Source organism: Dreissena polymorpha, chromosome 4 (genome assembly GCF_020536995.1).
Source record: "Dreissena polymorpha isolate Duluth1 chromosome 4, UMN_Dpol_1.0, whole genome shotgun sequence".
Taxonomy (NCBI): Eukaryota; Metazoa; Mollusca; class Bivalvia; order Myida; family Dreissenidae; genus Dreissena; species Dreissena polymorpha.
In genome coordinates, this window is record NC_068358.1 from 73,296,503 (window position 1) to 73,368,591 (window position 72,089).

Consider the following 72,089-nt stretch of genomic DNA (forward strand, 5'->3'; position numbering starts at 1 on the left):
ATTTATTATATATTCGATATTTTACATGACTAACCCAGTCCTGTAAGCCGAAATGATCCGTAAAACAAAATTGTGTCTTTGTGTCGTATGCACGAATCTGCACTACAACTAAATTTAGGTTCACATCGTACATGCACGACCAGTTGTGAAACGAAAGTGCGGTTGATATTCAAATGCATTATTTTTCTCTTTCCAGGATATTGTTTTAGTATTGATGCTGCATTAACAAATATAAGTGTATATGAAGTGAAACCACCAAAAATAAACAACGGTTGCGATAGACACCTATTAACTGTTAGATGCCCATAATATCACTTTAACTTGCAAGTCACTCTGTGATGACTGATAACGTGCTCCGAAAGGCAAACAGAGACGACTATTATACATTGATGGGATGTTTTTTCCCATACGCTCTTCTTTCTGCCATATACTGAGTGTTTTGTAAATGGACAATAACGAACGAAATGTAGTATGTGTGCATTGTTTATTATATTATTATTATTTCAATTGCCAAGAGTGCCTACAAATTATGCACACTCTCCGAACTTTTTATGTATACTAAAATTCTTGTTTTTTGTATGAGTAACATAGAGAATACTAGGTTAGCGTTGAATACAGAGAAGTTTATATTTCGAGGCTTAGAACGCCGGGAGCGAGAGCCGAGCAACATAAACTTCTCTGTATCCAACGCTAATCCTAGTATTCTATTTATCCCATTTGATTTTTTGTCAACATGACATTTAATATAAATAGATCAAATAACCGTAACAATAATTTTAATTCATTCTTAAAAGCGCTTAAAATCTAACGAATGTAACCATGCGTTGTGATATAGATCTAGAGTGTAGCCACTTTTCCTGTTGGTTCGGCCACCTACGCTTTCAAACTCGCGCATGCGTTCAATGAACGTCTGCATTATAAAGAAAAATGTGTGAATTAAAACGGAAAATATCCATGTTTCTTAAAACAATAAAAAAAGTCGTCAACAAACATGCGTAACATCAATAAACTTACATGTTGAAGTTGACAGCTGGAAGTAAATATCTGCTACACGTTTTCCTATTATTTCGTGAATTCGATTGGTCGAACGCACGCGCTGTACTGTGAGGCTCTGTTTGGGGAAATTGCTGAGACAAACGCAGAGTCTTTCATTTCTCTATCTTGCGATTACTTTATCCTCTATACATGATGAACTTATTTAACAAATAACGTATTAAGTATGAACATTGAACGCATTCAAATGGTACATCCAAGCGAATGTAATGAATCATTAATGATCAGCGATTGCACGATTTAACAATTATTAACGAATGCATAACTTATAAACGGTGCAAAACAAATTTTAATTTTAACAACAGTGTGGGCAAAGGAAACTGTCTCCTTTCGCAGCACCGATTGTGTATGGCAGAAGGAAAGGTGGACCCAATGCCCACACTTGTCGCACTGCCCCAAATTAACGATTTTTATGTGCGGCCTCGTGTCCAGATTTGTTGGATTAAATTGTTCACATACGCAACAGTTTTCGAAATCGTCCGTGTCCGATTCGGTATCAGAGTCTTCTCTAACAACGTTGGCGTGCAATTTTTGTATGTCACTTGTTGACGGCCTCGGGCTTTTACATATCATCTGGCTTTGCGATGTGACGGCATTTGCATTTTTCTTGGCGTCGTACATCTCCACCTGTTCGATGTATGCATCACTTGTTATCAATTTCCCGCCAGGTTTTGGTTTCGACGACATCTTCTTTTGGCATATGCACGTGGTAGGCATTGCTTCCTCTGGTTTTGCCCGGAGATACTCTTCAACTGCCTGCTTGCCAGCCCGTACTGCTTGTAACTTCTGAAGAGGTGTCGAGTCTCGGAATGACTCGCATGGCACGAGCTTTTCTGAAGGCACCGCATTCTTGTTAAGTGGGTACACACCGGCCTTCCTGAAGGCTGACACGATGTTCCAAGGGCTAAGTGCCTTCAGGTAAGCGCTGCAAGCCATTCCAGCAACTTCATACTTCGTTACCACTTTCCCGGGGTTGGCCTTCATGTCCGAAAAACATTCGCTGTAGTAGAATCGTTTGAATGGACCAAACAGAACTACGTCAAGCAGTTGAAGGACATGAGAAGTATGCACTGGCAAGCAGAACAGATGAATGTCTCTCTCGCGGGCCCATTTCATCATCTCCATTGACGTGAGCGTTTTGAGTCCGCCAAGTAATAAGATTACGGGTTGACTGCCATCGCCCCTATTGATATTTGTCAGGAAATGATTTTCAAGGTAATCCTTGAATGTCGAGGTCGTTGACCACCCTGTTTCAGACATTGTGACTTTCGCACCCGGCGTCAGGTCTTTCGCCAGATTTGCATTGGTTCTCTTCCCTGCAGTTATGAAAGATATCAACATTTGAAGATCACCCCAGGAAACCCGATACTTTGCGGGTCGTGTAATACCATAGGGACAGTGCTGTGCATTTTGGCATGAACTTACATAGGGTAAGTAAATTGGAAAAATTAAATTTTTCTTTGTCCAAAATTACATTTTTCTTTGTCCAATTTGAAACAACTGTGTATTAACATTGATAACAAAGGTTTGGCCTACATATAGAAAAAATCCTGACAAACTTTCTTTAAAAAAAGAGCGAAATGTGACTCCCTGAAGTGGAAGATCGGGCAAAACGGGCCATGTTCAGGCATTTAGGGGAGAAAAAACTGCTTTAATTTGCAAGCCACTACCATTTTTAAAGGATTTATACAAACTTTCACATGTATGCCATAACCTCTCAGCAGGGTTTCTCCAGAAAACTATTTATTGTGGAGAAATTTATGTTTTTAATGACCATGTTGGGAAATCATTGATACCATCTGGGGAAGACCAGGAAACAATATGTGAGCAGTGACTTTATAATTCTTTTTCGTGACAAAAAACCTAATTTTCAGCATTTAAATGCAATTTCTTTGCTTTGTAGAGGCCTATAGTAAGTGTATGTGGGCACATATGCATACAAATGTACTTTTAATGCTTTTTAATACATCCAATGATATTATTTGGCTTTCATCCAATATCAATTCAGAAACGTGAATCCTTTGTCTTATATATACTGTGGTTATTCAATGTCTACTTTAGATATATAAAAAAGCTATCACAATGCTAGTGTTGCCCCCCCCCACACACACACATTATTATACCGCCACAAAGTATGTTTGGGGGGCTATATAGCTATATAGGAATCAGTTTGTCCCGACCGTCCCTGTCCCAGTATGTGACGTCCGTCCCGATTTTTGTCCGTTTGTCCACCCGATTGATTTTCATGACATAAATTTTGAACAAATGAACATACAACATTCAAACTTTATATGTTGATGCAACCTTATTAGCTTCATATATACACCCCGCCGTCTTTTAGGTCACTAAGTCATAGGTCAAGGTCACTTAATAAATCTCTTATAGAAAACTTTATCATAGACTGTATAATGGAAGTGCTTCCACCTACAGCCTTCAAAATTCATATATTGATGCACCTCAATGAGTTTTACAGGTCAAATCCAGTGTCAGATCACAATGTCAAATGGCAATGTCACTTCAACCTCTAATAGAAAACTTTAATGTTGTCTTCAGAACAAAAATGCTTTCATCTGCAATCTTCAGACTTCCTATGTGGATACACCTGACCTAAATGAGTTTTACATTATCACACTACATTATTTGGCCATTAGGTCAAAGGTCACTGTGTTCTCTGATAAAGAAACATTTCATTGGCCCTTCCTGGGTCCTCAAAACCTCATATGAAGATGCATCAATGAATTTTGCGCAACACATACCGTTATGATCACAGGTGGAATGGGATATAAATTATTAATTTCATTTCAAATGAGTTATTCTCATTATGACACTTGCCGAATTAGCACCAAAAGTCTCAGAACACGCCACATAAATATTTTACATAAAACCCCCATATACCCTTAGTAAGACATCATTTGTATGAACCTAACTAATTAATGTATGCGACAAAGCAGTCAAGTCTTTTTTTATATTTTCCAAAATAGTGTTGGTAAAAAGAAATAAAACTCGAGAATGTTGAAAAGGCACTATTGATCACATATAAGGCATTAAAAGTACAATTGAATGCATATGTGCCCACATACACTTACTGTAGGCCTCTACAAAGCAAAGATATTGCAACAAAATGGCTGAAAAAGAATTATAAAGTCACTGCCCATATATGGTTTCCTGGTCTTCCCCAGATGGTATCAATGTTTTCCCAACATGGTCATTAAAAACGCAAATTTCTCCACAATAAATAGTTTTCTGGAGAAACCCTGCTGAGAGGATATGGCAGACATGTGAAAGCTTGTATAAATCCTTTAATTATTGTAGTGGCTTGCATATTGAAGCAGTTTTTTCTCACCTAGATGCCTGAACATGGCCCGTTTTGCCCGATCTTCTACTTCAGGGAGCTCATTTCGCTAATTTTTTAAGAACATTTGTCAGGATTTTTTCTACATGTCGGCCAATACCTTTGTTATCAATGTTAATACACAGTTGTTTCAAATTGGACTTTGAAAAAATTAATTTTTCCAATTTACTAACCCTATGTAAGTTCATGCCAAAATGCACAGCACTGTCCCCTATGTTATAACACGACCCGCAAGGTATCGGGTTTCCTGGGGTGAAGATATTTATCATAATTTATGTTTTAATTTAATTGATTAAATCTGATCATATTTACTGCTAGTAACACTTAATTAATGAAAGCATATTCTCATGTATTAAATGTCTTTACTAATTTACTAATTTGGCTAACTGAATGTATACTGTTATATTATGTGTTTAAAACGTTTAATGAAGTTAGAATTGAATGTTGGTGATATTGTTCGTAAAATATTTTCATATTCGTTTGTAAATCGTATTATTATCAACCTTTGAATATTAAATATGGCGGAAGGTGATTTCCAGACGCACTGGCGCATGCGATCAGCGTTGTTGTCGCTGAGCGTGGCGATGTTACTGCCTGTGCCTGTTCATGCACAGAAGCGATTATATTCGGGGGACGATGCTCTGGAGAGATTCCGGTTTCATCGAGGTTAAAAATGCAGTCCGGCCTCTCTTGTAACCCGTATTCCGCCACAGCCGCCTCTAGATTGTTGAAGAACTGCTCAACAACCTCTGGGGTTGAGTATTTTGCCCTGTTGGACTCCAGCGCTGATGGTTTGAGGGTAGAGATCATTGATTTCCACCGTTTAAGGAATCCATACAGCCAACAGTTGCTGAGCGGTTTTTCCAAATAACGCTTTTTTAGGTGGTGCGCCAATTCACCACCCAACTTTTGCATGGCTGCATTGCTTAACCCGTAGCCAAGCCTTGCGTAGTTTTCCGCATGCTCAACAAGCCCTAACTCTTCGTCATGTGTAAAAATGGTATCCTTTGAGAATTTTTTGGGATCTACACGTCCACTAATCCTATCTCTTAATGTTTGATAGGGGATGGAATATTGGAGCGCCACTCGAGAAACAGTTTTTTCATCTTTACATCATCTACTGCTTTAAGCAGAATATCGGGGTGGTAGGATCTATACCTGCCATGGTATCTCTGAGGATTAGCCTACAACGTTAAAAATAATCCGCATGGCGTTAATAAGATTTTAATTGATTTTCGTGTGAATACCATAAACCCCTTTATGGGCCTCTATAATATGACAACGCCGATATGAGTCGATAATGTTCAGTAAACTGACCTTGGCAAATGCGAGTACAGGAACCCGGATTATTCGAAAACGTACATATTGGAAATATTTTACTTAAAAGGTGATTTTTTTATTGATTTGATGTTTGTGTACATTTGTGTTAAATTATAATGGTGAAACCACAACTACTTACCTTCTTTGTCCCATTTTTTGGATTTAAATGACAGTGGAAAATATTCGAGTTGTAACTGTATCGAATTCGGACGCGTGCAGTGCACGGACGGCTTAAACATTACGTCATAACAAAATCACGAAATAATACACATTCACGAACCTATAGGAATATAGGATTGTTATGGTACGCAAAATAGTTTGGTACACAAAAACTGTAAAACGAGAAAAAATATCACCATATGCCTCGATTCAATTTTACGCAGTATGCAAATTGTAACACATTACGACCGCCAAAAGAAGATTTTACTTTAATATAATTTATTTTATTTTCAACGAATATGATCCAAATCCAATATGGCGGCGATTGCTCCTGGCAAAATGATGTCGATGTAAACATACATGTACATGTAGATTTACGCACAGAGTCGTTCTAAACATAAATTATCAAAAAAACTATACTCGCCCTATTTTTTCATGGACGCTACAGGGTTTGATGGCGTCTAGATTTAGCCTTCACATCCTGTAGTTTGTGACCCAACACAAGTAATCTGTCATAATTCTATTAAGCTTTGAAACACTTGTTGCAAACGGGTTATTCTTACTGAATAGACTTTCTTTGATAAAATAACAAAGACAAAGTTAATTCATGAAAGAAAATACCCTTACGTTACCTTAAATCCAAAAGCAAAACAATTCGAATAGACTACTGAACCAAAATACAAACCCATCAATATGTTCTACAAACACAATTTCACATCCAAATAGGCACGCATATTAAATTATTATGAACATCAATAACAGGACTAAGCTAGATATACATGTAGATCTAAATCTTACGTCTCGCCGGTTCCATCCGAGGTAAGTACTCCATAGAATGTGCACTTTTTTATAATTACATCCAGGATAAATTTAAATTTACACGAAATAAATGCGCGTCTTCAATGTTTTATTCCCAGACATCGCATACTAGTTAATAGTTTCGTGTACACCAAAAGATGACATCACATATTTTTGGAAAATGACGCAATACGTTTGTCATTTAATGACGCCTTCAATCAGCTGATTCATTATACGGATGGCGAAAAATTATGTCCCTTGACTAGATCTAAAGATTGAAGGTCGTATAATTTTAAAGTTAAGGTTTTCTCGACTCTAGAGATTGTTTATGATGATTTTTTATCATTCATTTGTAGAATAACAAGTAGTCCAAGCACGCGACAGGTATATTCAACAACTTGAAGGTGGGATACAGACTAGTTTATTACATGAGGTGTTATACCGTCAATGTCGGTATAAATATTATGGGATAAAATCACTTGACAGCAAAAGTATACATGTGTTTTGTGTATCGACATCGACCATGACGAGAATGCTAAACTAAATTGAGTATTTATTGACTTATACCGATATCAAATTTTAATTCTGATCAACGTCATATTACATTTATTGGGATGGTGTCGTTATAGAAGGCACAATGCACTACCAAACACGTACATTGTTTGTCACCTCATTAGCACTGTTTTGCACAACATAGTTTATTATTTTTCATTAAAATAAACTCTGTATTGGGTTGCGATGCATTACTGATTTACTAGTAAAAATCCATTAAATTCTTTAAATAAATAAACTGTTACATATATAATAAATAAAAACAGAAACAAAATCACAATGATTATACACAGCTACCGTTACCACATTATACGCTACGTGAATTGACGAAAAAAAAAACAGTGGATTGTGCGTAATGTATTTGGCTAAAATTGTGATTATTGCTTCATGAGCGCATACAAAACTATATATAAACACAGACATATTTTAAAACCTTTTAACTACAATATGTTCACGGCTATTAAACTTGGTACCAAAACGAGTAATTCTATCCTTCGATCTCAAACTGAGTAGTGTTATTACTCGGCTTGCTCCAGTCATAGTACGTGTACACGGGTGCAAAGTTCGTGTTTCCATAGGTGTGCTCAGTGTCCCCTGCCTCCGCGGTGCTGTGAGCTCCGAGAGCACTCTGGGCGAACGTCGTTTGCGCTAAAACAGGGTAAGATAAAAAAAATACTCGTTTGAATTTTTAGCAAATGAAAGACAAGAGCGCTCTGGACTAAATTTGTTCGCTCAAACAAGGCAAGAATTAAGATATTTTTCTATTGACGGACCAATGAACGGCTTAAATACTCGGGGCTAATCTCGTTATTGCTTAAAATTGGAAAACATATCACAGTTTTTTTCATATAATTATGGATGAGTGATTGATAAGAGCGCTCATGTCGTTTGATCCAGTAATACAAAATGCTGTGTATACTTAAGGACCAATAAAAGACATTACACTGGCTAAATAGTTCATGTAAAAGAGTAAGTAAAGATTTTCTATTGTTATCAAATACATGGTGCAGGATCACATAACTTTGTGGGAACCAGTTAGTGTGTTTTTTTTCGAATAACTTTTGAAAACAATTGTTCTTAAGATTTTCAACTAGTGCATAAAAAGACAGATTTGTATGCTGGTTATGGCAATGTGAAAGACATCATAATTACTTTATTTAATAATCATGTGTTCTTGTTCAAAGATTCTATGTGTACTGCAATCATTTATACGGTTACGCTTCAAGAAATGAGAAATTTTGTCACCTATTTCAGACGTATTCAAGGATTTAGTCTTATACCTTGAGATACTAGTATCGACACAAACTGAAAGAAAACTTCTTTTATGCACTAAAGATTGTTGCAAATGAATTTCAATAACTTGAGATATTTGCAAAAATAAAGCTCTTAACGATGTGTTTACATTCTGTCCAGCTCGTGTGTTAACCCCTGAAAACCCCGTTGATTCTGCACTCAGAATTAGCAGTCATTAAATAGAAATACACTTTTTCCAAAATAACTGTTCAAAACGGAAACATATATATTGCTTTTTATGACAGTGGGAGTTTCATACACATGTATAAATCGCATCAGACTTGGTAAAGTTTTGTATAACTCCTTTATCCTAATAACAATTACTCACGAAGTGCTGGAGGATACGCAATATCATCGTAGAGTCCCGCGGGAGCTCCCAGGTAGGGAGGTGGCGGTGGCGGCAGGTTCGCGATTGGGGCAATAGGAGCCTGGCGATCCGGAAGTGCGAGTCCATGCTGCTGGGCAACGGATCGGAGTGGAATGGAGCCAATCACAACTTCTACTGGCACGTGAAGATCGAAGCCGAGACCGGATGGGTCTACTGTTATCTGCGGACATACAGTTTCTGCATATTGCATTAGCATGACGCTTAAACTAAAAATAGTATATGCTTGATAACAAATTATTGCTAAATATTTATTGTCTTTAGGTACAGTAGTAGAATGTTCTTTTTTTTATATCAAGGCATTCCACGCTTAAACAATATACACAGACGATAGAGTCCTCCTCATTGACAAAGCGACATGAGGTATATTTATAATGTATGCCTCAGAAAACACAACTACAAATAACCGTTATGTATGTAAAGTGCAAAAAGCTGTTAGCTTAGATGTGCTCCGCTTAAAAGCACTACCATATACATGTATGTCAGACAATTATTCAAAACTATCACGAAACTCTTTGAAGAGGTCATACCACGAAACTGTAGCCAGTGCCATCATCTTCAAGTGGCAAAATTCAGTATTGGTCATATATAAGATAGTGGTAGACATCAGTCTCATCAAAGGAACCATGCATGCCATAGAAGCGAATATCAGTAAAAACGGACCATACCATGACACCGTCGCTGTTATTAATGCGAGAAATATTTGGCATAATCGGATATCAGTTTCTTAAAACGAAACATACAATGGGTTTGATATGGACGTCAGTGTCTTAAAAGGACGTTTTGGTGAATTGACAAACTTGAAAAAAAAATGTTTCAGATTTGCAATTTTTCGTAGTAGCTATGATATATGTGATGAAACAGTAATACAAAACAATGACATTACAATGCTCTAAAATATCCATTTAATGCATCTTTTGACGATTTAAGCAGTTGAATATTATAAAGCGTTTCATTCGCAAAACGATTGAATAATTTTGAGAGTTCTGTTGTTAACGGTATAATTTTGTGTAACTTACATAAAATATAAAAAAAAAACATTGATCAATATATGAGAATGGATGGCCGAGTGGTTTAAGTGTTACACGTTTACTCAAATGGTCAGGTTTTCGAGCCCAGTTGAGGATAACTTAATTTTCTTTCTTAAATGTTATTCTTTTTTACTGGAGCTTTTTAGTTCCAATGTTTTCGTTTAATAATTTAAAGCATTCATTTATGACGACAAATACCATGACATAGTAGTAAATATCAGTGTCTTAAATGGGTGCATATATACAATATTTGAATGCATTCTTCTAAAATATGGGGTATTACCTTAGCATAGACGCGGATAAAGTCTCTTAAAACTGACCATATTATGACATAGTAGCGGATATTAGTCGCTTTAAACGAGCCATGCCATGACACAGAAACATTTATCAGTGTCTTAAAATGAGCTATACCTGAGACACTTACAGATATCCGTTTCTTAAAATGAGTCATACCTCAGATAGTTACAGATATCCTTCTCTTAAAATGAGTCATACCTCAGCGGATAATTACAGTTATCCGTCTCTTGAAATGAGTCATACCTCAGATAGTTACAGATATCCGTCTCTTAAAATGAGTCATACCTCAGCGGATAATTACAGTTATCCGTCTCTTTAAATGAGTCATACCTCAGATAGTTACAGATATCCGTCTCTTAAGGTAGCGCACCCATAATAGGCACCTTTCCAAATATAATCTCATGTCTTATTTCCTTAATCAGCATCATTTAACTGAACTACATGCAAATTGTTAGGTAGGCTTTTCATGCTTATAAAAAAATATACTAATTTTTTCAAATCCACCCCCACGCTCGGCTTTTGTCCAGTTTATTTGCACTCCTGGGGTATATGAAAGTTCTATATTTCATCCAGATTTCCAAACATGGGCACGCAGTTGGTGTGTACAAATGCAGTTAAGGTGTTTACAGTTAAAACAAGATGAAATAAGTATTCTTTTAAAGACATTTTGTTTTATAACTTGTTAGCTATGGTAGTGCGCCATGAAACGTAAGTTATTTCAGCCTAGTAGATATTGGGTTGGTTAAAACAAAGTGTCATAAAATTCAAAATAGTATCGTTTATGTAATATTTTGAACTTAGTTTTTATAGATACACTATATACAGCAAAAATACCAAACACAAAATAGACAGGTTTACCGTTTACTTTTTGAAATAAAAATAAAAATGCAACATGCATGATTCGTATTTTCAGCAGTAAATCACCCAAATTAGCCATAACGTTGTTTTACTTTAAAAAATTGAAGAATGTGCATAAACATTGCAACATATTTAACAATAAACAAAGCTTATATGCTATATTAAATCAAATTACGTTAGAAAAGGATTCAAACGCGTCGCAAAAAGTATGCGTTGTCGGCATGATTCAAACCTTCGCGGGAAGATCCAACAAGTTTCTAGTATATCGCCTTAACCACTCCGCCACGACAACTTTACATTAATACCTGCTTAAATTAGATATCCATAAGTAAATAGGTAAAAAGGCTCTTCAATCCTCGAAGAAATCGCGGGAAATCATTACGGGTGCGCTACCTTACAATGAGTCAAACATGAAAGCTGTTTCTTAACAATGGTTGTACTTGACAAAGTAGCGGATATGAGTATCTTAAAATGGGCATTAAATAACAAAGTAGCGGATATCAGTCTCTAAAAACGGGACATACCGTTACGATTGACTATTAACAGATAAAAGTGTTATACGAGGGAACATACAATAACATAGTATGACATAAGGGCCGCACAACAAAGTAGCAGATATCAGACTCTTAAAACGGTTCACAACGTGAACAACAAATCTGTCTCTAAAATCGTGCTTTACCATGGATTACTAGCAGATATCAGTATTTTAAACAGGGCAACAACCAAATTTATTAACATATGCCAGACAATAAAAAGTGGGTATACTATGAAATCGTAGAAGACAACTATTTCTTTACAGTACCATACACATCAGCGGATATCATTTTCTGAAAATTACACCTACCACAACATAGTAACGGATATCAATGATCCTACAGTTTTTAAGGAACGAAGGAGGGACCACAGGGATGTGAAGTTTCTCGTTGACGTAGGCTTCCGTGCCGCCACCTTCAATCTCGCCATGCTTGATTTGGGTGAGATAGTTTTGTACAATTCGAGTTTTAGACGTAGCATGGTACGAGACACTCTGAAAACGGCAAAGAAACTGTTTTACTTCCAAGACATTATATTATGTACATTAATATGCAGGTTATCATGAGTTATTAGAGACAATAGAGGTGCATCCCCGAATAAATCGATTTCTACGGTCACGAAAAAAAAGTCGTCATTATTGCTCGAATCTCTATGGTGCGTTATTAATTTTGTTCATGTTGTTATTTAATAATCCGAAGCGGAGTTGCTGTTTTGATTAATTTTTGGACGTATCAAGTATCAAACACGCAAATATTCTCCTTCATCCGTTCAATACTCGTGTATTGTCCCAAAATGATTGCACTTCAGCTTTTATTAAATAAAGTATGATTTTCTTTTGGCATTCCAATCGAATTTCTATCCCGGATGTGTTATGGCCCTATACCTTATGTGATTAGAATTTGAATATACATGAATGAATGAATATTTCATTCAATATGTCGCAGCAAATTGATGAAATTGAAAACAAAATGTATAGGGAACTGTTGCATTTATCATCGCTGTAATTTGGATTCTATTTACTAGTCATGGCTTTTTGTATTTAGATTTTTGACGTGCTGCATGTCTTTTTCCTTGTCAGTTGTAATTTTATCATTCAAAATGAAATTATTTGTAAGCTCGATTAAAGGATTTAAGGTTGTATATATTAACATTAAATAAGATGCTACTGCATAAAAGTACACGTTGATCTGTTAATTAGGATGTATTTTAAACGCCACATGTGACATCATTTTAGTCTTAGACTAGTTTGTTATGTCTTTTGTGGATTGTAATGAAGATTCTCGTTGATATAAAACTATGTTGAATGTATAAACGTATCCTCCAAATGGTATCCCATATGCATCTATTACATTAATTATAACAGGTATGATTCAGGGTCTGTAAGACGTACATTTTAATAAGGAATAAAAACTAAATAATAATTATGAGGATTTACTGGGAACTTTGTAAGAACCCGTATTAATAGGGAAAACCTAATATTTAAAAAAGGACCATCTTGCGAATATGAAAGAAAGATTTATCACGGCACTCGCCCACACCACCCAATTAGATATATCTAGTTGTCGAGAAATGCCCCCGACAAAAATCTCGTCAGCCAAACAAACGGATGGTCGGCTAGATATGACAACAAGTTTCCAGTATATAACTTTCTATCAGCGATGGTACTATGTTATCAAACACCGGTCAATTAACTTGAACTTGAAGCAAGCAACCGCTGAGCAAATAGTAAAAATAAATCGTGTGAGTACCATAAGAAGTCGGGCTTTGCTGCAGCTCATTGTCCTGTTACTCTGGTTGTTGATTTCGGCCCAAAACGGAATTTCCTCTCCAGGCACGTAGCCCTGTCTCTCGAGGCGGACGTGAGCGGAAATAGGATCCGATGCGCAGCAACAACAGCACAGCACCTTCTGGTCAGTCTTCTCTGCACGTGACTGTAAGCAGATAAGCGGTTTCGGACCGTGATAGGCGAGATTCAAACACTATTACAAATAGTAATATGATTGGAAAATGAATTTTTGCATAAGAAACACGCGAATGAAATTAACCACGATACCGTTAAACATTCAAAATGGTTATACGAAAATGTGTTTGTTTTGTTTTCATGGCTAAGCTAAGTGTACAGGATTGAGGAACATTACATGCTGTAAGATACGTTAAGGCTGTCATTATTTACCTCGAGATTGGGAATGGTATTCAGGTCCAGTGGATCCATCACGGTGATCATGTGTTTAGCGTGGATATCAAAAGCCCACGGTATGTCAACGTCCACAATGAAAATGTAGCGCACCTGTCCGATGTAAGCCTCATACGATGACGGAATGTTGTACGGAAGCGTAACGCTAAATGGGTAGGTGTAGGAATTCGGCGATAAAACGATTTCGTCTGATCCGGTAGTGGCTAAAAGAAATGGATTTCCAAATTTGTTATCACTTACAAATCATATGTTTTATTAAATCACAGTTGCTAAACTATCATTTAACAGTTAAACCACATCATTTTCGGAAAGCTACGTGTATATTTCTGTACCGTAATAACACAACGGCTAAAGAAAATTTCTTCGATACACTGTCATTAAGTATGTTACCTAATGTGTGAGTAGTATGGTGCTCGAAGTCAGCCCCAAAACGGTGAACTAGCCGAAGACACATGCTTGACTTTTAGGTCACTGTTATACTAAAAGGCAGAACTGATCTTTTATACTTATGATATTACACCTTTCATTCTTGAAGTTTTAAAAATGCTTACATTGTGGAACGATAAATAGAGCCTCATTAGAGGTAGTTTACAAATTTGGAGTTTACTTGATAAAATGTTTTCTTAGGTTGTTCACTTTGAACAGAGCGCAACAATTATCCCCTTTACAAATCCTAGATTTATTCACGATGCATCATCAATTTCTCATTTATATGGCAAACACGGAATGTATAAATGAATTGTTGGTAACTACACCGTTAAAGATACGTAAATAACTGTTCGGTATGAGAAGAACTTATACTGCCTTGCTATATGAGCTAGCTTTTATAGCGACGTGGTAGTGTCTGCCTGATATGGAACCGCGTCGTTATAAAAGCTAGCTCATACAGCAAGGCAGTATGCCTTCTCCTTATACCAAACCTTGCTACATAACTACTGAAGAAAAGTCGTAGATATTTCCAATACCGTGGTAACACACCCCAAACGGTGAACGGGAACCAACGCTAAATAGTGCCCGCTCGCTGTGGGTACTCTACCTTTTATCGGCCCATTAAAATATATTTGAAAAGCAACCTAGATGATGGATATTAGACGTTTATGTACGCTTAGAATAATTCATGTGTTGGGCATAATATAATTGTATCGTTAATGCCTCAAGATTTATCGTATGTGCACTCCGCACAGGCTAATAAAAACGACACTTTCCGCCTAAAGTAGTTTTTTTATATTTCTTTAAACATAACATATTATTAAAGCGGAAAGTTTCGTCCCTGATTAGCCTGTGCTGACTGCACAGGCTAATCTGTGATGACACTTTACGCAGATGCATTAAATCCCCTTTTCACAGAATACGGCCCATATACAGTTAAAAATAAATATATGTGAAACTTAAACTGAAAATTGATTGTGCATCTTAACAAAAACTTTGACCTGAAGGTTTAATAATGTAGTTGTTGGTTTGCTAACCTCTGCTTAGAAGGGTGTGGCTGAAGTTGAAGTAGTCCTCGTGGCTTCTAAAATGCACCGTGTGAGAGGATTTCCCGCTGCTTCTTTGCTCCGTCCAGTGAACGTTCGCCCATCCCACGAATTTCAGAACGATGGCTTAACAAAAATAGAGAATCGTTTTGGTAACCACATTATATCTAACGTTTAGGTGTGTTCAATTCAACATAAGTTATAAATTATAAACGCTCTTTTTTAATATTTAAACAGCTTTTCTCTGGGGACACGTTTAGTGGGAATCGGAAAATCAGTAACAATTGCAGAACTTAATTGGTAAGAAATAAAGTATATACGAGGCGTAAACTTTCAATGATGTATGCCTTTATAGGCGTGAGTTCGAGTAGACTCTGTGAGAGGGATTACTAATAATGTTTATTCGCTCAAGAATAAACTGTCTTATTCAACGCAAACGCTTTTTTCCTAAGGGATCGCCGAAACCCAAACCCCAATTTTATAACCCATCCTACCCAGTCTACTGTAACAAATAGACTCGTCCACTAAGTACAAAACCACTGTCCGTGCAAATTGTCGGTCTTTTACTAGCTCGTCGCATCACAGGGTAGGTCGCGCTATGGTTTACAAGTTTACATTTTATGGTTTACAAGTTTACATTTCATGTGCTGGTCGATCATCCGAGTAAGTCACTAATTTATGAATTATTAAATTGTTGTACGTGAATGTGAAATTTTTATTTAACTCTTTTCAAATGATAACATCTATAACTGTTTTCGTCGCTTGTACATTTTAGTATTTAAAATGGTTGTGCGATTTTCATTTAGCTCTTTTTAAATGAGAAACCCTTAAATTATTTTTGTCGCATGTATATTTTAGTATATCAAAATACGTTTACATATTTATATATATTTATGAGTTCTTTGACTCAAGATAGGACGACCACACGTTTGGTCTTAAACAATTTGTCTGAAGTATTATTTTAAATGCATTTCGAAGTGTATGTATAATTTCAAAATGTTTTTCGTACTGATACTTATTATATAAACAATTAGTACAGATAGATTCGGGGAAATATAATTATATTTTGGATTTTAGATATAAGATTAAATGTAAGTTTAGTTATAAGATAGATCGATCACGTGTCTGTATGATTATCGAAATTTGAATCTATAAAAAAACAGCTAAAGTCTATTTCAACTATTTGTGGTGTACTGGTGCAGTTTTGTGACATTTTCAAAGCGGCTTACATTTTGATAGCTGTTCGTGTATCACTGGTGATCTGTTTATCGTGTTAGCGGTTTGTTTAGTTAACTTTTGTATTAATTTATATGACGAAACTGAGATAACAGCGACAATTTTGTGGCAACTTAGCGATCATGTATTTTAGTGAATAATTTTGTCTTATATGTTATACAATTGTTAACATGAGTTTATGAATTTTAATTCAATATTTAATTTAAAATTATTGTCTATAACATTGTTCGCCTTCCGTTTTTATTAACAAGACTATTTTTATGGTTTTATAGGAAAGCTGTTCGTGTATCGCTGGTGATCGGTTTATCTTGTTAGTGGTTGTGTAGTTAACTTTTATTAGCAAAGCTTAAATTCTACGTTTACTTTAGTTTTGCATTCCATTGAAATCGTTGTTTATAACATTGTTCGCTTTCCGTTTTTATTAACAAGACTATTTTTATGGTTTAATACTGCCACCACGGCCAAAAGACGTCGTGTTAAAGTTGCACAGACGCTACAAGCAATGGGCGCAGACCAGAAAAAGACCACCGGCCTCGCGCAACCGGAGCTTCTGGCGCCGGGAATAGAGCACGAGAATACGTCCGCAACGGGTTCTACTCGGTACGAGCGAAGAAGGTTGTGAGCAAGATTGCCACCACGGGTCGAAAAATGTCTTTTGAAGGCAGCGTTGTCGTCTCAAGCAATCGTCTGAGCGGATTATAAGGTCGGTTTAACATGTTGTTTTATTTATCATTACAGACGAGATAAACATTTCAAACGGAGAATTTGTTTCCTAGATGTCTCTATAACAAAAATGCCTAGAAATAACGCAGCAATAGTCTGCAATAGAGAAATTATTGGTAGCGATTCCGGCGGCATTTTAAACATTGAACGTATAGGCGTTTGTTTTAACGTGTTAATGATTTATATGGCTATATAACGTACAACTTATGGAAGTAGAAACAATAATTTTATCTTTATTTTGTTTATGGGAAGTCACGCTAAAAAACAACAAGAAATATCTTCACAAAGATCTACGGCATTTGACGTTGGTTTGTTTTGGTAAAATATAATCAGTTAAATTTTAAATTCAGTTAAATTAAAAAGTTCGCATTACCCTTTCTATATGCGCAATTCCTAACTGCATAACGATGAATGACAATTATGGAATGCTAAAATCACAAATAGTTGGTCCATGTAATTACCTGTTTACAATCGAATCGGCTGACTTTAAAGGGATCTTTTCACGCTTTGGTAAATTGACAAAATTGAAAAAAGTTGTCTCAGATTCGCAAATTTTCGTTTTAGTTATGATAATTGTGAGGAAACAGTAATACAGAACATTGGTCTAATATAGCCATTATATGCATCTTTTGACGATTTTAAAACCTAAAAATTATAAAGCGTTGCAACGCGAAACGATTGAATAATTTGGAGAGTTCTGTTTTTGTCGGTAAATTTTGTGAAACTACGAAGATTGCTTATATAATGTATAAAATACGTCAAGTATGTGTACTTGGCGGAATAGCTCAGTAGGCTTAAGCGTTTTTACTTCAGGACTCTGGCAGGACTCAAGGGGTCACTGGTTCGAAACCTGGTCCGAGCAATGTTCTTTTCCTTTTTTTAATTTTAATATTGATTTTTTACTGGAGCTTTTACGATCCAATGTTTACATTTATCGATATAAAGCATTTAATGAATAAGTTAACAAATGCCAAAATCTGTGAAAAGGCCCCTGTTAATATTCAATTAAATTTGACTTTCTCGCTATAAGTCACTCGGTATTTCATCTACACATGTACACCATTTTAATTTTATAACGCGTCATCTGGTTGGTTGTTCTCATTGTGTTGGCCAATGATATGGCGTTTTAGAACCGAGTATTCGATCGACAAAATATGACAGCAAAAACACAGACATGTAGCGAGAAAGTCGAATTTAATTGAATATTAAAGTTATTAGCCGAGCATGAGATCGGTTAGTAGTGTAATCTCGTTTCTTTTACTGTCTTTTAACGAATCCAGTTGAATTTGTCGGCAACTGCATGGGAACATGTGTGTTTTCGATGAAAAAGTTCACGTCCAGTGTTCCACAATCTTTCAGCAATAGGCATATAGTGCGTTTCATACCTTGTATATATATAATACCTATACGAGGGTAATTTTTTCAAACTATGTATTTTTGTCAATATTCGTTGTTGAAAAGTCCAACCATACACAATAGGTGTACATTTAACAATCTGGAACCCCTGGGGTAAGCTCGGGGGGGGGGGGGTAGGGTCCAGGGGGGAGTGCAAATTTATGATACTGCTGCCTGTGGTCAGTTGTTTTAGTAGCCGACATCGTTAATTGACATTATAAAGCGCGCTTATGGTCGATTTTCTACGATATCGTCCATGAAAAATGCATTAATATACACGTTTCTGGTTATTCTTTAATTTAAAAATGTAACTGGTCAACGAATTATTTCCGTTATTTACATTTTACAGTGCGCTTTCGGTACTGACACTGCGCTTTCGGTACTTTTACCGAAAGCGCGCGCTTTTGGTAAATCTAGTAACCGTTTTCGGACGCAAGCGGTCATAAAAACTTAGTAGGTTGTGTGTGTTACTTTGCCGTGGAATGGGCTGTTTTTCCATGGCCGTCTGAATGATATGAACACGTGTTTAAGGATATAACATTTTTAGAGCTTGTACCAATCATGTTGTCTTTTTACTTGTGGGGTCATTATTTACAAAATAAAAAGTAATGGTAGAACGCTGGCATAGAGATTTAGAGGTCCCTTATTTGAATCCCGCCTTGACCACTGGATTTTTACTATTATTAAAGAATCTCAGACACGTATGTCGCTCACAATATGAGGAAAAATTGTTTGCTGCCGCATTTCTCATTTGCTTATTTAGCATTACTACGTGTGAGCGAATTTGATCTGCCTAACCCAATATCAAAACAAAGCGTTGTTTGGACGAGGATGTTCGTATTGGTAACACTTTTTAAGTATTTATATACGATCTTCAAAAACGGACCAGCGGTGGGCCGGTGCGATTATCATCATCAAAATTAACTCGCAAAAATAAACAGTGTAACGATGCTTTTCTTCAATTTTAAATTACAGCCCGTACATAGGTTTTTCCCTGTTTTGTCACATCACAGCCCTTATGCCAATTTAATGCCGTGCTGGAAAGAACGGTTATAATAGCGGGTCTTGACGTTCGGAGGATCTTATCTCATTATTTTAGAATCGGTGGTGCTTCAAGTCTATTTAAAAAAAGGGGCATCCGTTACCAGGGGGGCCTGCGTATATGGGAGCTTACCGCGTTTAAGTGAGAAAGTTGTTGCAAAACTTCAAAGATGGCGTCGTTTTAGTGTTTTTCGTGAAGGAGTAGCGGATATTTTCACCCGATAAGCCAGTTTATATTTATATTTCCTTTGAATGAATAAGCCCTTTCGGCTCTACGGTATTTGTGCTCCCCTCGGTTTTTTGTTTCAATACCGTAGACGTCGAAATAAAAAAGTTATTGAAGCAAAACCGTCGACAAAGTTGTTGTTTAATTCTTGACCTTCAAGATGTTGGATGTTCGAATATCATTTTCTCTCACAATAAACAGTATTTGTACATGTTTACAGTAAAATATAACATAAATCAGGATTATTTTATTATCTCGACGCGTTTTTATGTCTATTAATTCATTTAGTGTCGAATTATAACGGTTTAACCCCCCTTTTTGGAACTAAACATCCTTTTAAGCACATTTTGGGACTTGACTTCCAAATGATAAACAACTCTTTCCTATGTTAGAAGGTTTTATGCGAAATAACTTTCGTGAATGAATTCCGCATTGGTGCGAGTGTTTTGGAAATCATTTTCACTTGAGGAAATCAAGATTTATCTTTTTTATTAATTGTTATATTATTAATTTTTATTATTATATGTTTTATCGCGTACTTAACGCTAACATTTTGTGTGTGTAAAATATAAGACATTCGACGGTATTATTAACACAGTGTAATTCTTACCTGTTTATTTTAACACATATGGACATACTTATGTTTGAATATGCATCAAACGGAATACTATGCCTACTAAACGGAATACAATGCTTACTATTTCCAGATTCCAAGACGCCAGTTATATATGTCGAGTATGCCAAGATTAAAAAAGACGGCGTAACGAAGTGTGTACCGCTCTAGAAAGCGAAAGGTACATGAAAACCCACCAATCAAACAAAAAAGATTACGTCGAAGTACCACGCCAAACAATCACATGTACGTGCAATATAAGTGTAATGAAAAACAGAAAAGAGTAAAGCCGTTTCGATACTAGTATAAGGTTGCTGTAACCAAATACTGCCATTGTTGCGATTCGGAATACATGAAGCAATTTGGAATACCTGACACCTGCTTAGAAGATGCATATCGGTGGATGTTTTTTTAATGAAAACTTAAATATTAATTGTTTATTTAATACAATGACATTTGACACGTTTTACCATAACGATACTGATACATGTATGTGACTTTAATGTGACACATTTTGGACGACCTTCTTTTAAACCAGTTCTGAGTTGGTCACTATATTATAATCGCAAAAACTGAATTTGTAGTGGATAGAAAGATTTGTGCAAATGCAATACACGATATGATTTCAGTAGAAGTGATCAATATATACATGTTTTTTTATTTATTTTTTATACATATGTGAATACATATTATTTAAGACTGTTGTATTGAGGGAATAAAGTATTGGTTCACATAGAAAGATTATTTCGTGTGTTCATAACATTGCCTTCTTATCGTAAGTTAATATGTCAAATGCATAACGAATTCATTCCGACCCAAGTCTTTTTTTTATCATGTATGTAAGTGCTGAATATAATTGAAAATTTATGCAGAGACATAGTTGGAAGAAATGACGTAACACAGATAATGGTTTATTTTCATAAAAAAGTGAGAAACTAGCATGACATATACGGAACAAAACGTGTAATTAAGTAGCACTCAAAGCAATTATATGTCAGACTTGTCTATGTAGAAATAATAATATAAAAAAAACAACACATAATACATCAGCTGTACATTTTTTTGTTTGGTTCGTTTGTTTTATTTGCTGTTTTAGTCCGGCTCTGTTGAAGGACTCTCTCTTGCATATTCTACGTTTAAACTCATGTGGTCAATGAATGGGGAATGGTATCCCAGTCCTCCGCTAATGTTAAATTCCTAATTACATAATTTTATACTGCAACGAAAGATGCACTTATTATCGCCCTTTAACCTTCGTCATCAGAAAAGACAGTAAAAGAATGGTTTAAGAAAATTTCATATCAGAATAAGGTCGACACGTCATAAAATACATTTAATTAATTAAAATATTACTGAAAGGGCTGATAAACATTCTATTATATCGTACATCAGCTACCCCACAACCCATCTTCTTTAAAGGTGCCTTTTCACGCTTTGGTAAATTGACAAAAGTGAAAAAAGTTGTTTCAGATTCGTAAGTTTTCGTTTTAGTTATGATGTTTGTGAGGAAACAGTAATACTGAACATTAACCATGCTCTAATATAGCCATTATATGCAACTTTTGACGATTTTAAAACCTAAAAATTATAAAGCGTTGCAACGCGAAACGATTAAATAATTTGGAGAGTTCTGTTTTTGTCGTTAAATTTTGTGAAACTACGAAGATTGCTTATATAACGTATAAAATACGTCAAGAATGTGTACTCGGCGGAATAGCTCAGTAGGCTAAAGCGTTTTTACTTCAGGACTCTGGCAGGACTCCAGGGGTCACTGGTTCGAAACCTGCTCCGGACAATGTTCTTTTCCTTTTTTTAATTTTTTTTCTTGATTTTTTACTGGAGCTTTTATGATCCAATGTTTACATTTATCAATATAAAGCATTTAATGAATAAGTTAAAAAAATGCCAAAATCTGTGAAAAGGCCCCTTTAAAATCGGTGAATTGATTCAGTTGGTCGGCGGGTTTTGTGTACAACATTTTTATAATTCTACAGTAAAATGATTAAGAAAACACTTATATTGCACCACATAAAATGCTATTAAACTATAATATTAAAGTACACATATAAACTTTATTATAGATTGGCAGGTATTTCGTGTCAATCTCTTTCACATTATGAAAGAGCTGTTGGTCATTTGGAAGTCATGTTAGGCTGCTTAAAGTACATATAGATGCATAACTTAATTTAGATTAAGCAAAATAAAACACTAGGTATTTGCCAAGATTCATAAGAGTCGAATATATACGAGAAGCAAGAGCGTAATCGTGCGCAGCGAGACTTGCTCATATAGAATTGAACCTCTTATGGCTTTCTTTCGAAATAATTTCATGTCTCCGAACTGATATGCAATACGCCCGTTTTTTACTAATATGCAGATTAATGCTCCGTTTGAGATCCATAACTAATGAACGCCTCAATATTTTCAAAAAATAACACCGGATTAATGTTCACCAACATTTTTTCATACAGATTTGATATGAATATTATAGAGTTGAACAAAAAATACATTAAGCCCTGTTTTCTCGGCACACGCGCTGGACATACACCTTTAAAAAACGCTATACAAATTCCAGTATTTGTGCACTTAATAGATTGTAAACAATGACGGTTGAAATCCGTACGTGGGAATTTTTCTGGTAACCAAGAGCGACGTCAACGTTCATGAAGCCTTTCATTCATAAATGTATATATGCGTCGGGTGTCAAAACCAGCATCACCGGATGTAAAATCTATTTTTGACCTGCATATTATCCGCTGCTGTGTGCTCTCGCCAATTAGTTTTAAATGGATTCCGAACCGAAAAGTAGTTAACATAACATCAGAACATAATATCCCTTCCAAAAAGGGCGCTATGCTGCTTAATAGTACATGTATATTGCAAAAAAGTGAAGCTCCCCACGTATAGTGTCGCAGTTTATAACAATACAAGTTATGTTTCATCTTTTGTAATGTAGCTTGAGGTTTCGTATCTTTTAAAAGTATGAAAGAGGTATACATTCAAACAGAGGAAACGTTCTTTAAAACATGCATATCAATGGTAAATTCATTCACGACAGGAAGTTCGTGTATTTGGAAGTCATGTCCCAAAATGTGCTGAAAAGGAAGTCAGTTCTAAAAAGAGGGGTTAAACCAATAGTTTTTGGCAATAAATTAGTTATAAGAGATAAAACGGCGTCGGGAAAATGAAATAATCATGGTTTTAGTTATATTTTACCGCACATGTGCATCAATACTGTGTATTATAAAAGAAAATGATATTTGCACATCCCATTTCTCGAAGTCACGTAAGGAGACAACAGAATTGTGAACGGTTTTCCTTCAATAACTTTTTTATCCTTACGTCTACGATCTTGAAGCAAAAAACCGAGGGAAGCACAAACACCGTAGAGCCGAAAGGGCGTATTAATTCAAAAGAAATATAAATATAAACTGGCTTACCGGGTAAAAATATACGCTACTCATTCACGAAAAACACTAAAACGACGCCATCTTTGAAGTTTTGCAACAACTTTCTCACTTAAACGCGGTAAGCTCCCATATACGCAGGCCCCCCTGGTTACGGATAATAAATCTAGGGGAAAATGGCGATCGGATGCATAAAAACATATTATCGTTAGTTTGGGGCTAAATAATTAGGGCACCCAGAATTAAGAGTGATTTAAAATGTGCATCACGATTAGGGCGCTTTTACTTCATACTCAATTATTTAAGAAAGCGGTTGGGGTTTATCTATTTAATTTCGGGTCCCTTTCTTATAATTTTATTTGCGATAATGTTCTGATCTGGAAGCGGCACTTGCAGATCATGCTATTGTTTGAAATGTTAATTACATCGTCAGTCAAGTTTAAACAAGATAAAAAGTAAAGGTTTACACAAATCTTGTTTTTTAACTACTGTTATTTTTACAGGCCATTTATCTTGTAAATAAATGCAGATCTAGTCCAATTGTAAAAATAAATTGTATTTCCTTTTATTCTTTCTGTACCATAAATGCTGATACAAAATCTGGTGTTGTATTCCAACTAGGAGCACATTGGGCTTTTTAAAATATAAAGATAACTATATGGTTAAGTACGACGATCATTGTTGGCTTGTAATAAATTCATTTTACTTTTGGTAGAAAAACCGATGTCGGGTCTCTACCGGAACTGGGACTTAATCCCGGAAGAACCTTAAAAAGATAATGTTTCATTTACACAATATAATGAGAATAATAAGGAATAATGTCGATAAGGATACTGTTGAATTTATTGTATAAAGCGCTCGAGCTCAGAGCATGTTTAGTTTTTCAAAATTATAAAGATACCGATCTGCCAAATCGCTTATTGTTAAAAGCACGGCGATCACCTATGGCTTTAAATAAATCCATATTTATGGTTCTTGGTAGAGAAACCAGTGCCGGGTCCTACCGGAACTGGGACTTAATCCCGGAAGAACCTTATAAAGATAATGTTTCATTTACACAATATAATGAGAATAATAAGGAATCATGTCGATAAGGATAATGTTGAATTTATTGTATAAAACGCTCGAGCTCAGAGCATGTCTAGTTTTTCAAAATGATAAAGATGGCTTATGGTTTGGTGATCACCTTTGGCGACCACCTTTTATCAAGGTGATCACCTTTGACTTTAAATACATCTATGTTTATGGTTCTTGGCAGGGAAACCGGTGACCGGTCTCTACCGGAACTGGGTCTAAATCCCGGAAGAACCCTATAAATATTTTGTTTCATGGCTTGCGCTTTATAAGGACGTGCAGAAGAATGGTGATAAGTATGAGAATGTCAACATATTATATAAAGCGTTCCAGCTAAGAGCAGGTTTATAATATGATTATTTCAGAACCTAAAGAGTGTATATGGTTATATTAGACCGTAAGTAATTTATGGTTATATTGGAACCAGAATACTACATGACTATACCTTTAACGCTTCTTTGGAAGCTTCGTATATAAATGAATTAATTTTCATACATTCTTTTCATGGGATAAATCACATCATGACATCATTATCATATATCGGAGTTCTTGTAGGGAACGTTTGGTTTGTCAGTTCATCCATCGTCAGGGTTGCATATATATCCATCGGTTATCATTTAAGCAAGTTCGAGGGTGCACGAAGACGTGCGTTTGGGGTGCCTCAAGCGGGTGTGTGCGGGTTTGTGTCGCCGCAGTTTGTTTTGTATATGTATTATGTTGTTGATGTGTTATATTTTGTTGTTGTTGTCGTCATTCTATGTATTTGTTGTTGTTTTGTTGCATGGATTATGTTACAAGTGCTGCAGGATGCGCACCAACGCACTAGCCTTTTATTTGAGCAAGGTTTCGTTTTTTCCAAACCCGATTTTAATTCATTGTTATTGCTTGTCAAGGCTGGCGTGTGTTCGTGGCCGCTGTGTGGCGGAAGGCCCACTTCCTGCGGCCGTGGTCCTTTTTTGCATAGTTTCCACGAACACACTTCCCGCTTGTCACGGGGATAGACATTATGTACTTAAATTTCCTGCCGTTCTCGGGGGAACCTGTATAATATCCCAGCCTTGACATTATTATGCCAAACCTTTAAGATAATAAATTGCGAAGTTATACTGTTTGGCGATTGGCGTTGGATAATAATGTTTATTCGCTCAAGAATAAACTGTCTTATTCAACGCAAACGCTATTTTCCGAAGGGATCGCCGAAACCCAAACCCCAATTTTATAACTCATCCTACCAAGTCTACTGTAACACATAGACTCGTCCACTAAGTACAAAACCACTGCCCGTGCAAGTTGTCGTTTTTTTACTAGCTCGTCGCATCACAGGGTAGGTCGCGCTATGGTTTACAAGTTTACATTTACCACCCACCCTCCCACTTAATATTTTATTGTAACACGATTAGTTGCCAGATTTTTGTTATATTCCAGTGTTGTCGAGAATTACGAGCTCCATTAGAAACCAACATCGTCATGGCTGGGACTTAACCGCGTACGGCACACCGTCAGTCTGTCAAATGGTCTACTTAGTTCGGCCCCCGACGACAGGTTCCTGCGTAATTGACTGTACCAGTGTTAGAGAATTTGCTAGACTTTGGTCAGTAAACTTTTACTTTTTGAAATTCCAACCACATTAATAACTTAGTTTCAATGACCAGTTATGTTTGAGTTACACAATGTCCACAGTTACATGTTAATATTGGTTGTTTTCGGGTACAGTTTTCCAGAGTTATTTTACATTCAGTGAAGTTTTATCTCTGGTTTTTACTCTGGACTTGAAAACACCATTTTATGATAAAAAATAGAAGTGATGTATACAAATTAAAGTTGAACTGTCATGTTTTCTACATCGGCATAGTTTCCACGAACACACTTCCCGCTTGTAACGGGGGATAGACATTATGTACTTAAATTTCCCGCCGTTCTCGGGGGAACCTGTATAATACAATTGATCCCAGCCTTGACATTATTATGCCAAACCTTTAAGATAATAAATTGCGTAGTTAAACTGTTTGGCGTTTGTTGTTGAATAATCATGTGGGGGACTAAAACCCTTTTATGAAAAATTCACATGGACAGGTTTATCGCCATATGTTTTTGATGGTAAATAAGGTGATTTTTATAAATGGTGCTTTCTTATTAATCTTACAATGTTGGCTTTCTGGTGCATTCGGCTGTGAAGAATGTGTGTTAGTTTATTGCTTAATTCAGTTTATACTTTTGGATGTACGGGTATATTTTGTAATGCATCTGATATAAAAAAGGGATAGTCTTATTATGGCGTAATGCTTAAAGATCGTAGATCTTATTTTTCTACTGTGATCGTTGTGTTTACCAAAGTTGCGCTCGACACCTGTTTCGAAGCGTCGATACTTCATTATTCTCAATACATATATAATATCCAGCAGGTGTTACGATATTTTATCGTACAGGGCCGTATGCAGAATATTTTGACTGGGGGGGGGGGGGGGCCCAAGCGGTGAGGGTGCGGGAAGGGCCTCCCCTTCCGAATTTCAAGTTTTTCTTAATTTGGCACTTTTTAAGGTGAATGTTTATGCTTTAAAAAACTTATTTCGTGATATAAGTTTATGGAATATAACATGTAAATCATCAACTTTCTGAAGTCTAGAGCTTTACAGATTGGTGTGAAATTCACACCGATGTTTAAAGCTTTGTATTTCAGAAATGTGTGATGTCTGATGAAGAAGGAAAGCAAACTTTAAAAATCAAACAACTTTATTAAGAAATGTATAATAACGTATGACTGACATATAACCATAATAATATTTTCTCTTTGAATTCAAATTTCCTCTAAACTTTCATAATAAATTCGTAATAAAATGTTTATCATCTACTACACATTTTCACTTTCACCTTCATCAACACAGATTAACCATCACAATCGTCTATAACCGTTTTCCGAAGGTTTTTAAGCAACGCTTTCAGATATTGAGCAGATTTTTGGTATCCGGAGAGGCGCCCTCTCGGAGAGGTGCTCCCCGGAGAGGTGCCCCCTAAATTTAAGAGGGCAGAGAGGTGCCCTCCAAGCAAATCTGGAGGGGCGGATAAGTGCCCCATGTCAGAATTTAGTAGGCGGATATCTGCCCCCTCACAATAATTTAAATGGCGGATAAGTGCCCCCATTGGGACTTTCGTCTGTTCCAGTTTGCAATCAACCCAGACACTTACCGTAAGAACAATTCGCAATTTATCGCACCACCTGGTGCACTTCCATGTGCAATGGCGCCAAGACGTATGAGGCGAACAGAACAACTGCGGCAGAGAAGAGGCAAGTCCGAAATGCCCGTGTTGCAAGCCCAACTGGAGACGTCCCACTCCTCCCCTTTGTACAAGAATATTCCGTGCCAGGATCAGCCTCAGCAGCCATTTGCGCACACACAGACAAAGCCAGTCCCAGACCCAAAGATGACTTGAGTGGTCCTAGTCGAGTCGACGGACGAACGAATGAACAGTCCAAATTGTTAACGAAATAATTTAGAAACAAATAAATCTATTTATGTACAATAATTTATATCGTAGGATTTGATGGATTGTAATAAATATCAATGTTAAATGGATACTTCATGTGTTTACTTTTATCCTTATCGCAATATTTGATGAATGAGCAATGTCATTATCAATTGAAGTATGCTACTAATCATTATATTCTTTGTTAACTTTTGTCATCACCTTATTTTCATCATACTTAATCTATGTATTTTTCTTATGTTATTTTGTATTTTGCTTCAGATGAGGGATGAAGTAATACTGGTATGTGAATCGCGCTCTGAGAAACAAACCTTTATTGGTTAATCACATAACAAGTGACATAAAAAAAAATTATGAGTCATTAGTAAGTTACCGTTCGCGAACTGTTGATTCCATTTTTGTGCAAAAAAAAAATAGTGTATGGACATGACACGATTACTTGACATTGCATTTGTTCACGCTATTTTCGCGCGTTGTTGTAGCAGAAAAGCATCAAATATATGCGTTTTCAGTTGAGCCCAAAGTTAGGAATTGATAGTAATAGTTTACCGGGACTGAATAAGCATTTTCACATGTTATATTCCAATGTTCAATTAGTTTCATTTAATTAAAATCATGACCATACCGATTACAAACTTTTTTTAATAGACGCCGCAGACGGCAAATGTTTAGATTCTCAATCAAAACTTTTTCAATACGTCGAGAAATCTCTTCACATTTTGCCGTTCTTATAATAAAAGTATTTATCCTATTATTTAACATAGTTGTCAGTTGAGTTGTCATAACACTGGTATTAATGGTATGACTTCAATAGAGTGGTCCGATCTTATGAAATGTAATTTGTTTGACCTAGGTATTAAAGTATCGGTGGATTAATTGTTAACAAAATCGATTGTGATTGGGTTTAACTTGTATTTATCCAAAGGGTTTGTTAAAATATGTCTTAGTTTTACAACAGCATTTCAAAATGGAATAAACGCTTAAGCTATTATAATAATAGCATTACTGCAGGGCGTCCATCTGAACCAAACAATTACGCAGTTTCTGCATGACTTGTACGTTCGGTCAAGTTTCTCGATGGATCAGTTAGAATAAACAGCACATACATGTGCATCATTTAAAAGGATATTAACGAATGGTCGGATATACAACTCCACACACACGAACACACTTACACACACTGTGATTTAGTATACGAAAACTCGTAGGGAAAAAAACAACACACACACACACGCACAATTTCCCTCGTTTATAAGGCACCACCTGGATCTATCTGCTCAGGGTGTACTTTAAGGAGAAGACAATATTTAGGGGGCACTTATCCGGGTCATCAATTCTGACAAGAGGACATTACTTCGCCCCCTAATTTTTAGCAGGAGGGATGTTCTCCGCCAATTAAACAACATTGAGGGGTCATATATCCGCCCTGTGAAAAATCTTTGAAGTGGCACCTCTCCGGGGGGGGGGGGGCGCCTATCCTAGAGTCAGAGTTTTGTAGTACATTTAATAGTACCCGAGCCGACAATGGCCAATCGAACTATAACAACCGTTTTCAGGAGTTTTTTTACGCAACTCTTTCAAATGTAGAGCTGATGTTTATGCTCCCGTTAGGATGGCATATAGCTGTCGGACTGTCCGTCCGTCCGTCTGTCCATCCGTCCGGCATTTCATTTTCCGGCTTTTTTTCAAATAGCTTTAAGATATTGACACAATATTTGGTGTGTGAGTCTAGCTACATGACTTACAGATGAAGTGTCAGTTTCGTTCCGGTTCATTTATTTTTGAGAAGTTATGGGCCTTGGACTTAGACAAAGACGATTATCAACGTCACCGCCTTATTGCTTCCAACATTATTTGTTTTTCACAAATTATTAACGTCAGCAATGTCCAGACCTACGAACTCCTGTGTCAGTTGTTTCCATTCGCTGCTTCTCTTTCCTTGGTCAATCAAAAGACCTGTTTAATCAAGCATTCAAGATCCCAAGGGGTAATTGACTGATCGGGGATGTGGGTACAAGGATCGAGATAAGAAAACATTGCCTAAGGGCTTATCTCCACCGGCGAGTAAATTAGCGCCAATCCTACGTCTGCTCTTTTGTATTGAGTGAAAGTGAACTGTATGGCGCACCAAAGGGGTCGAAACTTTAACTTCTGCTCGAGCAGAAAAAAATGCTGCTCGAGCAGCATTTAAATGCTGCTCGAGCAGCATATTGCTGCTCGAGCAGCAATTTACTGGTCGAGCAGCATTTAAATGCTGCTCGAGCAGCAAAATTCCTGCTCGAGCAGCAATATGCTGCTCGAGCAGCATTTATTTTTAGAATAAACCATTGAACCCGTCGGCCAATCAAATTTGAGCTTACAAACGGACGACATTTGCTATCTCTACGGAAACGAAATAGACCGGTGTAGCGTCAATATTGTCAGATCGTGAGATCTGACGATTTCACAGTACCTCCGTGATATTGCTCCGATCAGTCGCCGTGAAAAATGTCAGATTGATGAAAAATAATATTTAACGCATTGTTGTTTCAATTCAACTTAATTTCGCGTTTTTACAGCTTGCAGTTATTTTCGGACATCTTTTTTTCGGACGTTGAACCTTAACACATTATTCACAACAAAGATATCGAAACAGTAGTTGTAACACAATGCAAACATTTGAATTTTAAAACTAGGTCACGGGGTCACTTTGTGTGTTTTAAACCGAAAGTTTGTCCGGACCATAACTATGTCATTTATCGTTAGATTTTAAAATAACTTGGTACATTTGTTCACCATCATGGAACGGTGTGTTGCGTGAAAAAAGTACGTCGATATCCCCAAGATCAAGGTCACACTTGGAGTTCAAGGGTCAAATGCTTGTCCGGGCCATAACTTTATCATTTATTGTGAGATTTTAAAATCATTTAGCAAATTTGTTCACCATCATGGGGCGGTGTGTCGCGCGAAAGAATTACTTCAATATCTCGAAGGTCAAGGTCACACTTTGAGTTAAAAGATTAAAAATGGCCATAAATGAGCTTGTCTGGGCAATAACTATGTCATTCATAGTGAGATTTTAAAATCATTTGGCACATTTGTTCACCATCATTGGACGGTGTGTCGCGCGAAAGAATTACGTCGATAACTCCAAGTTCAAGGTCACACTTTGAGTTCAGAGGTAAAAAAAGGCCATGTTGATAACTCCAAGGTCTTGGTCACACTTGGAGTTCAAAAGTAAAAAAAAAATGGCCATACATTTGGACTGCATGTCATGCTAAAGAATTCAAGAGTTCAAAGGTCAAAATGGCCATAAATGATAATGGCATTATCATTCTTAAAAATAGCCATAAATTTGATTCTCTTGTTTTGTGAAGACAGCATGCAAAATAGTCTGTGTCAATTCGGCCGTGGGGGTATTTGTCACGTCTGTGACAAAGCTCTAGTTTGCTTAGTAAAGATCTGCATTAACTTTTATTCAACAAAATAATGGGAGAATGTAGAATATAATCATCGTACCTTTCTGTTGGTGCATTGGTTTTTAGAGCCTTGCATTTTCTTTTAATTTATAAAGGACATGATATTTCATATGTAATATCATAACCTGAGGATCAAACTGTGTTATAGAGTCTTTTGTCAAATAACCCTGAAAAAAGGTTAAACAAGAAGATTACTCATATTTTAATTTATTAATGTGTCATATAATGAAAAAAAGCATTCTCTTTGCTCCAATATATTGTTTTGTATGAAAAGTTGTTTTTCAGTGTCTTAATGTGATTGTATATTTATGATGCATAAAACATGAATACTTTTCACTGTCAAACTATCGTTCTTGCAATTTTATTTTCAGAAATAGTATTTTTTGTGAACACTTAATCTAGTGAATATATATGCTTTTCTTATTGCAAACAACTGTTGTTGTTTTTATGCCCCCCTTCGAAGAAGAGGGGGTATATTGCTTTGCTCATGTCGGTCGGTCTGTCGGTCCGTCCGCCAGGTGGTTGTCAGACGATAACTCAAGAACGCTTGGGCCTAGGATCATGAAACTTCATAGGTAGATTGATCATGACTCGCAGATGACCCTTATTGATTTTGAGGTCACTAGGTCAAAGGTGAAGGTCACAGCGACCAGAAATAGTAAAATGTTTTTTGAATGATAACTCAAGAACGCATACGCCTAGGATCATGAAACTTCATGGGTAGATTGATCATGACTTGCAGATGACCCTAATTGATTTTGAGGTCACTAGGTCAAAGGTCCAGGTCACGGTGACCCGAAATAGTAAAATGGTTTCCGGATGATAAATCAAGAACGCATACGCCTAGGATCATGAAACTTCATGGGTAGATTGATCATGACTCGCAGATGACCCCTATTGATTTTGAGGTCACTAGGTCAAAGGTCAAGGTCACAGTGATCCAAAATAGTAAAATGGTTTTCGGATGATAACTCAAGAACGCATACACCTAGGATCATGAAACTTCATAGGTAGATTGATCATGACTTGCAGATGACCCCTATTGATTTTGAGGTCACAAGGTCAAAGGTCAAGGTCACAGTGACCCGAAATAGTAAAATGATTTTCAGATGATAACTCAAGAATGCTTTTGCCTAGGATCATGACACTTCATAGGTACATTGATCGTGACCCGCAGATGACCCCTATTGATTTTCAGGTCACTATTTTAACACAAGTATGAATGACTTTTACTTTATTTCCAGACTGCCAAATGTTTGGTCATTAAAAAGCATCCCACAATGTTGCGACAGGCCCATGATTCAGTTTATCGAGACTAGTCGTGAGAAGCAGACTTCTGATTCCTGGAGTGCGGCAAACATATCTGTGCGACTCGATCACTCCACTGTAAAGACCCGCACGGCATTAAAATGGATATTATCAATATGTGTTGTTGCTCGAAAATATGTTTGTGTAGCAGGAAGTACTTTGGGCTCGATTAATCTGAGAACTCAACAAAATATTAATAAAATCCTTCTGTGCCTTTTAGTTCTGAAAACAGAAGTAGCCAGTTGGTATTACACATCTCCTAAACAAGTACAGCACGATAAAACTTATAAACCTAGATATTTATTTATGTAGTGGTGTATTTTTCAATGAGTGCCTTACGATTTCAAAAACATATTGACTTAAAATAAATAATCCCGATGGCGTAAATGACTTATCATTTCATGTTCATGAACCGGCTTTAAAATACTTTGTAGACTTATCTGCTAGGCGGTGAGGACTTTTAGACCACCTGATAAACTTCAACTTTATTTGCCCTAGTTCAGTAACCGACTAAACATATGCTAACATTATACTGATGACTGATGAGTCTGTTGTGTCTTATATTCTCATTGCTACTTAAAATATTAAGTCTATTTCAACGTTTAGACTAATAATAAGCAAATTCGTTAAATTGATATCCCCGCCAAATATATTTTGATTATTGATGGGTGCAGAACTAACAGAAAAGTTTATTTGAAGGGTTGTACCCTTATCTCACTTATTTTATAGTAACAACATAAAAAAACAATTGGCAATAACTCTTATTTAAGAAAGTGTAGGGTTATAGATTTTGTGCATGACACCTCTCCTCATTGATATCTTAACGTCCATTAAATTTCATCTTTAAATCGTGTATAGTATCTGTGATATAGTCCTGTAAAGTAACATCAGACATGTACATATGTACTAGGGTTATGTTTCTTGTGCATGGCACTTATTCTCATTGACAATTATACACCCATGAAATTTCATGTTGAAATCTTGTATTTATAGTTTCTGAGATAAAGCCCTAAAAAGTTACATCATACAAAAACAACAAAGGGCAATAACTCTTATTTAAGAAAGTGAAGGGTTGTGGTTCTTATGCATGGTTCTATAAATGAGATATAGCCCTGAAAAGTTACATCATAAAATAACAATAACAAGAAAGGGCAATAACCGTTATGTAAGAAAGTATACGGTTATGGTTCTCGTGCATTGATAATTATACACCCATGAAGTTTCATGTTAAAATCTTGTATAGTATCTGAGATATAGCCCTAGTTACATCATAGAAAAACAACAAAGCGCAATAACTCTTATTTCAGAAAGCGACGGGTTATGGTTCTTGTACATGGCACCTCTCCTCAGCTATATTTATACACCCATAAAGTTTCATGTTGAATACTTATATTGAGTTTCTGAGATAGAGCACTGACAAGTTTGTGAGTGACTGCACTGACAGACAGACCAACGGTACGTTTAAGTATATTTAGCGTACCCGGGGTACATTAAAGTATACTTAAGAGTACACGGGGTACTTTAAAGCATTACCCGAGCTGAAGCGACAATTGCCAATCAAGCTTATTGACATATTAAATAAATGATGATAGTGGTAACTATGATTTTATGAAATATAATAAAATAGTTTTCCTGAATTGAGTGTACATGTGAATTAGCTAAAATAATGATAAAAACACCGATTGGGATTATATATTTCTGGAACTGAATTTGGTTCATAATAAGTTTTTAACTTTTTTAAGCTAAAATAATATATATATATTATATAATCTGAAAATATTTTCTTCAATCAATGTTATATCTTTGTATTAAAAAAGTGCAACACTCATGACTGTAAATTAGGCATTACCATATTTCTTTACAACGTAATGCATGTACATCATCGATATATATAACATTTAAAACGAAAATCGTTTTAAAATTCAAATGTTTGCATTGTGTTACAACTACTGTTTCGATATCTTTGTTGTGAATAATGTGTTAAGGTTCAACGTCCGAAAAAAAGATGTCCGAAAATAACTGCAAGCTGTAAAAACGCGAAATTAAGTTGAATTGAAACAACAATGCGTTAAATATTATTTTTCATCAATCTGACATTTAAAGTTTCGACCCCTTTGGTATCCCATAGAACTGTGTTTCAGGAGAGAAAAATTTGCAGTAGGCCCATTATTTAAAAAAAAACAACATAACTCAACAGCCAGCTGGGAGGGCCCGGGCCCCTGGGCCCACCCCCTGGGTACGGGCCTGTCGTATACCACTATAATTATACTCGTGTCATTACATCGTAACTGTCAACTTACAAAAAGCAAAAATGATGGTTACTTACATCTTACTTTAAGAGGTTCATCTACGTCGAACTGTACACGTCCAGTTATCGTGTCTCCCGGAAAATAAACCGTCTTTTGGTTGTCTATTAGAATCTGAAGGTTTCGCTTCGGCATTTCCTTCTTTTCTATCACAGTTCCACTAATGTCCAACTATCTATTAGATTACACCGAATGTGAGTATTTGACTTTTAACAATTAAACCGTTTTATTATATGCGCCATATCAAATGATCTCATTTTGAAATAGCTTGTACAAATAACCTATCGGCACGGATAAACCACCCGATCACTTCATGATTTACAAATAGTCTCCAATCGATAAACCGAAGCCGATCGATCGAAGTTAATACTCTTTTTATATACCAGTAGATCGGGTATACAAACACATTGATTTTCTCAATTGTCATTATACATGTATTTATAGCTCTAAGTTCAAAATGGTTCAGTGCGTTATTTTGACAGTGTTATATGAAGTCAATTAAACATGAAAAATATTTTAAATATTCTTGCAAGGTCACCTTTGAAATTAACAAAAGAAGTGTTAAGCTGTATTTTTTATTGTTTAATTTCAATCTCGTTTTTATTGTATCAGATATATATTTGTTCTTGGCTGTTTCATAAACATTTGTATTACAAATTACATGAACATTTTGCATAATTCTCTTAAACAGTGTTTATTAAAGGATTGTTCAGTACCGTCTAACAAAAAAGTAGTATTCTCCGCAAACAGGGGCAAGATATTTTACCATAGTATATTAGTATACCTGTTGTATTCTTGTTAGATCTGATTACAAGTGAAAACACTTAAGCGCAGAGAATAAACATACCAATAAGATAAGTAATCACACTGAGAAACAGCTGATTTGAAATCTTTATGTAAAATATGAAACCAACGACTGGACCGAACTTAAATAAGAAAAGAGCATTTTGTAAAAGTGAACCACGCAAATGCATGGCAATTGCATGGAACGACTTTTCGAAGTCTATTATGGGAAGTTAACACAGGATCTCATTTTTTTCAAAGTAGTGCATAATGACATACACTAACTTTGTATGCTCTCCTATAAAAAATGTAAATCTATTGCTGAGTACTCGAGAGATTATTTTATAAACAGTATTTAAAAGAGTAATTGGTCGCCGAATTTGTATAAAAAGCCTTGATTTATCCCCCTTTAGAAAACAGTTTATCATACATTAAGTCTGTGTTAAAGATACATTACATGAATTAAAAGCTTCATTTTAAGGATCCGACAACAAAAATGCCATTCATTTCAGAACAATAATATAAACCTGCATTAAAGCCAGACCTTCCTGGGAGTTTGTTATTTGACATATTTTGTTAAATGTATAAGATTCCTCTAAAGTTAGGTCAATTGCGAATACATACAGTTAATTTTGGACAATATATTCCTTTTACATTAAGATATTCACAGCTCCATTCATTGTGTGTTTGCTTATACAGGAGGTCATAATATAATGCTATTTAATAAAGTATTTATTTTTGGTAAATTATTTCGCGACCATCGTCATTTTTTAGGTTTTATATCGTTTATGATATTTATTTTTTGTTTGAGGCTGCACCAATATCTTGATGGCTTTTTACCTCGTGAAGTCCACTGAAATGATGATTTTACCATTCAGCATTCTATATGTGCGCTCTATATGGACCTTGCTCTGTGAAAAAGATTTCACATTTGCATATATGGATTTCAGCATATTAATCATTCTACAGCTGAAACATGAGTTCACAAGTTTAATCCATAGGGTATCATGAATGACAGTATCAAATGCTTTTTCATAGTCTACAAAAGCACAAAATAGTTTTAAATTAGTCGCTAAAACCTTCTGAATTATACTACGCAGCGTTAAAGAAAATATTTTAGCCATAATATAAACTAGAGTTATCACTCTATAATATGCCGGATAAGATTTATCGCCCTTTTTAAATAATGGGACAATGGACCATTTAGTCCAGGACTCAGGATATACGCTGATATCAAATAAATAATTGAATATTTTAACTAGGTATGGGGCAATAAATTCCTTACGATCAATAAACAAGTCCGCAACGTTACCGTCAATTTCAGCGCTTTTATTTCGGGACATCTAAGATATCGTCTTTATAATTTCATCGGTCGTAAATGGATCATCGAGAGAATCAATATTTATGCCGTCGGCTGAATCTGCATAATTACAATTTATACAAATATTTTGTTTGGCGTTGCCGAAAGTTAAAGTGATTAACAAAATCGTTTACATGTATATTTTTTATCGCCTTTGAATTTCTTTATGTATTTCCAAAATTTTCGAGAATAGGATCTACTCATATGTTTAAAACGACGTTAATGTAATTATATTTAGCTTTTCTATTACAAACACAGCATGACCGCCTAGCTTCTAAAAAAATTAAACGCGTTGTGTTATTTTGCTGAATGTACAATACTTGTTTCGATCTATAAAATAGGTAATTTGCTTTTTTTTACAGTCATCGTTAAACCAATGCGTCTTTTCGAATGTATTACATATTTATCTTTATTCATACTACAGCGTCGTTTGCTGTGGACACGAAATGTAGGTCAAAATTGTGAGACTCTTTTTGTAAAATGTTATATAAGGTATCATGACTATCACTCGCTGTGTTCCAATTGATACGATTACATGTATTATTTAAATAATTATGCATCTTTATTAAAGGATTGTTATTAAATGTATTAATATATTAATTATTATTAATATATATATATATATATATATATATATATATATATATATATATATATATATCAACATTTTAGAGAAAATAATTTAAGTTGTAAACTTTCAACGTTAAATTTACAATTAAACAATACATTTAACCAATCCGTAATTTTTTCAGTAATCCAACTTTAACTTATAAACGATTCTTATTTGTTATTCGATTTTTGTCGTTTATATAAAGAGAGATTAAATCAAATTTGATTTTCATGTCATACTTTGAGCATGTAACGAAAGAAAAAAATAGGTTTCTCTTATTGGCGGTTAAACAAAAATTGCACGTATTTGTTTTATATACAAGGTATTTAAAAAAAGAACGCTTTAAATCCTCATTTGTTGTTAAATCTAGTAATCGTAGACCGTTTGCGAAAATGAATTTGAATGGAAGAAAATTAGTTCGGTAAAAGTTCAAACGAACAGGAAATATCTTAATAATTAACCAAACTAATTAATGGTCACTTGCGGTCTAAGATTAGCTTTTATAAAATCACGTCTTTTCGCAAATCGACATTATGAATATCACCTCTGTATTTATCACGTGTTATTAAGCACATTAAGCAATAAATTTATAAATTGCATGACCTTGTTTGAATAAATGGATTTATGTTTATGTCGATGCTTCGTTTGTTTTAAACTATGCTATTTAAAAGCAGTTATGCTTTACAATAATACCGATGTAATGTCTGAATAAACCGATTGGTTTCGGGTCTTATTTTTCCAAACAGCGTGTTTTGTTCTTTTAGCGAAGTGTTTATGTATTGTGAAGAAAACACTATAATGGTCACAACATAAATGCATTGTCGTATTTATTTAGTCAATGTAATTTACAAATGTTACAATTCAACAGAAAAAATAATGTTTTGTTCTTACATCAAAATTATTGACTTTTGAGTTGGCAGCATATTTCTTCCCACGGAACAAAAGTAAACGAACGAGATAAGTATATTGGTTAAATAACAGCATTTGTAATGTGTATCGAATTGCTTATGTAAATATAGCACGGGACGTTTTGTTGAAGCGAATCAAACCGCTCTCTAAGGGTACATACGTGACTGAGGTCACATTACGAGTTTTAAAATATCACAATGGTGTTTATTTATCATTTGCAATACAACGCGTCCTGTATACAAAGATAAACCATCGGTCATTCTTTTATTATAATTAAATCATACATGTGATTCAAACCCATTGAATAATATATGTTTAAATGCAGTCCGGATTACCTAGTAGGCAGAGTAGGCAATTGCCTATGTACCCCGCAACTTTTAGGGGCCATATGAGACCGTGACGATTTTTGCTTACTCACGTATCCTTATCAAATGATTTTGCATAGCCATATATTTTATATCGATATTATATTCCGATTAAAGCCTGGACATTGACATAAGTTCGATTCAATGTTCATAACAATTTATTTCCATTGATTTAATATCAACACAACGTTTTCCAATTTTCGTAAAATATTATAAACTATAAGTTAAATGTAATGGCCTATTGGCCCCATGGCAATAAGTTGTGTGACCGTAATGTCCGGCCGTGTACGTGAATCTACTTACTACCCTCTATCAAAGAACAGTGTATTTATATAGATTGTAACACCCACTGCTTACGTGTCAATTTCCGATGGGATCTTGTGCAAAACCACATGCCCAAGACAAATAAGGATGGAAGTTCGCTGTTAACATTCAATCTGCCGGCTGCATAGCCAAGACATGTCTAATTAGCGAGCTAAGCAATGAGTAATTAACTTGGTGCGTTATTCTGGTCTATTTTGACGGTATTTATAAGATAAAATCTGTATTGGCCATTTGATATCGTTCTACAGCATGTATCAGGTAATTCATTGATTAGCTGGGCTCTTTGTATGTAAGATATTGCTTAAAGTGGGAATTTTTGCCAATTTCGTGACCCATTAATAACATTGAATTTCTGTTGTTTATAATTTTCCAATTTGTATAATATTTTGTATAAAAATATTTAATATAATATTTAACTTGTTCGCTGCTTATGAGCCACAGGGTGCTTAATCCGGCACTGTGTACATGATGTTATCATTTATAACGGTAGCATATTGGAATATCAAACATCTCATACGCAATTGCCTCTCATGTTAAGTTTTCTGAATAGATGAAGTGATAACTAAGATGCGATCAGTTTTTAGCGTGTTCCTTAGACCCTTGAGACGCTTGCAAGCGACCGACCACAATGGAGAACCTTTGTTGCTGCCCTACACGCCACCCGGCGTGAAAGGCAGTAAGTAAGTAAGTAAGTAAGTCCTTAGAAATATTAGTTGCTCCAAGTACCAACCTTCGCTTCCAACATCAAAACGTCTCATTGTTCATTCAAGTATGGTCGCTTAGACTCAAATCTGCAAATTCCACGGCTTCATGGTTGCCCGTGAGGAACGACATCTTTTAGTTGTATAGTAGTGTTAAGAACAGTGCTTTGCTTACACTCAATGTGATTGAAACAAAATACGAAAATATATCAGCTGCTAGCACTGTAGTATTAAGGTTTAAAGCTCGAAAATATATTGCTGGCAGCAGCAGTCTATACTTACTCTATACTATTATCTCGAAGGAAATCCTAATTTAGGACAGGTACGCCTAACTAATTGTGTTTTATTATGAAGGGTCATTAAAATGCGAAGCTTTGACAAGTTTAATTAGTTTTGCTTTGGACAATATGCTTGGGGAAAATGCAAATTCTTCAAAAATATGTTTCTAAATATTGTATTAAATGCTTCTACGATGACAAGCATCCGTTCACGTAAACGATTGAAACATTTCTCACTTGGCAAACGGGAATCCAATCAGATTTATAAATAAAGGAAGCCATAGAAAAGTATTTCACGTTAACATTGGCATACTACTACTGTATAATAGAACATGTTAATCAACTTTCTTTGTAAATAAATATAATAACAATACTGCTACAGATTCAAATCAGGGCAAGTCAAAACTTTCACGACAATTAACGCAAACGGCAATGGTGGTTTGGTTGAAGTTATGATATAAATAACATGTTTAACGTGTCATCTAAATGTTAATTGTAAAGATATAAGTATATGAACAGTCAATAGGTGCATATTTTTACTTCGTTTGTTTCGCGCAGAAGACACTATGCACTTTAGTTGACGATCCAGCCGTGACAGTTCACTACCAGTCTGCTTCTCTGTGGCATATCGAGCACGATGCTTGTTTTTCCGCATCAGTCTGGCATTTTACTGTGACGTTACTTGTCTCGCCAGTAATGTACTTAAACAACATCACAAGGAGGAAAAAATTAATGTAAAAATAACAATATAATTGTGTCTATAAATAACCATTATCGCACACAAAATACGGATATTTGTGAGATGATTCTTCAATACATCCAATCTTATATCGTCGCTGTCGTTCTCAAACCTCGTAGCTACAAAATTTTCAAAATGTTTTTTTTCGTCTTTTCCGAATATATTAAGTCTGGCGCGTGTTTTGTGCTATATCTCGTAGCTCTACGCCAATCAGAGCCCTTGAAAAAGCCACGTGACGAAATGTTGTAGAATGATTGTTGGCTTTTTTCCCGGCGAAAAGTCGTAGCGACGCCATTTCATTTGGACAAATTCGACAAAAACGTTTTTATAAAAAAAATTATTTGCAACTACGAGGTTTCCTATCAGGACGAATTGTCGTACCTCATAAAAATAAAAATGACAAAACTGTGGTGACAAAATATCGTAGCTACCATGTCTGACTGTCAGTATGACTTATCAGTATGGCATACGCGTCTACGGCTTATACCGTATTTTGCAGCTTCATTTGTTTGGTATTTTTACAGAATTTCAATTTCTAAAACATCGTTATAAAAAAATGAGACGGTTTTTTCTCTCCTGAAAAGTTGGCATTTTGTGGCTACGAGGTTTGAGAACGACAGCGACGATATATTGTACACACGATTCAAAATTACGTTGCTGAAAACAAAAAAATATAGCGTTATTTGGTCACCCGACGCATCGTAAATGTAAAACAGCAAACTTTGAAAATATGGAACTCATTTGTAAAATACGCTGAACAATCGGTTAAATTTGGATTCTTGAAACCGTTAGGCAAACAGTTCACTTAGAAGCGATAAATATCTGGCTTTCCGTATCCAATTGATACTTTTCACAATAGCTAACTATGCCTGTCACCATCCATCCTCATCATGGGGTGGTGATACAGACTCAGAACGGCAATGTCAACAGCCGCAGGGTAACACGCAAAAAATACATCTTTCAGTTCACAGGGTTGTTCGAAACGTATATGTCATTGAAACAAAATACAAAGAGCATCATTCCCAAATATTCTAGCGCACCGAGTTATCATGGGGTTAATATAAGGCTCACTTTTAAAAATAAAAATACAGATGGCTAGAAGATTCAAACAACATTGATAAAACGACAATTAAAATATATAAATATTTAAGGGCTTATTGTTTTATGGTTCGCGTAAAGTAGTAGATGTGCTATAAGCGTCTAAAACTGTACTGCTTCTTATATATATTTAACATTTATAAGTGGTTGGGTACGACAAAAAAATGGACACGAAAAAAAAATTGGGTACGAAAAAAAAATTGGGTACGAATAAAAATTTTTGTAAGAAAAAATTTGGGTACGAAAAAAAAAATGGGTACGAAACAATTTTGGGCAGGAAAAAAAGGGTACGAAATAAATTTGGGTACGAAAAAAATTGGGTACCGAAAAAATGTGTGTGAAAAACAAATTGGGTACGAAAAATTATGAAATTGGGGAACGGAAAAAATTTGGGTACGAAAAAAATATGGGTACAAAAAAAAATTGGGTATGGAAAAAAAATGGGTACGAAATATTTTGGGTACCAAAAAAAATTTGGGGTACGGGGAAGTAGTACCCGTGCGCCTCCCGATAAATTTGAAAGAGGGAATCAAACTGCCTTTACCTTTATCAATGGCCCTGGGGTGGGTAATGTGGACATGGATTGACGAGATTGATCGTGTTGTCATAAGAGATGTTCAGTATTAATTTGAAGTCAATTGGTGAATAAATGAAGAAGTTATGTTAAACAAAATTTTGGGTGCTCGTGGTCGGCCGCTATCTCCTCCTAGACTATTAGCACTAGTACAATGAAACGTACACACATGGTAGTATTAGCGTTTGTGCGACGGTGCGCTATTTGGAATTTTGATCTGTCCCCTTGGTCAAACGTAATTATCATGTGCGTCGCATGTTGTTAGTAAAAAGAGTGAAAATGTCCTCATTTTACCCCATTTCAACCCAATAACTTTTGACCCAGGGGTCAGATTAAAATACCAAATAGTGAACCGTCGCACAAAAATTCATAGTGGCCAGGACAAACGGACAGAACACGGAGATCAAAACAATATCCCCACGCTTTTAAACGCGTGGAAAGATATTTCTATTAACTAACTGTAAAATAATTGTGAAGGTTAGATGGTTTATACAGGACGCACATGTAGTTAAATTAGTCTATCCAATGAATGTATTGTCCTTTGTCCTAAACTGTTGAAACATGCATATTTTACAGTGGTTTAATATGTCACTAATATCATCGACAAGCTTTGGTTATTGAGCGATGATGTTTTGCGGCTATAAAAACGCAGATATGTATAAGCCCTGGACCAGATTTTGACCTTCATTCTATCGAAAATCAAATAGCATTGTGGTGTAATACTCGCCACACTGACAACAACTTCGAGAGGTTGAGTATCCAGCTGGCATTTTCAGGAAAGATTGTTTTCGTGAACATGTATTGTTTATCCTTAAATATATTTAAAATGTGTTTTTTTGCATTTCTTTATTTTTACTTTTTACCATTCTCAAAGGTATACATAAAACAATTGATCGATACAATGAGAAAAAATGTAAAGGTTGATGTTAAGCTACTTTTCATATAATTAAAATAAAAAGTAATGCAGAAATTCATTTAAAATAGTTGTATAATATAAAATAAATTAAACAAATGTTTTAGAAAAGCAAAGTTCTCCTTCACAAAATACCCTACACACTAATTATTTACACAACTCGTCCACTGAAGCGGACAACTGATATTTTCAATACTTTTAGTTTACATCGCATTAATTGCTAATACTTATACGTATAAAATTAAAGAAATAACGCACTCAACCAGTGCCAATACTATGTTAGCACTTGAGAAAATTGATTTCTTGTGGATAAGCATTACTGGTTTGAGAATAAACTTCCATCAATAACCAGTGCCAAAACTATGTTAGCACTTGAGAAAATTGATTTCTTGTGGATAAGCATTACTGGTTTGCGAATAAACTTCGATCAATAACCTTCGATTCAAAGAATGGGGATTATTTTTCAATGTAAAGCAATTTGGAGGTTTATACATGCGGGTCCGTTATTTGGACAATGTATTTAAAATGATTTCACTTGAGTTAGCGACACTTAACAACCTACGTTATAAAATACTAAATGAACACTTACATTAGGTGTGGTTGAATAGATCGTTGAACATTCACCCGATCCTGTTTTATTAGCTACTACTAGTAGAAACTTATTAGACTTTTTAGACTACTACTACTACTAATAAAAGATGCCTTTCCTACCGCGGTAAAATTTGAGTACTACTGCCAACACTAATAAAAGCACTCTGGATCCAACCGGCTTTTTATTGCATAAGGAGAATCCGGAGATGGACGAAGTGTTACGATTGTAATAAAAGATGCTGTCGCTAAACGGTGCTTGTTCATTTGGCGGACAATGGTGTGCCACGTGTGAGGAATTATGCCGTTATTGCATAGCTGATTGTATTTCCTGCCTTTAAAATGCTCGAACGAATATGAACTCTGGATGTTGGGTTTCAATAAATTATAGCAGATTACACGATTTAAGCACAATTTGATACCTATGACGAGAATTCAGTTTAGTGCTACTTTTAAAATAACTATATAAAATAAAAGTTTCCGGTTATGTAGTATTAAAAATAAATATTTTCGAGATATCGCTGTTCTTTTTTACACATGATATTATTTTTAATTAAATTTGCCTGCGCAGTGATAAGCATTTAAAAGCTATTGGAGTGGTTCGATTGCGCTTCAGCTTTACGTCAAGTCTTATCTGGCCGCAAATTATACCTTTCTGAAAGGCGCTTATACAGTCAATCGTCTGATAATGCTGACGTACCGGTGTCGCGTGAGAATTGCAAGACCGTGAGGCAGTTAAGATATACAGTGTAAGCTACCTTACATGTAAGATACAATTGCTCATCTCTATGCGCTCAATTGTAGTTTGAGTTTGAGTCCAGCAACAAACTCTTAGAAGGAAGACGGAGACCGTTTAACGTTTTACATAATGATCTTTATTCAGACAAGCATTAAATATTATATAATACAATAATATCTCTAGACTGTTAGAGTTGACTTAAAAAGGATGGACGTTTGGTGAACAGTTGCTCTGCTTTAAGGTTGTCAATATCATAAATAGTACTGATATTTTATGAAATACTAAAAACGCTCGTTTAACTTAAATACCAGTAGTTAATGTGCAAACAAATTCTGATTATTACTTCTAATTCGTGAAATGAAAATGTTTTATGAAGTATTACTGTTTGTTTCTTACTTTTTGGAAGGGTTTTCAATTGATCGAACAGTGATGTTTGTTGTTAGCAACTGTTGCCAAAACTGTGCGGAGAACCTCCTTTTATACCCTTCGGATGCTGCAGATTTGGCTGCAGCCAAAGATTCAGCTGCAGCCAATCACAATCCTGCAGCATCCTGCACCATGTATGGAAGTAATGCAGTTACATGTAAACAAGAATATACTTCTAATTATAATAAAACGACAATCATCATAAATATCACATCTTAATCAAAGAAGGCAATAAGTTTGATGACTTGAAACAATAGACACTTTTAAATATGCATGTATAACAATACAATATTAAATGCTGCAGCATGAAAACTTAAGAAATTCTTACGCATTCAGCGTCTCAAATAGTTCCCTGCAAACTATTATGTTTTAACACTTAATATAAATGAAGAGTTTACAAGTTATAATAAATATCATCTTTTTATACAAATAGAGGAGTGAATATTATAATTTTACAGCCTATTTTAAAGTCAAATGCATGCAATAACACTCCACCATACTCCTACGTATGACGTCATCAATATACTATTGCTGCAACGATTTTGACAGTGCAGGAATTTCGAATATGTTGGATTATTCTCACAACAAACAACATATAATGGACTAAACACAAGGTAAATACAAATATATAAATATATTAGATCTTGGAGAACATTAACTTGCTAAATGCAGTGCATTGTATAGACAAAATGTGAACAACAAAAATAATGTGCACCGATATTCGGATGAGGAATGAATTCGGATGATATTTACATGTTATACATGAAATATACATTACAACAGGAAGACAACAGGTTTTGCGCATGCGCAGTATGATATAAACATGTTCGTGAGGAATGCAAGACCGTATCCTTGTATTATATCAACGATTCTTACCCTATTTTATGATTATTGCAAATGGTGAATAATTTAGATGCGGAAAGTACACTCAAAACCCCCGAACAAGATCGTCACGATTTGTACTCGTTAGTTTTCTTATTGCGTGAACACAAAAAATAACATTGTTATTATAATGTAAGCAGATTGATTCGGCCCCAAGCTATTTCGGTTATTTAGTTGGGTATATAATCTGGGTCATTTATTATTAAAGCTTATTATAACTACCAAGTTTTAGTTTCAAATAGTCGTTGTGATGCGTCGTTTTACTTGGTATTCCAAGATGTTCACATGCAGGCGTGTTGTTTATTTTGCAAATGTTCAGACAGAATTTGTTAAAAAATGTCAACATTAACTACTAGGATTGCTTAAAAACATACATATTTTTTTTAAAAATTGAAAATCAATGTGAGACAGACTCCCAGTATAGGCGCAGTGTGTCAATGCCCTAGAGAAGCTTTGCAATTAAAGTGAAGAAAAAGAAAGATTCAAATATTTTAAGCATAGGCAGACATATGACCATGGGAATAATATTGTACTGTAACACACTGACAATTTTTATTATGTCATCCAGTGTGGTCAGTTTCTGATATTAGAGCGAGCCAGAAAACTGGGCCTACCCAAACTAAGTTGTTGCTGGCATTTTGTATATTACGTATTTTTCAGTGAAAAAATCATAACTAATTTAAATATAAATGTATTTTAGAAATTTAAAACAAATTATGCAGCAGTAAAGGACTAGGTATATGTAAATCTCTACAAAAGATGACAACGTATTGCACAATCATTCTAAAAATGAATTGACTAATTAAAACCTTATATTAGTTGTTTGTGGCAGTTGTTTGTTTTTGTTGTTTTTTAATAATGTTTATACAAGGAATGGTTGAAAGTATGTCAACATTCTTCCATCAGGGATAAAACTTTCGTATAACTGATAATAATAATTATTATTATAAATGATTGTTAGTATGGTTATGATATTATGTATAAGCCATAATCTGTATTGTCAGTATCTTTGATAAAATTGTTATTCTAGTGTTATTATTAATGAGAGTGAATCAATCTCAATGCAGAGTTGTTCCTTGCTCTCACATACTCCTCTGCAACGGGCTCAGCATCTATTAGAACAAGAACCGTGTTTAAACCGAACAAACATATTCAAAGTATATTTAATTGCACATTGAGGATAGAAAACATTTTACAATGAAATACCACCACCCATGATTATAGGGAAACTTTGACCCCTTCATTTATGTCCAATCATTATCTGATCTACATGTAACAGGAAATTCCTCCCCTGAATTATTTATTATGTTGTACTTGTATTGAACAGGTTTGATACTAGCCAATGTATACAATGTATCTTTATTCAGAATTGTTCTCAGACAGAGATATTAAAGCAATTTATTTTCTTATAAGATTCATATTATTATATTGGGGTTTTAGTTAATAATATTGATAGTTTTAGTATATTGATATTTCATTTTTTGTATTCAAACACAAATGACTTAATTTTTAATAATGGAAAATATATGAACCATGCAAAATCATACAAAAATGAACCTAAGCTGTAATGTGTTGCAGATTCACAGAGGCGTGTAATGTGATGTTGTTATGTTGTGTAAGATAGATCCTGTAAAAATATTCTTCATGGAATTTGTAAATAATACCACAGATAAAATATTGTTGAAGGTAAATAGTCTGCAAGTTGCTCATTTTCCTCTAACATGCCCTTGTATTTCAAGGAAGAATACTTTCCAGGCCAGAGGAAAGATGTTTGGGTTCATATCCCAACAGGGGCTTCAGAGGACATGCATTTTGGGACAAATAATTTTATTTGCTTAACTTTATCCTTAAACTCAACCAAAGCATCATGCAAATGCATTGGCAATAATCTTTGATAATGCATAAATGAAAAGACATAAAACTTATGAATTGAAATCATTTTAGCTCCACTATTATATATGAAATATATATAGTGGAGCTATCCTACTCACCCCAGTGTCGGCGTTAGCATAAGCGATAGCGTGCAAATGTTAAAGTTTGCGTACCACCCCAATTATTTCCCATGTCCCTTTACATACTGCTTTAATATTTTGCATACTTCTTGACCAACATGACCCCAACCTATAAACAAGAGCAGAACACTGTATCAAGCATTTTGTAAGAATTATGGTCCTTTTTCACTTATAATATGCATATTATTTATAAATCTATGTAAAAGTTTGCGTACCACCTCAATATTTTTCTATGTCCCTTGACATATTGCTTTAACATTTTGCATACTTCTTTACCAACATGATCTCAATCTATAAACAAGAGTAGACAACTCTATCAAGCATTTTGACAGAATTATGGCCCCTTTATACTTAAATAATTGAACATTTGGTTAAGATTTGTGTTTTGGTCCATTTTACTCCTAAAGTAGCATAGCTATTGCTTTCAAAATTTGAAAACTCGCTAACTATCATAAGGGGACTGTACAGGGCAAGTTGCATAACTCTGGTTGGCTTTTTAATGGAATTATTGCCCTTTTTTGTCTTAGTAACTTTGAATATTTTGTTAAATTTTGTGTTTAGATCCACTTTACTTCTAAAGTATCAAGGCTATTGCTTTCAAACTTCCAATCCTTTCTTACTATCATGATGGAACTGTACCTGGTAATGAGACCTTGACTTTTGAATGACCTTGACTCTCAAGGTCAAATTAATAAATTTGCTTATATTGCCTTAACTTCTTTATCTATGATCAAGGTACCTGTAGCAGACCTGAGCCCCCCCCCCCCCCTGGACGCTTGGACCAATTGATGTTGACCTATCACTCTCTAATAAAATAACGAAAACTGACTTGCCACAACTCATCAAGTCAGAAGCTCTCTCCCTTATAGATAATTTGTATGCTGAGCATCTAAAAATCTACACTGACGGCTCCAAATGCCCTAACTCTGGTTTGGTAGCCAACTCTTTTGTAATTCCCTAAAAAAATATTACCAAAACGCACAGGCTCAGCAACAATCTCTCTATTTTTACAGCAGAACGTTTGGCAATTTTTAAATACTCTTTGTGCTGATTATTGGTCAATAAACCTACTAAAACTGCTATTTTATCAGACTCAATGTCATCTCTTGAGTCTATAAAAAAAACAGAAAAAGCAGATCTAGGTCTGACATTTAAGCTAACATTTTGGAACTTCATCAACAGTGCCAAGATAAATCTTTAAAGGTCACATAAGTATGGTGTCCAGCACATGTCAACATCAGCGGGAATGAGCAGGCCGACAGGGGGAAAAAGGAGGGCCTCTTGAGGGGGGCCGTAGATGCTGGGGAACTCCTGGCACCTACTGAGATCTACTCCCTGACAAAGGAATTTGTAGTGGGTGAGTGGAATCTCCGGACCGACAAATTGTCTTCCCGTCGACATACTTTTACCAGAACCGCGAAAACCCTCAGGCCGCCTGACAGATACTCAGCAAGGTATGTCCTCGGTATAGACCCCGATTGTTCTAGGTGCCAGGAACTGCGCCCCACATGCTGCTGCACTGTCCTAACCACAAGGCGCAGAGCGACCACCTCGAAGCTGCATTGCACTCCCATGGACTAGTTTTAAACCTTTCCAACGTGCTAGACCCCAAGGGAGCAGCTAGGGGCCCGGTCTTCTCTGCCCTCGCCAAATACCTTCTGGATTGTCAGATAACTGACAAAATCTAGGTCATTGGGGGAGGGAGAGCAGCCAACACCCACCCAATTATTCAGTCTTGTGACTGTTTGTCCTTTAAACTGTGTAATCTTTGCACAAAACTGACGTAATCTAGTAATTGTGTTGGATTTGTGTCTCCTTTACACAACTTTTATTTTAGCTTTTATGGGTTTATTGTTCTACCCCGCCCTTTCTAAATCAGGCCAATGGTATTGACCTGGTCTTCTTTATTTTAATACATTTTTTATGAGAGTATGACGTTAGTCCACCATTTACATTTTCAGTATCTTAATATAATCATATTTTATGGCATTTCTTATTACAAGAAAGGACGAGGCTGTCCAGTAACCTGGGATTGTTGGCTGCATTGCACTCCGTCTCTTCCCCTTTGACACCCCACCCTTTCCCCTTCAAACTCGAAGAGCCATGTCGGACTGGAGTGCACGGTGCAGGGCCTTATACCATGAAAAACCCTTATTTAGCCCTATTCAGGGTAATACCAATCCCTTGGTATTATTGTCGATTTTGATGATATTGCTAATTTTCGATCATAGCAAATTATGTACCTTGTAGTACATTAAATCTTGTTATAACTGCTAATTTGTGTAGCAAATTTCCTTATTTTTGTGTAAAACTGCTATCTTATATAGCAAATTGCCTTAATTTTTTCTCAATACTGCTATTTCTACACCATAGCAAACTTTTTACTCTGTATTACACTATTTCATGTTAAAATTGCTATTTTATATAGCAAATTTCCTTAATTTTATGTTAAATTGCTATTTTATATAGCAAAGTGCCTCGGTTTTTCTGTTTAATTGCCATTTTACATACCATACAAGGTACTTTAGTACTATTTCCTCCATTGTTTTCACCAATATACAAATAATATTGATTGGATTAGAGCTTTTTGGGTTTGTTTTACTGCATCTAGGCAATATTTGGTCTTTTTACCATTTTACATCATACCTTTTTCCAATTTTCCTTCAATTGCATACAAACTATTTTTCATTTACCGTGCACTCCCTCTGGTCCTGGGGAAACAACCTTTGTAGACTCCATCCCCACAATTACCTCCCTTAGTTCAACTAAGTGACATCACCCCTGCTGGCTTTTCTCCCCCACTCACACCGGCCTACACTCCCAAAATCTCTTCTTCTTTCAACCCTCCAGGGTGGCAACTTGTAATTTAAATATATAAACGCATACAGTACTGTACATATTGTAAATAATGTACTTTTTGTACAAATTTAGTTGTTTTGTCACATTTTTACCTGTAAAGCACATTGTTTTACCCTTTATTTTTATGTGGCCCTATAAAGGTGACCGTTTGGAGACATGTAAGTCATTACCCTTAACATATAAGGGTTTTTTACTAATCTCACTTTTAAATATTGTTTTAACGCCACTCTGGGGGGGGGGGACTTCTCTTCTCCATAGACCAATCCTCTTTAAGTTCCATACAGACAGGGTCTTACGTTGGAGCATTACGGCTATATTCCCTGTTTGCAAGTGTTTAACATTGAGCCACATACATTTATAATTTATACACATTACAATTTTTAATAACTCAATACTCAATTGCAACATTAATATAGATTTAAGAGTTATACTCCCTATATGTTATTATATATTATCTTTTTCCTTTTTTCCATATAATTGCATGTCTACATGCAAATTCACTTTACATTTGAGAGCTATTAAATCAGGCTCTAGCATTCCTACTAATTAATGTTCGTAGATAAGCATATTTTCCCATCGATTAGATCTTGTTGTATGACATTTCGTTTAAACATTAAATATACACCTAATTCTGGTACTTTACTATGTATGTAAATATATAGAGGCAATGTTAAACCACTTTGTGATCTGGACAATCCTTAAATATTTAAAAAAAAATTCAAACATATTGCACATCTGTGTATTCCTTTACTTTTCTATAGGCATTATACTAAAAATAATCCTACTTGGATTTTAACATTTAAAACACAGATCACAAAGTTTAAACACTCCAACAAAGCATTGCAGTAAATACTTAACAATGGGTCTAGTAATGATGATACCGCATATAATAGTATGTGTTTTTACCATGAATTCTTATAAAAAATTGGGCTATTCTCCTCCTTCTCTCTCTTTTCAATACAAACAACATACATATAATAATGATAATAATAACAATAGTAACAATAATAATAATAATAATATTAATATTAATATAACTTCATCATAATAGTTTAAATAACATATACCAATTATATTAAATTCAAACAGATTCAAGTAGTAATATTCCTTCTTGTTTCATATGCTTTGTTTACATTCCAAAAATGCAAAAGGGCAGACGTCCGTGCAAGAGCAGACGCCATTTCAAGGTCGTTCTTTGTGCGAAATTTTTATCCCAAAACGGATTGACCTACTTGCTTTTGCGCGGACGTGACAGAGATAACCAATCAGAGCTATGCTTTTAAAGTCAACCAATAAAAACACGGCTTTCTTACAGCATTAGGCTAGACATTGATTATTAATTTTATTAAGTTCTGCGTTTTTAACGCTTCTTGAATAAGTATAGATATTTTTAAACCAATAGATTTTTATTAAGGCACCGCACCAACACTGCAATGTTTTCTATTTATATCAATGGTACAGCCCAGTAAAATCGTGCTGTCCATTTTATGGCTGTTTTTGACCTTTTTATCCAGAGTTTTATGTTAAGCAGTGTGCTCGGGCAATGGTTTATTAACCGAAGTCCCGAGGGTAAATAACCCCATTAGTCAGTCATTTATGATCACATTTGATTCATACTTTGACTCAAAACAATGACCACACACCCACATTATACCCCCTCTTCATGATGGCTTACGTTATTCTGTCAAGCACTCAAGTAGTCCAGCGGTTGTCCTCTGACAGCTTGTGTTCTTTTTTTTTGTTACTCCAACTATCACGCAACATTTTAATGCAAATGAATAACATTTTTGGTTTCAATAGTCCTAATACAATATAATATATAATGCAAAAATGAGAGAACAGAATAAACTAATTATATTAGGTAACAATCTCACAATTTAAATAAATTAATAATAGGTTTGCCATCCATATAGAAGAAAGAAAAGTAAAGAAATTGTGAAAAAAACACACTAAAATGTATGTGTGTGGTACAATCTATGTATTGAAAAGAAAATATATAAGACTTCAACATATAAATAACTGTATGTATTAACATATGAATTTAAAAAAAGGAATTAAAATACTTACTTAAAAAATTGTTATAAACGTTTTAAATCACCTAGGGGCTAATGTCCTAGCGTGCACTTTTTTGAAGGTGCTAATGTTCTAGGGGCTAACGTCCCAGAGGGCTAATGTCTGTACCCTATTAATAATATATTAATTACTGGTGACAGTCATGTATTTATATACATATAATTAACAAAAACCTGTCAAATGTTACACTATCACTCATACAACCATTGAACCATTTTATCCATGAACAATTGTGAACTTAAGCTTTGAAATTGTGAAAAAAAGAACAAGTAGTATAATGCATAGGGAACTACAGTAAATGCAATGCTGAAAGAAATTAAGTATATTATTTGGTTCATCTTCAGTCCATTTCCAAAATAAAATATAATATAATAATAACTGTCAGTCATGTATCATTTATGGTTATAATACCTATGTTATTTATATATTCATAAAAGAATTACATTTTCTTGCTAATAAACTTAATACATGCTCTAACTCGCCTACACAAATGACACAATAAACAAATATTTGGATTGATTTTGAAAGATTCTTAGTGCTCATAGGTAATATGGATGTAATATGATAATAATTGTTATCATTATTTTGTGTTTATTGTTTTTTTTTAAACAAACAGCTATGCAAACAATTAAAATCCTAACAATTAAAAAGACTAACAAGTATAGATCTGGTACAGTGGACAGGAAATGGACCTAGTCATAGGGGTACAATTATCAAGTGATGAGCTCGTTATCATAGACTCTGAGAAGATGCTATAAAAACATGGGACCTGTCATAAAAAGCTAAGATGACCTTTCTGCCATAAAGTTGGGGGTCATAAAGTGTCTTCTAAGAAAAATAACAATACTAAACCCACTTTTAAATATTGTTTTAACGCCACTCTGGGGGGACCTCTCTTCGTCATAGCCCAATCTTCCTTAAGTTCCATACAGAGAGGGTCTTACGTTGGAGCATTACGGCTATATTCCCTGTCTGCAAGTGTTCAACATTGAGCCACATACATAAACTTCGCGGGAGAAACGTGTCTGTGTTATTTTAATTATAGAATACAAATAATTATGGGATAATAAGTGATCAGCCTAAATTAACTAAACATCATGCCAATGATCCGGAAGCGAAAGCTTCATTCTATTAAAACTGTGTACAAGGGGAAAAGCCGGCGAACAGTAGGCCTACATGTCACCCAGAAGTGGGGCAGTAGGCAAAAGCTTGGAACGCAATCACAAGAACTTGCAGAAGTTCAGATTGAGAATGAGAAACCAGAAACAAACTTAATTGCTAACTGTGCTACAAATAGCATGTATCAGACGTAGATACTTCGGTTACATTTGGTAAGTAAACAACAACCTAATTGGTGCATTGATTGAGATTAATTCCGGTTTACGGAGGTTTCGTCACACTGCAGTTTCGTCACACTGAATTTACTGTAGAAAACGGGTAGAGGGTTCGTCACAATGGTAATATATAGGTGTGAATAATACCGGGAAACTTTAGCACCTTTGATTGACACCTTTCTTCCGTTATCAATCAACATGTTTTTATTCTTTTCTGTTAAATTCGATAAATTGAAGTATTTAGTTAGTATACACATGCAATTAAATGACATAATACAATGTTGATTATGATCCACAAAAACCATTTATTCAAATACAACACAATGTTACACAATACATTAACATAATGCCTGCGATGTTGCTGCATCGCCTCAGAAGTTGAGTGGTGGTGATATCATCGCCCTCATATTTGTCCCAGGTGTCGAATAGTTTTCCATGGACGTCCTTGTATTTCCTTCTATGGACACGGGCAAGCGCGTGCTCCGACACTAGTCGAATCGTCAGGTCCACTGTCGCCGCCTCACGTCGTAGAAGGGGGACGAGCATGTAGAATCCTAAGTCAGCACGCCCGGCTCGCGTATTGATTCTTCGATGCCAGTCTGAAATAATGAGCAAAGTAAAGGTTATGAATAATATTGTTTATTATGTTAGGCGAAATAAAAATGCTATAAACAATGTTGTTTATTACGTTACGTAAATATATATATATATATATATATATATATATATATATATATATATATATATATATATATATCCCATATACCATAAATAATTATGAGGTAAGTAATAATTATTATTAGTACCTCTTCAGCCTGTAGCATCATCTGTTCGATTCGCCGTGCCGTATTCTGAAGCCATGATTGGATTTTGTGGTTGCAATGAAACAACTCCCCTATTATATACACTTGTTTAACAGACGTTATTTACTCTATATGTATAAATACACACAGTTTGTATAATCCACGCTGCCAATTTAAGCCAACTTCTTTAATATTCAATGTCGCTAATTGATTGTTTGCAATGCACTAATAAATATGTTTGCACTATCAAGTAATCAATAATTAAAATATCTTATAATCGTAGATTGGTAGTCGATAGGGTGTGGACATGTTTTCATGTGCTCCACAAATAAGTGTTTTATTTATATATTACACGCACATAAAAAGTTGATATTATGGTAGAAAAAAGGATAATATGCAAAGTGTAATGCAAGTGTTACATTTTTCGCATAAAATCAACAGTAAAGACAAAAAAGTTACTTTGTAAAGCATATTTATTAAAATCATAGGACATTAATTATTGCCTGTTACATGTGAATATATTTCTATTTAACTATAAAATAACACTGACAAAATTTTACAGTTTTAGCTGGTACTACAACTACAAAAATAAAAACGCTTCATTATAACAAACAGTACGCTGTTTAACCTAAGTCAAACATAAATCATTAAAATAATGTATACAATTAAAACATTAATCATTTGTTACAAAACTCAACTCAATAACGCTAAAAAATAACATAAAGAAGCATATATCCCAATATATTTATTTACATCATCTTATTTTATTGCAATATCATTTTATTCTATACAATATATCAGTGTGACGAAACCGCCACTGCCCTCCTTCATAATATCAGTGTGACGAAACTGCAAATTTTTTGTTTGTTTTTTTTTGTTTTTGTTTTTTAAATTTTTTTTTTCTCATTTATTTTTCCATATATGTTATTTACATTGATACCAGTTACATGTTCATACATAAAACATACAACATAAAAGGCATATTCATTCAGGATTATTTTCGAGTTGTACATAAGTATATAGACATATACTACAATGTATTCATTCATTAAAGTTGTTACATATACAACATATATTTGTCAGAGTTATACAAAACACACACACGCACACACACACACACGCACGCACGCACGCACGCACGCACGCACGCACGCACGCACGCACGCACGCACGCACGCACGCACGCACGCACGCACGCACGCACGCACGCACGCACGCACGCACGCACGCACACACACACACACACACACACACACACACACACACACACACACACACACACAATACACAATGTGTTTAGACGGTTCTTGAAAAAATAACAACATTTTTAAACATGTTCAGAGCATAATAAAAAAGTTTTTAATTATTAATTGGGATATACTTTTGGTTGACGTTTTTTTTTAAAATATAAAAAAATAAAACATACTATTATCGATACTATGGGCACATATGTATTCAAAGAGGTTATCTAAGTTGCATTGGTTGCAAAATATCTAACGAAGTGGATCCATTTTTGGTTATGTTTTTCAAGTTTGTTTTTAGAAAGGGCAATTTCTGCTTCTGTCTGTATTTTTATCTTAAGATTATTAAGAAAAATGTTGAAGTTTGGGATACATTTTTTTATTTTCATGTTAAATATGAATGTTTTTATTAAGATTAATATAAAATTTAAAACATCGCTGTAAACCTTTTTGTCGATAATACCAAAAAAAGCCATTTCTTTGTTTAATTTTATTTCAATATTCACTTGTTTTAGAAAGTACTGCAGTTTTGTCCATAATTCTTGAATGTAAGCGCATTCCCACAATAAGTGGTCAATTGTTTCAATATCTGATTGGCAAAACTCGCACAAACTACACTCTTTCAGTCCGCATTTTGTTAAAAATTTATTTGTTGGGATTATTCGAGATAAGAATTTATATTGAAAGTTACGCAGATATGTATCAATGGTTGACTTAAATGGAATTATATATATTATTCTCCAGTCGGTATTTTCATTTACATTCAATTGTTTTTTCCATTTCATTTCAGTAGAGTTGTCATTTGTATTTTGTGATTTTTGTTGTATACTATAAAGTGTTTTGTTTATTTGCTTGGAATTCTCTATTACATTACAAAACTTTTTTTCTGGCATTGTACATGTATTTATCCCTTGTGTTTGCAATATTGTTTTATATTCGTTTGGAATCGCGGATAATAGTGAATAATAATTTAAAAATTCTTGTGGATTTATGTTTTATAAGTATTGCATTTCACTAAACGTATAATATGTATTTATTTGATAATTGTAAAAATGGCCAATTGTTTTTACACCCTTATTATACCAGTTTACTAGGAATATAGATTTGTTATTGATTTTTATATCTTTGTTGTTCCATATAACATAATGACATAAGGGGATATTTTTTTGTGAATTATTATATTGGTTTTTGATGTTTTGCCATGCGGTAAGCATCTCTTTTAAGAATACATTTTCTTTACTTACTTTATTTATTATTGCTTCATCTAAGTTACATTCAAATATAAGACTTGTTCCAACGTTTTTTAGTTTTTCGTGTAGCAGGAGTTTCCATTTACCATGATTATTTTTATCTAGGAATCTTTTAACCCAGCCCGCTTTAATGGCATTGTGACGAAACCTCCATCACCCTTAATTCCAGACTCCGTCCAAGGCCGGCTCTAGTCACATGTCAGCTGTCCTTGGTTTATGGGTGTGTGTGATCATATATATCTATTCACAAAGTAATGTTTCCAAAACCAATGATACAGTATTAAGGAAAGTTTAAAAATCTAAAGTTAATTATTATTCCAGACTGATATTTGGATCATTTTTTAGCTCGGCGTTTTTCGGAGAAAACCAGAGTTATTGTCATAGCCAGCTCGTCGTCCGCCGTTTGACGTCCGCCGTCCGCGTCGTGCTAAAACCTTAACATTGGCTCTAAAATCAAAGTGATTCCACCTACAACTTTGAAACTTCATATGTAGATGCACCTTGATGAGATCTACACGCCACACCCATTTTGGGGTCACTAGGTCAAAGGTCAAGGTCATTGTAACCTTTAAAAAAAAAAAAATCTGACAAGCCTTCATTTATTCAAAACTGCACCCGTAGCCGAGTGTGGCACCCGTTATGCATTGCTCTTGTTTTTAATTCCCAGCATTGTCGCACAACTTCTGACATTACCTTATAAGATCACACAGCTAGTATAAATATATCCTCCAATTACCTTCAGTCAAGCGGTTAAGGAAACAAATAAAATAATTTCTGAAATAATTCAAACATTGCCGCAATAAACGATGTACCTCAAACAATTTATTTCATTCCCATTAAATCCATGTAAAAATTGTTTATTTACAGCGTGTTTAACTACGCAAAGTCGATAGTTCCATGCACATCCGCAAATAATATACACTACACGCGTTGTCTACCTTGAGTCAAAAGGTTACCTTAAAAAAGCTATAGTACTCAATTGCAATAGGCATGATGTCAATTAAACTTAGAAAATTCGAATCACTGAACAAATTTAGAGAAACTGAAAGATTAATTTAACTTTTTTATAACTTCTATTTACCATTTAACAAGTTTCTGTTTTATCGGTAGATCTTCTGTTGAGCAACATATACACACAAAAAGTGCTCAAGAATTGGAAAAAACAAAAACGTTCGCAATTTGTTCAAATAAAATTTTGGCATATATGTTACTATTAAAAAATTTGATAAAAATATCAAATCGAGACAGGGTATACCCACTGAACATGTGGATAAGGGATGTCACCTATTTTTGTGAAGTACCCGCAAAGATTTTTCCATGCAACATTTTCTGGGAATTGTGAAAAAGTAAAAGAATTTTCTTTAAAATAAAACAAATACATGAAATTATGTGTTTACACAAGCGCAGTGGTCTGCAATTTCTGTGCAAGTTTATTGATGAGTAGCGAAAACATAAACGGAATCGGCATACAATTAGAATATTTCAGTTGAAGTAAGATTTGTAAATGTAATTAAACTTTTTTTTTCCTTATTTTAGTTGTGTCTGTAGTTTATATTTTCAAGCGTAGTAATGTTAGTAAAACAAAATACTTGGAACGCATGCGTGTGACGTCATCACGAGAGCCGCAATCTTAATGTAAACAAAGTGATCTAAATTAGGTCATGCTCAAAATAAGGGAATCGTACGATAAATACCCATGATATTAATTAAAGTGGGAAATTACCCCATACCACGGGTGTGTGGAAATGTATAAAATAAAACACACTATACAATTATGTTTCAGAATTTTGCGACTCATTGAAAAAAAAATTGAAAAGTTCGCAACTCAAAAAAAAAAGTTAGTGGGCCAGGGTCCTCACAAAATCATGGAAAAAAACTTGGAATATCTGAGAATACAATAATTGAGGTCTACTTATTTGTCTATAATCAATAATATTTACTGTCAACTCGAAACTCCTCAAAATATTAAAGAAAGATATGTATGCGTTGCAGATGAAAATAGAAGATACGATACTGAAAAGGCCAAACGTCTTGAAGAATGGAAAAGTATATCTCCAGAAATTATGTCTGCTTATGTACAAATGCAGACACCCAATTATCGACAATGTGCTGATTGTTGTCTCTCCACAGATGAACTGTACAGGTGTTGTGATTGCTGTTCATGGGAGATTACGTGCCTCACATGCTTGCGGTTGAGGCATAAACATCCTCATCTGCATTTGGAAGGTACAATGTTAACAAATACAAGAGAAAGCATTTATCATATCATTGAATTTGAACATAAATCATCTAAGACAGTGTACTTTTTTTTCTTAAAGTGGTATGACTTCATGTATTTAAAAAATCTTTGAATTTGTTTAGAGATATTCAAAGTACCATTTTAGAAAATTATCATTACATGAGCTTCATACAAATACGTGTATTACAAATGTGGTCTTTTTCAATACATGGTTTCAAAACCAACCAGTTCCAACTGCTATCAAACTCAAAAGCTGTTGTTATCTTGAACTTTAAAACTGCCAGGTGTTTTTAAATGCTTATTGAGCATTTGTCTTAAATGCCCTTTTTTACAGAACATGGCTTACCTTTCTTTCATTGATGATGATGAGGCTTGGAAATTGAATGACCATTCCTGTAGCACTACTTACCTGAAAAAAACTCGTGGTCGTGGATGATAAAGGTAATTTTGTAATCCTATCATGTCTCACCCTCATCATTGTTCTTATCTTATAATTTCTCATGCTGACAATTGTTCTTATCTTGTCTCATGCTGATAATTGCTTTTATCTTATCATGTCTCTTGGTGATATTGTTATTATCTTATCATGTCTCATGCTGATAATTGTTCAGATATTGTCTCACACTGATCATTGTTCTTATCATGTCTAATGCTGATAATTGTTCATATTTTATATCTCATGCTGCTAATTGTTCTGATCTTGTCTCAAACTGATCATTGTTCTTATCTTATCCTGGTTCATGCTGATAATTGTAATTATCTTATCATGTCTCATGCAGATCATTGTTATTATCTTATCATGTCTCACGCTTATCATTGTTCTTATCTTATCATGTCTCATGCTGATAATTGTTCTGATCTTGTCATGTCTCACACTGATCATTGCATTGTTCTTATCCTATAATGTAACTTGGTACGAAAGATTCGTTGCAGGTTGTTTTGCTGTCCTGTTACTTTGTGTTAAACAGTAGTCAACTTATATTGGAATCTAGCTACAGTCTCGCCAATATTAATATATGCACCCTGTATCAAACTGGGTCATTAAAAGCCAAGTAACTGATTATTACAACTGGAAATGCCCATGATTACACATTAGCATGGTTACAACTAAGTTGCAAGTTAAAGTGAGTTATATGATCCCAATAAATCATGGTTTTTCCAATTTGCAATTACTAAAACACTTTTTATAGTTAACAACCATAAGTATTTTTTAAAAACCTTGTAATCTTTTTTAAGGTCGACAGCATTTGAAGACCCTGCAATTTTGCAAGTGTGAAGTCGAAGCTGTACGCTTGATTAGGTTCAACCTGTGGCCATCTTCAACCAAATTTCCAAAGGTGGCATTTCACTTTGACTTCATGCGCTGGTTATGTGGTCTTCTTCTTGAAAGCTCGGTGTCAGTTAAAAGTTTCTGCTCCGCATTAGACGCGAGGACCTCAAAGCACATGAAGACATATATTCATCACCCTGTATGTTTGTACATGATTTTTGTTTTAATTGCTTCTGAAGTAACACAAATGTATAATATTTTTATATGTAGTTAATACATAAAATAAAGCTTGTTTACAAAATAGTTTAAGTATAAATATTTGATTTACTGATTCATGTGAATGATTTGCTATACTAGTATCAGAAAAGCAGGAGGTGGAGCTTTCCATTTTTGTGCCCCTCTCTGTTAAATATGTACCATCCCCCTTCCATTGTTATGCTCTACCCTTTAAAAGTATGTCTCACCATTTTACACAAATAATTACAGAAAGACCCTATGTGTTATAGTGGCTATTAACAATTTTATAGATTAACATACATTATTATTTGATATGAAAATTATCAAATTCAATTTGATTAAGAGCAGACAGCATGGAATTATGCTGAATGGATGGATGATTGAATATAAGTATGTAAGTGGAAACACCATACTGAAGTCGCTAACACAGAACAAAGTTTAACATCTGGAAAAGTTTCACAAAAAAGTTCACACTGCACCGACAATATTCCACATTGGGGGCATATGTCAGATCCTATGACAAGCCTTATTTTTAATTGCAATGTGTAATTGCCTTATGTGTATGCTTTAGTTTACCTTTAAACGTTTATTTTAAGTTCTTACAGCTTGCTTTAACTGTTTGTTTTGTCTCTATATTTTATCAAGTTTAATAAATTTTGAATAAATGGGATAAATCACGGTTATATTTTTAGGTCAAAGATTTGTACAAAGTGCTTGTAGGAGGAACAGCCGATGAATTTCGACATTTTATCTACCAAATGGAAAACATCCACGATGATGGATCCAAATGTCCAGCTTGTTATGAGGTAATGTATTAAATAGTGATTGTAACAGAAAATTATCCCACCATTTTACAATTACAGTATTTAAAGTAAATATTAATCAATAAATTGATACTTTGCTTTTTAGCTCACCTGATTGCTCAGGTGAGCTTTTGTGACTGTTCTTTGTCCGTCGTCTGTCCGTCCCTCCGTCCGTTCACATTTGTTCATAAACACTCTAGAGGCCACATTTATTGTCCGATCTTCATGAAACTTGGTCAGAAGCTTTGTCCCAATGAAATCTCGGTCGAGTTTGAAACTGGGTTGTGCCGGGTCAAAAACTAGGTCACTAGGTCAAAAAAGAAAAAACTTGTAAACACAGTAGAAGTAACATTTCATGCCCAATCTTCATGTAACTTTGTTTGTCTTAATGATATGATGGTTGAGTTCAAAAGTGGTTCCAGTCCGTTGAAAAACATGGCCGCCAGTGGGCGGGGCAGTTTTCCTTATTTGGCTATAGAGAAGCCTTGTAAACACTCTAGAAGTCACAATTTTTGCCCAATCATCATGAAAGTTGGTCAAAACATTGGTTTTATTGATATCTAGGACGAGTTAGATAATGGTCCAGATCGGTGAAAAAACATTGCTGCCAGTGCGCAGGGCATTTTTCTCTATATGTATATAGTGAAAACATGTGAACACTCTAGAAGTCACATTTTTGGCCCAATTTTCATGAAATTTGGTCAGAACACATGTTTCCTTGATATGAGAGTTGAGAAAATGGTTCCGGTCAGTTGAATAACATGACTGCCGGGAGAGCAGTTTTCTTATATTTATCTATTTAAAAAAGCTTGTGAAAACTATAAGTCACATTTTTTGCCCAATCATCATGAAACTTGTTGAAAAGATTGGTTATCCCTTTCCCACTTAGAAGCAAAGTGAAAAAGGCAATGTGCAAACAGCATAAAACCAGAAAAGCCTGAGAATAACTCGCAGCCTGTTCATGTTTTATGCTGTTTGCTGCTCATCAGTATCTATGGTTTAGATATGAAGTCTTAAAATCTTTAATCTAGTAAGAAAGGTCTTCAATTAAATATTATTTTATAAGGAACTACAAATGCGTGAAAATACGTATCTAAGTGTTAAAGGGTTATATATATATATATCTCAGACGAGTTCGCAAATGATCCCGATCAGTAAAAAAACATGGCTGCCACGGAGGGGGGCAGTTTTCCTTATGTGACTAGAGAGAAACCTTGTGATCGAACACTATAGAAGTCACATTTTTTGCCTAATCATTGTGAAACTTATTCAATACATTGGTTTTATTGATTTCTCGCATAACCAACAGAGGCTTGCTAGCTGACTTTGTAAATAATACAATTCCTAAGATAAAGGGTTATATTGTCAGTCTTGTAACATGATGTGAAACAAAGAGGACATAATGAAAAGAAAAACGCTAACTTTTACTTACTGATGAAGACAAAACTCCATGTGCTAGTATTTACCACTGATTTGAACCAATCTTTTAAAGAAAGGATAGATAGCAGTTTACTGTTCCCTCAACGAAGTCGTTAGAAGTGTTGACTGTCAAATTCTCATGAAAGGTGTTTTCTTTTTTGAAAATGGATCCTAGTTTTCTGTGACAATTTAAACTTCTGGGTATTTTCTTATTCAGGATTCTCCCTCCCTGAATAGCTTGCTAGAGCAGAGGATATAGAAAAATAAGCAAGGAGGCTCTTCAAGAAATTTTGGAACCTTTTGCAGGTAAGAAAACATGGACAAATGCAGATTTTCTACAAGTATTTGTGTCATTATATAAAATTACCATCACATATTTGTTTTGCAGTTTCCAGTGTTTAATTAAATGATGCACATGTCAATACCAGTTGTGAGATGAACACCTTTAATTGCGGGCTTGACAGAATTCGACTAATTGCCATCTCAGAAAATATTGTCCCAATATTAAAAAAAACAAAATGTTTGTGCATAACAATATAGAATTGAAAGACTTTATGTTAAATCAGAATAAGAAACAAAACTATAAATGTCCCGATAACAAAATAACCCTTTAAATAATGTAGATGAATTTAAAATAATTATTGTTTTTCTCTGTGTAAGTTCACAAATATTTATTAAATTGTTCTGTTGATTAGGAGTAACAACTGAATGTCTACAGGAATGGATAGATTATGAGCGGGTTGTGTGTATCCGCAGCAAATCAACTGGTATGTCATATGATAATTATATGATTCATAAGTAGCTTAGTGAGTTTATCATTTTCTCGCAGCATTCAATTGTTTTAACAGAAATTCAATAAGTGTTTACAAGCCACATAATTTGCTTAACATGGTCTTTGTGTTTTAATGATTTGAACTTCACATTTTAATACAGAAAATCACTCCTTGTCACCTGCTGAAGAGTATTGTCTAGTCCTGGAGGAGCTAACAAAATACAGGTACTTTTAATAGGAATAATGCATTTGTTACTATGTTATTTTATACAGATTCTAAGTAATGTTATTAGTTAGCAACCAGTCTCTTTGTGGATAAATAAAAAATAAATGAAGTTGTGATGTGCAAGAATAATGAGTTTTCAATCATAAATCTTAACCCTTTTTTTCTCAGAATGTTTTTTGGGGAGATTTTGTTTTGTTTGTTAGCTCGACTATTATATATGAAATATATATAGTGGAGCTATCCTCCTCACCTGGGCGTCGGCGTTAGCGTGAGCGTGCAAATGTTATAGTTTGCTTTCATATTTTGCAAACTTGATTACCAACATGACCCCAATCTATAAACAAGAGCAGACAACTGTAGCAAGCATTTTGTAAGAATAATGGCCCTTTTTTGTCTTAGTAATTGAATATTTTGTTAAATTGTGTGTTTAGATCCACTTGACTTCTAAAGTATCAAAGCTATTGCTTTCAAACTTCAAATATTTTCTTACTATCATGAGGGTACTGTACCTGGCAAGTTCAATTTGACCTTGACCTTTGAATGACCTTGACTCTCAATGTCAAAAGAATAAATTAGTAACATTGCCATAACTTCTTTATTTATGATCAGATTTTATGAATACTTTTACAAAACAACACTTGTATGAATACCACAATGGATTCCGTCCAAACCATCCCCCACGCACCAACCCAGAATCCCTGCACTCCCCACCCCCCCCCCCCAAAAAAAAAAAAATATATATTTTTTTTCATTGTTTTATTTTTGAAAGATCGTCTTATAAATGACCACACCCCACATTATACCCCCTCTCAACCCCCTCCCCTACCCCCACCTGAAAATATACCTGAACTATTAACTTGACCTTATTGAATAATTTGAACAATTTCCCCATGATGGCTTACGTTATACTGTCAAGCACTTGAATAGTCGAGCGCGCTGTCCTCTGACAGCTCTTGTTAGATACATAGTACATTTACATAATGTTCCTGTAATGGCCAGTGGTTAAAAATCATATGCTCTATGTATGTTAAATATATAATTATATCGCTAACAATTTTATGAAATCTTAATTTTAGGGGTGTGTTTGCGACGGATGTAAACAAAGATAAGAAAAGGTATATTGCATGTATATATTATGCATGGCCTTTTTTAATTGACCTTTTTCCATTTGATACTTATTTATTAATCTAAACATTCTGTTCTATTTTCTGTCCTCTAAGTAAGGCAAATTAAACTCTACCCACTTATAAAAATAACGATATGTAAATTACCCCCAGACAAGTAGTTTTTAAATGGTCAAAGATTAATGCATGTTATAGATTCTTTGCCTAATGCGTGTATGAAATAATTACTTTAAAAAGTCATTTCACCTTTAAATGCCAATCTTACATACAAGAACATATACATCAATAGGATGTAATTTTATCCAATGCAGGCTAGAGACAAAACTGAAAAAGAAAGGGAAGAAGGCTGGTGTCAAATGGGATTCAACAAATGTTGATTACCTGCGGACACTCAAGACTGCACAAGAGAAACTAAGACTTCAGATACTGGAGACCCTACAACAGACCACTGCAGAGAGGCTGTTTTTGTTAGATTTAATGAAAAAGTATGCAAGTTAGTATAAAAATCCATTTCTATATGATACAAGTTATTGTCACCTTAATGTAATACAAATATCTTCCTAAGACCTTTCAGTGTGTTTTTCATTACTGAATATACTTCATTATTTTTGTCTAATCAACAAAGTTGGAAACCTGGTTATTTATTGAGATATGAGCCATTTGGGCAAGAAGGGAAACAAGCAGGTGGGTTCCAGACAATCACTTTTGTTTGCATGAGCCAATCGTGATGAAACTTGTATTGCACATTAAGTTTGGGATTACATTTGGGACCAGTTAAGCAATGTTAGCTGTTACATTACATAGAATGTTCCTCTAAATAATTTGAGTGTTCATGTGGGTATTTTGTACAGTTAAGTGTGCTGGTAGTTTATATGCAGACTTAGCTTGAGATCTAGGTATCTGTTACTAAAAACAGTAAAAGTATTTCCTAATTAAATTGTCACATCATTCATTACCTTTCTTTTAGGAGTCATTTGAAAGTTAACTAAAACTTAAAAATAATGTTGCTTTTAGAAGGACAAGCTGTAGCCATAAGATTGGGCAAGCAGCTAAAGCAAACAAACAAAAAGATAAGAGAACAGCTGTCGTTGTACAATGCGGTTGGCGGGGAAGTCGTTAAAATGCCGACACATTTGTCATTTGAAGATATAAAGTCGTGCGACAGCAAGCTGTGGGACATTTTGAAGTCATCAGATGTAGGTGCTTGGAGGACCAGTGTGCCTGTGTCTGTAAAACAGCAAGCTGTTCGCCTGTTTTGCATGACACAGAGAGCTGCAGAAGAAAAGGAACTTTTGATTTCAGAAATGAAGTCAACATTACATTTCTTTTCCAATGAACATTCAGGTCTTTTAAACAAGGTCCTGGATAATGTTAAAGGAGACATGCCAGTCATCATCAAAGAAGGGCTTTATGTGGAAATGAAATTTAATTCATTACTGAAGGCATTCCAGTCATATCTCCCAGACTTAACCCTGACTTTTCTTTCTGATTTTGCACAAAAGGTTGGTCTAACCAGCGTTCAAGAGGCTTGTATTTCTGAAATAAATGATGGAAACTTACCAGAATACGAGTTAGAACCCTCTGAACCAACTGATGTAATACTCAGTGATGAGGATTTTACAGACAGTGATAGTGACAATGACTCTGATGGTGACAATTAAATGTTTAAAAGACATCATTGACTCAAACGCAATATTGTCTTAATTGTCTCAATTGAATTGTTCGCAATAAGTGTTCTAAGATAAGACAAACAACTGTGCTATGGCTTTTTAAATGCTCTTGTTTGTAGCTCAACTGGTAGCTCAACTGAGCACAATGTGAGCTTTTGTGATCGCCTTTTGTCCGTCGTTGGTTGTATAACACAAAAGCTCACATTGTGCTCAGTTGAGCAAAATCAGATAGCAACGTCAGTGTTTACTCTGGGAGATATGACTGGAATGCCTTCAGTAGTGAATTACTTGAATCACTTTCCAGCCATATCAGTAAAAAGGTGATTGGCATTTATTTCGAATTTAAATTCGCTTTATATATCGACTTTTCTCCCCGCAAATGTTTTAGTGGAGCCCAAATTAGGTCATCCCGCTAGGAAATTTCGCAGCGAGTAAAGTCGAGATATAGAGCGAATATAACTATGAAATAAACGCCAGTATCTTTCTTGCTAATACGGCTGGAAAGTGAGCGGAATTTAAAAACTTGTGCCTTGTAAGCACACTTATCGGCCACATTTATTGTCCGATCTTTTTCATTTTGTTAACTCAATATTTATTGTCCACTACCGGTGAAACCGGGGGGGGGGGACTTATTGTTTGCGCTCCGTGTGTCAGTCTGTCTGTCAGTCCGTCACACCTTTCTATATCCTGCGATAACTTCAAAGTTCTTCATTTAATGAAACTTGAAACATGGACAGATGGCTTATATGGAGATTATGCACGTCAATTCATTTTGTTCCTATGTCAAAAATTGTGGTTGCTATGGCAACAAATGTAAAAAAAAATATAAAAATTACTGACTGGTGGAGTTTTACCGGTAGGGGACCATATTGCTTGGCAATCTCTTGTTCCATATATACTGAAGTTGTTATCCCCCGCCATAGGCAGAGGGATATTGTTTTGGCATTTTCCGTCCGTCAGTCCGAAGCCATATCTTGGAAGTGCTTTGGCGGATTTCATTGAAACTTGGTATGTGTATAAATATGGATAAGAGGATGATGCACGCCAAATGGCATTGTACACAATCTGTTAATAACGGAGATATGGCCCTTTGTATCTTGAAAAAATGCTTTTTTGTGTGTCCGGAGCCATATTTTGGAAGTGCTTTGGCCGATATCATTGAAACTTGGTATGAGTATATATATATATATATATATATACTCATACTGGGTTAAATATAGGGTCTGTGATATATTTCCGGAGTGTTGGGTACTTCCCTTTCCCATGCTAGTATCCAACTGAAAAATAGCGTGTTTTATGCGAATTACCTTCAACAACCTATATATAACTCAAAACTTAATATATCTAGTTATTTCTGCAGACAAATAACATATACATTTTTTTACTTTAAACCTCGTATCTGGGTCCCCATGACCCAATTATTTTTTTATATATGTATACTCTGTGATACTTTATACCGACATACCGGGTCCCTGAGATAGTGTCACTTGAAATACGAAACATTGTTTGCTAAAAAATGAGTTGGCCTTGAGCATAGTTATATCTTGCGACACTCGCATTAGAATTGTGGTTAAGATCTTCTCGACCTCAAACTTTATATATTAAATCCTCACGATCAGCTAGATTTGTTTGTATTTGTGTGGCCTATGCATGAATCGCTCTGCATGGTTTCCTTGCATAATACATTTAATAACATTTTGAGTCGAATTCATTTTACAGAGGGAATGACACAATGGTGAACTAAATATGTGTTTAATGTTATTTTAATATTTTTTTGAATTTTTGCATTATTTGACTACGTATCGTGTTATTTTCTCCTGTTGCGTGATTTTGTAGTCGCCGGAACTTTTAAAAGCACAATGTCCTTGGTTAAACAATTGAGATAATGTAGGATAGAATCATCCTTGTAGAAATCATTGAATTATATAACAGTGGTGTCCGTGTGATGCAAGCAGCTATAATGAAACAGTTGTCGCTATAACAGTTTCATTGCAAAGATACGTAAAGGTAAAACAGTTGCGGATCGTTAATGGTAAATAGATATGACAACCAAAAACAAAACATTTATAGGATTATTAAATTGAAATGAAAAATAGAAGTCAAACGAATATTTAAACGTTATAACAATATGTATTTACTTATTGTGTTTAAACCTGACGTGATGTCACCCTGGCGTGACACGAGTATAAATGTTTTTTATGATAGCTTCGAAAAGGATTTCAAAGATAATGACTAAAACACGCAGCGATTCCTAGTACAAGAAGAGTACCGCTATTAAGACCACATTGAACACTGTAAATTGCAATTTTTCAAGATTGCATGGTCCCAAAGTATTGAATAAAGAACAAAATACCCTGTTAATTATGAAGTCCGACATGCTATTAAGACCAAGCTGAAAGTAGCGGAACTTTACTGTAGTTTTATGTGCCTTCGTGGAAAATGATCCAGTCATCGATATTCGGTCCACTTCCTCATGTCCAACAGAAAGATATTCATTTCGTGCTTTGAACTATTCTGAAGATTTTAGTCATAGTTATGTCATAAATATCGAATAGGGACTTGTAAAACCAGTTTTTTAACTTGCATTATTGCTTCGCAAGAATGGACCTGTAAAAATGCTTTCAAATTAGTTAAAAGGAAGGTATTTTGAAAAAAAATCTGATTTTGTCTTATAAACAAAAAAAAAACATTGAATGTGATACATAACCCATCACAGTATCCAATAACAGACGGACGAAAAGATTTGAGTATAGCCTATAACACTTGCGACTGGGTATAATACATAAGAACCTCCAATAACTAAAGGCAGTGGCTAGTCGTACAGTCCCGTACGGCTAGACAAGAGGCTAACCGTACGGCCCCGTACGGCTAGACAATAGGCTAGCCTTACGGCGCTGTACGTATTATAGCCTTTCCTATTGAGATTGTCTAGCCGTACGGCTTATAAAGTATAGAATTGTCATTTAGTGCTGTTAATCAGTAATATGCAGCAAAGACAAATAAGCGCCCGAGCCGATTGTGACGAAGATATTTCGTACATATTTTCCTAAAATAAGGCTAGTATTCCACCAATCCGCATCCGCATCCGTATCCGCGTCAGTATCCGCAAAATCGTTATACGGACGCTATATTCCATTTATCCGCAAACGGATGCGGACGAGATAGGGACGGCATTTAGCACGATGAGAGTAGCTGTCATCTAAAAAATAAACTGAAAATCTATCGAATTCGTGAAAAAATACCCGGAATTATACAACCAACGCAGTTCTGCATATCGTGACTCTGATTATACTTTAAAGTTTAAATGTATGGAAAATCATAGCCAAGGCACTAAAAGAAGATGTTTCAGGTATTTACCATTTGTATCCTTTTACGGACAGAACGATGATTTGTACCTTATATCTACTTAAATTCACGCTTAGCAGCTTGTCCTTCATTATAATTATCTCAATAATTATAATTTTTAGTTTTATCCATATACAAAAATAAAGATACGTTCGACGTATGCGGATAAATGGAATATAGCGTCCGTATATTTTGCGGATACGGATACATTTACAGATAGATGGAATAGTAGCCCAAGAATGCTCACTTGAGCGTTCTATTGCGGACGCCTATTCGCGTGCGGATACGGATGAATGGAATAAGTGCAGTGCATTTCTACTTGTTTTATTTTTTGCGGATGCGGATATGCGGTTGCGGACAGATGGAATAGTAGCCTATAACTGAAGCATTCGTATTTTTAGTTAGTGTTCGTGTGGCGAATAAATGGTTGCAGGAATTTATCAAAGCGCTGACGTCACTGTAGGTGTTCGTTGTTGTATAAGTTTAGACGCACATCAGTTTAAAAAATTATGTTATAGCTTTTTATATTGCAAGTTTTGAATGGACACAATC

General features: G+C 35.0%; 1 protein-coding gene and 2 long non-coding RNA genes across 4 annotated transcripts; 2 read left to right on the forward strand and 1 right to left on the reverse strand.

Annotated features, from left to right (window-relative positions):
• Window positions 1–7,086: 7,086 nt before the first annotated feature.
• LOC127879089 (arrestin domain-containing protein 3-like) lies at window positions 7,087–35,881 on the reverse strand. The gene is made up of 7 exons (XM_052425698.1): window positions 35,592–35,881; window positions 15,293–15,427; window positions 13,806–14,029; window positions 13,381–13,563; window positions 11,943–12,125; window positions 8,856–9,075; window positions 7,087–7,882 (listed from the first exon to the last, which is right to left on the reverse strand). Exons 1-7 carry the CDS (start codon window positions 35,704–35,706, stop codon window positions 7,722–7,724), a joined length of 1,221 nt encoding a protein of 406 aa, XP_052281658.1. The 5' UTR covers window positions 35,707–35,881; the 3' UTR covers window positions 7,087–7,721.
• On the forward strand, window positions 15,883–33,652 carry LOC127879090 (uncharacterized). Of its 2 annotated transcripts, none has more exons than XR_008048906.1 (3): window positions 15,883–17,240; window positions 26,442–26,607; window positions 33,202–33,652. It is a non-coding gene; the product is annotated as an uncharacterized LOC127879090 (long non-coding RNA). The 2 variants fall into 2 exon arrangements; XR_008048907.1 differs by lacking the exon at window positions 33,202–33,652 and adding an exon at window positions 28,176–28,546.
• A 24,650-nt stretch (window positions 35,882–60,531) lies between the features above and the next one.
• Window positions 60,532–66,954, forward strand: LOC127879793 (uncharacterized). Its single transcript, XR_008049240.1, has 9 exons — window positions 60,532–60,658; window positions 61,006–61,112; window positions 61,908–62,140; window positions 62,871–62,984; window positions 64,618–64,706; window positions 65,096–65,167; window positions 65,334–65,397; window positions 66,475–66,513; window positions 66,834–66,954. It is a non-coding gene; the product is annotated as an uncharacterized LOC127879793 (long non-coding RNA).
• The last annotated feature ends 5,135 nt before the right edge of the window (window positions 66,955–72,089 follow it).

Excerpts from the sequence above, each read along its gene's own strand:
- LOC127879089 (XM_052425698.1), bottom strand. The coding sequence starts at position 35,706 with ATGCCGAAGCGAAACCTTCAGATTCTAATAGACAACCAAAAGACGGTT. Across the intron at positions 13,564-13,805 it reads ATACCATTCCCAATCTCGAG|TCACGTGCAGAGAAGACTGA; the intron begins GTAAATAATGAC and ends ATCTGCTTACAG. Across the intron at positions 12,126-13,380 it reads GCAAAGCCCGACTTCTTATG|AGTGTCTCGTACCATGCTAC; the intron begins GTACTCACACGA and ends TGCCGTTTTCAG.